This window comes from Cibotium barometz, chromosome 57 (genome assembly GCF_041138505.1).
Source record: "Cibotium barometz isolate CiBa-2024 chromosome 57, ASM4113850v1, whole genome shotgun sequence".
Lineage (NCBI taxonomy): Eukaryota > Viridiplantae > Streptophyta > Polypodiopsida > Cyatheales > Cibotiaceae > Cibotium > Cibotium barometz.
Window position 1 is genome coordinate 37,712,901 of NC_141102.1, and position 72,089 is coordinate 37,784,989.

A 72,089-nucleotide genomic window follows, 5' to 3' on the forward strand; every position below is an offset into this window, starting at 1 on the left:
TGAGTATGACCATTTCTTAAGTGAGAGAGAGAAAAAACCATTAGAATTAAACATAAAGAGAAATTTATGTAATTCTTTACTATCATTAATCAATTAACTTCAATAGCATTCAAAAACCATACCAATTAAACTTCTCAAGCTTGAGAGGGGTTGAGAAGAGAGAAACATTGAGAAATTATAGAAAAGATCAAAATTCACCATACTTACCTTACAATTTGCTTGATTCTTTGTTCACAGTAGAGGCCCCCAACCAATCAATTGGTTTAGTATGTTGATGGAGCCACCAATGGGGATTGAAGAAAGAGAGAAGTGTCAAAAACTAGTGAATTATTAAAGAATTCACAGTTCTTGGCTTAGGTGGAGTAGAGTAACAACGCATAAGACACTATATTTTTTTCAACAAGGGGAGGCTTCTATTTATAGGAAAAATTGAGCTCCTAACCAAACAAACTGATTCTAGAATTTTCCAAGTCAGTTTGGTCACTTTTTGACCATTTTTAGGTCAGTTAAGCTAACTTTTTAGAACTAGACTTGAATGAGGAGAGAGGAGAGATGAAATATCTCAATTTTTATGAGTTTAAAACTCATTCAAGCATGTGATTTAGGCGCCTCATTGAAGGCCCTCCTTTTTCTTACTGATGTGTCAAAAATGGAATCCTTACACTCAAAATATCTCATATTTTTATATTACTCATAGTTTTTTACTATTAAACCTTGTACATTTTCAACTCTTCATCTTATGTGAGCATTGAAGGGACTCCCCTTCCTTACATATGTGTCAAAATGAAATCATTATACCCAAAATATCTCATATTTTTAATATTGCTCATAGTTTTTTACTAATAAACCTTGTACATTTTCAACTCTTCACCTTATGTGAGCATTTACTCATTTTTGGGTATTTTCTTTTACAAAATTGGATTTATCTCCTCCCTACACATGGATTGATCCTATTGGTCCCTAGGAACCTTAATTGGACCATAGTCCAAAGATTTCTGAAAATCTAGACCCTTAGACTAAGGTTCTTTATACCTATTTCCAATTAATTCCAATTGCACATTGGAAAATTCTTTTTTGAATTTCTGTTTCAGGGGAATTCATCTTAATTATATGAGATATTTTTCTATCCAAAAATATTCAAAATCTGAATATTCTCTCTCTAGAATTTTTTCTCTGTCTAGGTTAAAACAGTTAGAAACAAGGTCTTTATATTTTTGAAGAGGGATTGATTACAGGGGAATATACTGGACATTTTGTGAGGCTGGGGAGGAATCTTACATGCCCAACTGTGTTCTAAACCCATTCTCAACTATTGCTATTATTTTCAATTTCAATATTTTTTATGATTCTCCATTTAGTGTTTGTTTGAGTGCTTTCTTGCATCATTATGTGATAGCTGGTCTATTAGTTTTCTAGTTATTACTTGGATAACCATTTAGGATTTGGTCCTCATTTAATCCTTTCTAAGTCAACCTTAAGGTATGCTAAAGTAGTATGCCAAGTACTCCACCTTCCTTAGTATGCCCTCTTTAGTGAATAGAGCCTTATAGGCGAATTGTGAAAGTGAAACTAGTTTAAACAAAACAAAACAAAGCAAAAATACCAAAAAAAAACCACAAGAAGATAATCATTGCCATGTGCAAGCTAGGTAGGACTTGTGGCTCTTAGTGATGGAGCATTGGGACAGTACCCTTGATTTCCTTGGGATGGGACCTTGTGGCTAGAAACCTATTAATAAAGGGCTTTTAAAAAACATCTCTATAGAGGTACTTAGCAGTTCTTAGATACTCTTGATGAGGTCTTTGAGCCATTTCTTGGGTCTCTGTAGGGTGGCCCCCAAATTTTTAATTTTTATCTTCTTATTTTAAAAAAATCAAAATAAGCTTGTATAATCACTACGTAGTTTCATTTATGAGACTAGATGATAGTTAGCGATGGTTTTACCAAAGTGATAGTGTGTAGAGACTAGATAATAGTTAGCGATGGTTTCACCAAAGTGATAGTGTGTAGAGACTAGGGTCATAACCCAAGACATGATTTTTTCTCCATCTTAGTAGATCATGGATGAGGGATATATCCCAAAAATGACCCCCAACATTAACCCTCAATAAACTATCCTACCTACTACACATATTATGAGCCCTGACCATTTTTTCTCTTTCATTGCATAAGCCCCTTCTAAGCAACAAGCCATGGCTCTCGAGCCTACTTCACCCAAGACGAGTTGGCTGGCCCATCGTAGCAAATCATGCGTATGGTCACACCCGTGCCATCCCCTACAAACGCCCCACCCTTGAGCCATTCCTCAACCATAGTAGACACTCACGTTGCAGTGGTGGTGGTAGTTGTTGTAACTATGGTTCCACAGTTACAATTACCCCTTCACAAGATCGGCCACCCATAGATAGTGTGGCCGACTCGCCCATCTCATCAGGTCACTCTAGTCAGTGTTTTGGTAGTAGCCCTCTCCCCAATGCAAATCAATATCTTTACATGGTGCGGGAAGGGCATGTAGTTCTTAATGAGGTAGGACATGAGATGTGGAGTCTCATAAGGAAAATATGTGGCATAGTGATCACCCATGACACTATGACCACATTCCCCACCTGTCACATCAAAGAAGAAAACATGGATATGTAATCAAATCAAGAATGAGTTCAAGCCAGCCCCAGGTAGTGAGGAGGTACCAAATAGATGGATCTACAATCTCATGAGATTGTATGAAGTGCAAGATCTCCAATATCACCCAAGAGATGAAAAAGAGGGGGGGAAGCCTTGGCACATGGACCAAGAGAAATATGATGAGGAGGTGAGGAAGCATGCCGATAAACCCCAAAAGTAAGCTTGCACCTCTAGAGAAATGTATGGGACTCATTCTATGAGAGTATTTTGTAAGTATCCATGTTTCTTGTGGCCTCTCATGTGTTTTTATGTGTTGTTTGCATGCATGTAGGAGGTGGTGATTGGACACCAACCTACTGAGCTCGAGGAGCACTATACTTTCAAGCATGGCACCTATGCTTTGCTTGAGGGAATGGAGCATGACAATAAGAATGTGAATCAGGTAGTTGGTAAGTACTTCATATCTTTTGAATATATGTTATGATTTTGTAGATAACTTTAGTTTGTGGGGCTGATTTGTGGATATTGCATTGTTTTTGCAGAGAGAAATACCGAGCCCCCCAAAGGAGACTACAAGCTTAGTACCTCACATCTACAAGTTTCGTTTTCCTTAGATATATAGATGGGGTTGATCCATTTTGGGGTTGTATAGATCCACTTTGCACCCTTTTTGGGGTTGTATAATTTGCTCGCCTCCTGTATGGAAACATTTATATATGCAACAATTTTCATATAATGTTTAAAATCCGACCACTCTCAATTATTCATATCTCTGTATATCAATGAATCTTTGTCTTAAAAATTTAATTGTGTCGAATTCTTCATTTGAGACTAGTTGAAGCAAGGTCTCTATACATTTGGCATAATGGTGTATCTAAGTACACATTTTTATCTAGATGCACCATTATACCAAAAACATTTAAAACATGCATCCGTCTTTAATAGCAACAAAAAAGTCATCGAAAATAGTGTCTAAAAAATAGTCAGTTTATATGTTGATTTTTTTTTCTCAAAAGCATTGGAATATATGTAATAATGGAACTATTTTTTCTACTAGTTTTTAGACAAATGTAAAGACATTTATTTAAACATTTATTCCGATAGATATATAGAAGATATTTTGGATGCTTTATTAGATCGTTTTTTGATGAGTATATCGATAATTCGATACACCGACAAAAGTACCGGCGTGTATATGGATGTTCTTGTATCTTCATTGTAATTCATTATTGTTGGATTAAACATTAAAATTTAGGCATCTTGTAATGGTGAGATGAGATATTATGTGGGATGTGATTTATGAGAGTTCCACAAGACGATGTGGGATAGAGATTGCCACATGGCATGATGATGTGTAAAAGAGATTGGGTCAATGGCTATCTACATTAGAAGCCTTTCATTTGTAGGGTTATAACAACATATGCAGTAGAGTATTGTTGAGCGTGGTGTTACTCTCTCTCTCTCTCTCTCTCTCTCTCTCTCTCTCTCTCTCTCTCTCTCTCTCTCTCTCTCTCTCTCTCTAGCAATGGCTTTCTTGGTGTGGTTTAACACATCATAGTTATGCGTACTCTATGTTACACAACACCATGATCAATCCCATATTAGGAGTTTTTACAGATTTGGTCAATTGTCCAAATCTACCTACAATCCATACCTCACTCCTATTAGGGACTTACCTAATGCTCCTAGGACTATATTTGGCCAACCATTCAGTACATATTTTTTGGACAGTCTGAATCTATCTACAATTTATAGCTCACTCCTATTGGGGACTTTCCTAATGCTTTTCTCACTAGACCGCACGTCCCTATTGGTTTGCTGGGGGCTTGCCTAATACTAACCCTTATTGGGGATTTTCCTAATGCTTATCTCACTAATTTCAATCCATAGCTCACCCCAATTAGGGACTTGCCTAATACTAACCCTTATTGGGGATTTTCCTAATGCTTATCTCACTAATTTCAATCCATAGCTCACCCCAATTAGGGACCTACCTAATTCTCTTATCACCACTAGATGTGGCTAACCATTTAGTATAAATTTGGACAGTTGTCTAAATATATCTACAATTCATAGCTCACTTTTATTGGGGACTTCTAAGCGATGATTTCCCATGATTTCTTTCTCTTTGATCACTAATACATGGTCCATTCACATGATCTTTATTAGTAGGAGGGTTAATATCCACACTACCAATTTCTAGCTTGTATTTCCTAGCTACCTTCTCTAAAGCACTCTCCAAGGCTACAAGGTGCTTAAATGTTACAAATGCAATGAGGACTAATTGTGAAGGTTCAATAGCCAGTTTTAACAATCCATGCAACATCATCTCAAACCTGTTTGAGCTTCATGTCATGCTACAAACCCCATGAACTACATTAATCACCACTATGCTTGGTAATTGGTTCCTTAAATGTGTTACACATAAACTCCATCCTTTCCATGGCTATTCTTCCAACCTGGTATACACTCCAATGATACTTAACAGAATGCAAACTAGTTCCCTCCTTTTGGCTTATAATCCGCTGAATGTGTGCTTATGACAATGAAGGCAATGTATCTTTAATGATCTCTATGAGAAAGCTTCTTTTTAACCATATTTGACTTATTAATTTAACTATCTTTTCATAGTATTCTAGTTGGAAGTTGTAGTAAGTCACACACACTACTCCTATGACCTATCAAACTTGTCACTTGACTTTTCCTTGAACTCCTTCATAAGCTCTTCCTGCTCCAACACCTTATCCTCCTTCATTTGATGTGATCTTTTCTTCCATATCCATCTTGTCTATATCATGCTTTCCTCTAACTAGAACAATTTTGGAATCTGGTATATCTTCTTGAATGAACTTAATATACTCCTCATCTAAATCTTACAAACACCTAAACATGCCAGTAGTAGTAGGTTGTATGGTATCAGAGCATTATCGATCTTGCTATTGTGAAGAGAAAAGAAAGGAAGTATCAATTGTGTTAATTCCATTCATGTGCATGTTCTATGTTTCATTCAATCTCTTAGTCATGTTTTGTAGAATTCCAGTGATTAATCACTGTTAACAAGTTTATGTAGGTCCTTGGATGGTTGATCTGGACCACCCTGTCTTATCCTAATTAGAATTGTATTATAGAAATACAATTGGTACTGTTGTGTACACCATGTCGCAAGCTTTATATACTATCAAAAGTTATGTCATTTCAAGTAAATAGCACTTAAAATAGGAAAACAAGCAACGTGCAGCTCGTGCGGTAAATTCTGAGTATTTACTCGGCTCTTCATCGGAGTTTGGAGTTGAGTTATGGTGTTTTTGGTGCAACAGACTTTTACTCATCTTTTGTGTGCTACACGCTTTTCATGTTTCAATCCAAAAATAGCCAATTTTTGGGCTCATCTCCACGTCTTAAAATAGCAGTACTCCAACTATTTTTGGAGTTACTCTCTTATTGCATATCACATTTTGTCTATTTTTGGTAGGTACTACTTTTCATCGCCGCTGCTTGCTTTCGTAACTCATAAATCACGTTCTATATTTGACACATTGCCACTCACTTTTCATGCACGTATCTCATATAACTTTCAAGATCCTCCTTGTTTATGTTCTCGTTTCATGGTCTACAAATTATGTGATCTCGTTCTATACATATTCTTGCAATATGAGATGGCAGCTTCTATTCTTGTTAATGGTTTTCCATCTGGTCAACGATTCGTTCCCCTATTTCAAGGCCACCAAGGATTTCCCGGATGGAGGGCCAAGATGATGTTGATACTTGAAAGTGACGATCTTTCTAATATTGTTTTGGGTAATATTGTCTGCCCGGTCTCAACTTGCTGATGTAGAATAGGATAACGCTCTTATTACTGTTGGTCCTATTTTTGAGCAATGGAAAACTAATTACTCGAATTGGATCCATTGTGATAAGCTGCTCGTCGGTATATCTTATCTAGTCTTCATGATTCTCTTATGTTGGATGTATTCAATCTTCCTACTTCTCATGATATATGGATTCTAAAGACCCTATAAAGGATTCTAGTAATAATCTTGATATATACATTGATCTTATCATTGATATTGGACATGTTTCAAATCATGTCTATGATGACAGTTTTGATAATGCTATGAATGTTCATGAAGATCCGGCAAAACTTATACAAAAGCTATCTCTTCTCCACAAAAAGGATCACTAGCAAGGGGCTATGCAAGCCGAATATGATTATTTGATTTCCAAAGGTACATGGGTTCTTACTGATTTGCCTCCTCATCATGTTCCTATCAAGTGCAAATGGGTATATAAAACAAAGACAAAGGTTGATGGATCTTTTGATAAGTTTGAAGCTTGTTTGGTTGCAAAAGGATACTCACAAGTTGCAGGTGTTGATTATTATGATACATTTTCCCCTGTTGTTTAGCATACGTGTCCTTTTGGCATTTGCTACTCATTTTGATTTGGAGATTCATCAAATGGATGTGAACTGATTTTCTTAATGGTGATCTCAAAGAAGAGATTAATATGGAACAACCAGAAGGATTTTAATTCCTGGCAAGGAACATCTTGTGTGTCGTCTTCATCATGCTCTTTATGGTTTAAAGCAGGCATCATGTTCTTGGTATATCAAAATTGATCTCTTCCTCACATCAAAAGGGCTTATCTCTTGTTTCTCTTATCCAATATATATGCCAAGCGCAAAGGTATTCTATTTGTTATTCTTCCTCTATACGTCGATGATACCATACTTGTTTCCAATAATCTTAACTTTATGCAACTCACACAAAGAAGATTTTGTCATCGGCTTTTGAGATGGTGGATCTTGGTGAGATTCACTCTTGTCTTAGTATTCAAGTTCAGCGCTATTGCTAGAAAGGTATCTTGTTTCTTTGTTGTCAATCAAAATTCATTGAGTCCGATATTATTGAAAAGTTTGGTCTGGTCAATGCTCATTCTGCAAATACTCCATGTCTTGTAAGCTCCACCAAGTATACAATTATGACTCATGATGAAGCATTAGCCCCACATCAACCTCATGCTAATCTCATTGGTTGTTTACAATTTGTTGGCTTAAACACCAGACTAGATATTCTCTTTGCGGCTAATTTCTTGGGGCAACATCTTGCTTCTCCTTCTGTTGGGCATTGGACTGTAGCCAAACGTGTTCTTAAATATTTGAAAGGCACTAAAGACTTTGGACTCATCTATTTTTGCCAAAACAAGAATCCTCTCCCTTGGATTCTTTATGTCTTATTGGTTATTCAGATGCTCACTAGGCAAGTTCTCACTCATCTATGTGATCTACAAGTGGAAATTGTTTCTTTGTTAATGGTTGCTTAATTTCTTGGGCTAGCAAGAAACAGCATTGTGTTGCAGTGTCTACAACCAAATTTGAGTATGTAGCTGCACCTTTAGCACCTTGTGAATTTGTATGGCTTCGTCAATTACTTACTGATCTTGGACATCCATAATCGTCAAGTACTCCACTTAGATGTGACAATCAAAGTGCCATTAGTCTTACCAAGGATTATGTTCTACATAGCAAATCCATGTGCCATATTGCTATTCATTATTATTATGTTTGACATGAAGTGAAGAAAGGATCAATAATGATTGAGCATTGCCCCACAGATCCGATGATTACAGATATATTTACCAAAGGACTAAGTGAAGCTCGATTCACATCATTACATGGAGAACTTAGATGTAAGGTCCCTCCCAAGCTATGTATGTGTCTCTTTTAATATAGATTTCAAGAAGGAAAGAGAGTGCACTTAGAGAAGAGTGAGACAATAAGGCTAGAAACATTAGCAAAGTGTTAGAATAAACTAGCCAAAATTGTTAAGAAGAGCACTAGTAAGAGTAAGGTATGAATTGTATATAGATTCGGACAATTATCCAAATCTACATTGCGTGGTTAGTCAAATGTAGTGAGAGGAGCATAAGGCAAGTTTATGGTCAAGGTTAGCATTAGGAAATTCTCTAATGGGGGTGAGATCTAGTCAAAGGCACATTAGGTAAATTTCCAAATTTGGAAAATTATCCAAATCTATATTGAATAGTGGCCAAATATATTGAGAAGAGCATTAGGCAAGTGCCTAATAGGAGTGATCAGATATGACCCAATAAGGGTTAGCCTTAGCCAATAGGGATAAGTTCTAGTGAAAGGAGCATTTTGGAAGTCCCCAATAGAAGTGAGCTATGAATTGTAGTTAGATTTAGACAATTGTAGTTAGATTTAGCTATGAATTGTAGTTAGATTTAGACAATTGTCCAAACCTATATTTGAATGGTTTGTTGTTTTGAATACTATTGACAATAGTTATAGAGTGACAATAGTGGTGGTGGTTTAGATGCACATGAAGAGAAAGCCAATGCACATAGACTGTTACTAAAAATGGAAGATGTTATTTTTATAACTATACGATCTTTTTGTAGGAAGGATGAGTATGTTTTTGATGTATTTGGATTGGGAAGTGCATGTAGAATGGCTTGCAAACAAAAATAAGATAGTGGAAATGGTTCCAAGTTTATAAGAATTACGTGAGATTGAATCAATGCGTTCAAGCTTTATCAAGGGGAATATTGAAATCAGTTCAGCACAAAGCAAGGAGGGGATTCTATATTTACAAATGAGCTTCTGAGATAGAAGCCTCCACACGAGAGTATATAGCTACAATTATAAAGGTGCATGAAGGGGAAACGTTAGACTTTATTGATCAACTTCTTCCTAATAAGCCAAACACAAAAGCATAATTAGTTCTCATTTTTTTGGTAGGATAGTTTTTTCCATTGTGATATATAAGTAAATTCTCTATGAATAGCATCACTTAGTTTTGTATGTATGGTACTTATGATCTTAACTTTTTAGAAGAACTTCTATTTCATTTTGTCAAATTTAAAGTCACTCTTATTGAGCTAACTTGACTGCATCATAATTTGTTCATAATGACAAAGTGACTACATCATAATTTTTTCATTATTATAAAGTGAAACATATGCCATGTTCATTAGATCAATTAGACCATGCGTTTATGATTTTTTTATTGACACCCATACTTGTTCAAATTTAATCCTTGCATATAGTTGATCGTTTGGGTATGTAAATAAGGCTACATAAAATTTATAATCATACATAAGATTTGGACAATTAGCCAAATCCATAGCATTAACACCCATGACATAGATTTGAACGAGTGACAAAATCTAGAAATTCACATCCATCTTTAAGATCACTAGCATTACCCACCCTTAATATAGATTTAGACAAGTAATTAAAAGTAGCAATAACACCCATGTACAAGATGTCTACTATCATCTAGTGAGATTTGGATAGCCGAGACCAAATCTAACATTCAAATCTATCCAAATATGTGGACAACTAACTATATGACCAAATTTAATTCTACATACTTACAGATATATCGAGTATCTAAGAGTAATGAAAGCATGTGTTTGTGATTTTTAAATTGTGTTTTGGTCGATTGACTCAATGTCTTGTCTCTTTTTTTTTCCCTATAATACCCATGCACAAAAATTCTGGTTTTGAAACCTCCTCCAAAACAGTGAGTATATGCTCAAAATTGAAGCGATTTGTGAAGGTTTTTGCATCAAATCAATGCATTGACTGGTTGGCAACGCCTACAACTAGGGAGCGCTGATCTCTGTAGGCTAGGAGTGCATTTTTTTGAAAATAATTCACAAGTTGAGGTCTTCTGATGCCAAATGGATGATATGAATGCATGGAAAGCTTAACAATTGGGTATATATTGAAGCAAAGAAGGTCTTTGCAAGTTCAACCTTGAGCAACATAAAGATTTGAGCTGATTAATGAAGGATTAGCAGAGCTGTTAATAGTGATTAGTGAGACAGTGAGTGATTATCGACTAATTACTCACTCGTTATTCACAATTAGACTAATTCCTTTTACATAGCGTTAGTACACATCATTGCTAAGATAATGAATTCTTGCGCTCTCAATTTGGACAAGGATTAAAGAAATTAGAGTGGGATTAATACTGGTTTTACTGGTTTTTCTCAAAACAGAGAAGGGGATCTGACAAATTTGGTATGTACGCACACCTTGGTTGGTGTTGATATGCAACATTGAGCTTGTTTAGGTGTCAATGCAAGTTATCCACACTTGATTGAACCACTACATTGCAATTTGAAGCCTTGGAAAGCGCGCCAAAAAAATAGGGTACCTACGTATGATGCCAGTTCATTTTGGATGCAATCAGTTTGATTTTCTACATCAAAAGTGAAGTTTGTTGAGTACTTTGGAGTATCTGGAACACTCATTAGCATGTGGTTGAGCTGAGGAAGGCTCGTTTACATGTGCGGAAGGTGCATTTGCATTGAGCAAATATGTCAAACAACCCAGTACAAATTGTGGGTGAAAAGTTGGATAGGAAGAACTTCCAGGCATGGAAGTATAGGATCAAAAGCTTTCTGAAGGGAAAAGGTTTTTGGAACCTTGTTACAGGTGCGGAGCCAGATCCGATGGAACTACCCTGACAACCTACACAGCAATAGGTTGTAGCTCAAGCAATGGTCAAAAAGAGCATACAAAGTTTTTCATTACCTGTCTATATGTATCTTGGATGCTATACTCATACATATACATGATGCTGAGAATCCCAAGGATGCATGGGATACGTTGGTAAAGCTATTTGAGATACAGACACTAGTGCTCGCAAGTCTCAATTGAGACAACAGATTCATAATGTGAAACGAAAAGGAAGGAGCATCCATGATTATGTACAAGAGATAAAGAAGTATGCAGATGCATTGGCAACAATCAATGCCCCCATGCCTGATGATGATTTGGTAGAGATTACCTTACGTGGTCTTGGGGCAAGGAGTATAAGTCTTTTGATACATCCATCTCGGTTCGGAGTACAAGTTTACCAAATTTTGATGAGTTGGTTTCACTCTCTTACTTATTGAGGAAATCAAACTCATTGACTCTTTTCATGATGCATCTACTAGCCATGATGATAATGGCAGAAATCAGGCTTTCTATTCACAAAGGGGATTTAGAGGCAGGGGGAGATTTGCATCACGTGGCCGTGGTAGTGGTCGTGGATGGCAGGACAGGTCACCACAACATAATTTTCAGCCTACATATGGTGCTAGAGGTGGTCATGGATATACACCTCAGAGAGGCAGAGGTAATCCTCGTGTGTGGTAGAGGACGCTGGCAAGGCCAACAAACATCTATGCAAAATGTGAAATGCCATTACTGTGGGAAATTTGGTCATATGGCACGTGATTGTTTCCGTAAACAAAATGATTTGAGAGGGGATAGAGCACAACATGGTGGACATTATGCACAACATGGTGGAAATTATGCAAGTGGTGGAAATTATGCATCAAGCAGTAATTTGCCATGAAACATGTTATGGGACCTATGATGACAAATGGTGAAAGTGATGACACTTGGTATATGGACTCTAGAGCATCAAACCATATGACTTGTCATGGTGGCGAATGGTTTGAGCATATGAAGCCTATGGATGTGAAAGGCTATGTGGAGACAGGAGATGATACCCAACATGCTATCACACATGTTAGAAGTGTACCATTGGTTATGCACAATGGTGAAACAAAGTCTATGGTAGATGTCTTGTATGTGCCTTCTATTACAAAAAGTTTGGCCTCAGTTGGTCAAATGGTGGAATAGGGTTTGCAGGTTTATTTCAACGAGGATGGTTGCTTCGTTGAGGATTTCAAAAATGGATGTAGAGTCATTGTTGCCACAGGCAAGAAAGAAGGCAGGTAATTTAAGTTAGATGCTAGGATTCCTGAGTTGAAATCAACCATGTTCTCTAAAAGCCAAAATGTGGTACAGGACATTGACATGTGGCATAAAAGGACTGGACATGTGAACATACAAAGGTTAAAGAACATGCAGGCAAGAGGCATTGTTAGTTGGCTGCCTAGATTCAAGTATGATGGGAATATGCATGTTTGTGATGCTTGCCAGTTTGGAAAGCAGGCAAGGTTGCTGTTTCCTAAAGAAGGCAACATGAGTAACAGGCCACTTGAGATAGTTCATAGCGATATATGGGGTCCTGCACAAAACCCATCCATTAAAGGCAACTTGTATTATGTGACATTCATTGATGATTTCAGTAGAATGACTTAGATTTACTTTCTCAGAGAGAAAAGTGAAGTGTTGGGAAAATTTATGGACTTCAAATTGAGAATTTCCTAAGAAAGCATGACATAAGAAGGCAATTAACTTGCAGGTACACACCTCAGCAAAATGGTGTTGCTGAGAGAAAGAATAGAGTCATTTGTGATGTGGCCAGGGAGATGCTCAATGAAAATAGCATGCCAGTATTGGGCAGAAGCGTGTGCCACCACGGTGTATGTACTTAATAAGACACCCACAGCAGCCATACATGGAAGTACGCCAGAGATGCGGCTTACAGGTTTTAGGCTAGAGACATTGGACACTTCAAAGTGTTTGGTTGCATAGCTTATGTACATGTGCCTGCTATCTGACGAGAGAAGGAGGATGTAAGATTCCTCCCCAGCCTCTCAAGTGTCTAGCATCTTCCCCTGTAATCAAATCCCTCTTCAGAAATATAAAAGATCTTGTTTCTACCAATTTTGGCCTAGAGAGAGAAAATCTTCTAGAGAGTGGTAATTCAGTTTTTAAATATTTTTGGATAGAAAAATATCTCATCGTATTAAAATAAGTTCCCCTGAAACAGAAGTTCAAAAAGATTTCGAGAAGGTGCATTAGATATTAAGTATAATCTATTCAAGAGGCATTATCCTGGGGGTGAAGATTTTTTCGAAATTTTAAATTAAGGTTCCTATGGACCAATAGGATTCATCCAAATGTAAGGAGGAGATAAATGAAGAAATAAAAGAAAAATCCTCCAAAAATCAGTAAATACTCACATAAGATGAAGAGTTGACTAAGGACAAGGCTAATAGTTAAAAAAGAGAGACATTTAGGTGAAATGATGCATTTTTGACACCTCTGCATGGGGGAATTCCCCTCATGAAGGAGGTGCCTATTTCACATGCTTGAATGAGTTTTAAACTCCCAAATAATGGGATATTTTTATCTCTCCTCTCTCTTGTTTCAACTAGATCCAAAAAGTGAGCAAAACTGACCTAAAAATGGTCAAAAATTGACCAAACTGATCTAGAAAATTCTAGAACCAGTTGGCTTGGTTAGAAGCTCACTTTTTCCTATATATAGAAGCCTTCCCCTTTGTTAAAACTTAATAGTGTTTTGCACTGTTACCCTGTCTCTCCCAAGTGCCAAAAACAGTGAATTATATTCATAATTCATTAGTTTTTGACCTTCCTTCTTCTAGAAGATTGGTGGCCACTCTTGTCTCAAACAAGAGTTGAACCCTCAAACCATCAAGCAAAAGGAAAGCTCTCAAAATTCATTAGTAAGTTGGTGATTCTTCTCTTTTCCATTTATTTTTATGGTTTTTTTTTATGCTTTTTGTCTTCTTTAAAATTGCAAGTGATGTTATGCCTCATTGCAAAAGGCATTCCCCTCTCTTCTCTAGTAAATCCAACCATTCTCTATCCTAGGTGAATGATTAATGATTAAAGTCAAGTTTTTTATAATGTTTGTCTTAAATAAGTGGAAAAATATTTACTATAGAATAATTTCAATACTCTGTGCACTTTTAATAAATTTTAGAGACTTAAAAATTAAAAAATGATCAGCCATATAAAGGAGGTTATGGTAAAATTTTTGAAAATTAGTGAAATAAATTTCATCTTTTATTATTCTAAAAGAGTAATCCTTATGGTTTCTATATTCTAAAGTATCATTTTCATGCATAGAAGATGCATTTTGATTATTTGTATAAAGAAATTTAGTTTTATTATAAAAGTGTTACTTTTATCATATTTGAATTTCATGCATAGAAGTATGCATAAAAGATTATTTTTTAATTATAAAAGTGTTACTTTTATCATATTTGATTTTCATGCATAGAAGTATGCATAAAAGATTTTTTTTATTATAAAAGTGTTACTTTTATCATATTTGATTTTTATGCATAAAAGTATGCATAAAAGATTATTTTTTATTATAAAAGTGTTACTTTTATCATATTTGATTTTCATGCATAAAAGTATGCATAAAAGATTATTTTTTTATTATAAAAGTGTTACTTTTATCATATTTGATTTTCATGCATAAAAGTATGCATAAAAGATATTTTTTTATTATAAAAGTGTTACTTTTATCATATTTGAATTTCATGCATAGAAGTATGCATAAAAGATATTTTTTTATTATAAAAGTGTTACTTTTATCATATTTGATTTTCATGCATAAAAGTATACATAAAAGATATTTTTTTATTATAAAAGTGTTACTTTTATTATATTTGAATTTCATGCATAGAAGTATGCATAAAAGATATTTTTTTATTATTAAAGTGTTACTTTAGATGTGATGAGATGTGATGTGAATCACATAGATAAAAATGAATGGATGAGATTTAATGTGATGTGAATCGGGATGTGAATGAATAAGATGTGATGACATGTGAATCAGATAGATGTGAATGAATGGATGGATGGGATGTGATGTGAATAGATGTGATGAGATGTGATATGAATAGATGGATGTGATAAGATGTAAATAGGATGTGATAAGATGTGATGTAATGAAAATGGATGTGGATGTGAATGATGAGAATGAGATGTGAAAGGGTGATATGGGAAGTACATGGATGTGGATGTGGATGTGGATGTGGATATGTATGTGGATGTGTACATGGATGTGGATGTGGATATGTATGTGAAAGAATGGATGTAGATGTGTATGTGAAAGAATGGATGTGGATGTGTATGTGAAAGAAGGGATGTACATGTGTATGTGAAAGAATGGATGTGGATGTGTATGTGAAAGAATGTGATGTGATGAAAAGGGATGTGGATGTGAATGTGATGTGAATGTGGATGAGATGTGATGTGATGTAAGGGGATGTGATGAGATGTGAATATATGTGGATGTGAAGTGATAGATGTGAATGTATGAATAGATGTGGGTAATCATTCCATCCTCCCACTTCCCACCCTACTCACACGTCAATTTGTTTTCTAATTAATCCTACCACACTGTTTGACATAAATAAACATGTTCCTTAATTAAGGCCCATTTTCTTGCAAGGTTTGTTAAAACAGCCTTTTTCCATAGTACAATAATGCCAAAGACAAGATTTATAAAAGACATTTATACATGAATCAATTCCATACAAGCTAAAACGGCTCTCTTATTCTTTTCCTTTATACCGCCGATGATCTAGAATTCGGCCTTCCAGCCTCTACATGCTGGGCAAAACCCTACGGGACTATATACCTCATCATCGGCCACACCACTGGTGAGGACTCAAGCCGGCTTGTTACCCTCTCAGGCTCTGTCGCTCGATCCTCCCGCCCCTTAGAGGGATGTCTATGCACTAGGATGGGCTAATTCACCGCACTAGCATGGGCCCTCAGAACTAGGCAGCATCACAATCACTCGCCTCAATGGGCGAACCTCATTCTCCCAATGGTATGAGCGATACCATGGGCCAACTCTGGGCCTTACTAACATCTCCACCATCCAGCTATACAAGCACAAGAACGAGGCAGCGTCAAGGCAGGGAGAGTTATACATGTACCTTAATTTAACCAAGATAGCAATCCATTTACTCAACTAAACCATAGGACTAGAATCCATGTTACCTTCTTAAGAAAACAATCCTTTTCACAAAGATTTTAGCATTTCAACTTAAGATTGTGATAAGACATTCTTTATTAAGGCATATGCTGTTGTTTAAAAGAATACAAACTTTAACTAGTAAATCAATCAAATAGATCACTATTAACAATTAATAGAGAAGCCGGGGCCATACCTCAACCCCTAAGAATGATATATAATTGAAAAACCAAAAAAATATATACCTTATAGAAATTTATCGTTTATCGTTGTCTTTACTCGTTAATAAGAGTTTCAGAACTTGATATATGAGAATAGAGAGTCTTCTAATACCTTCTCTTATGAATTGAAATCATCCGATCATCCCCAAGATTTATCTCCTCCCTCGTACTCTGACTTTTCTCTCTTTTGAAGGTCTTTGGCAAAATAGCCTTCTCTTGCACAGGGCTACGACATACTCTTCTTTCTTTAAAAGAAAAGCTATGGAGTTTTGGTCTCTTCCTCAGAAAGACCATAGCAATCTAACCTTCTTTTCTAAGATATTAGATAAGAATGAAGGGATATATACATCTCAAGCTCTAGGATTACCTTGAGGCTACTTGCTACCTTCTTACAGTTTTTCCTGTGTAGAGACCCTGACAGAATAAGTAAATTATTTTGGCCATAACTCTCTGATAAAAACTTAGAATATAGTTGTATAACCAATCAAAAGAACCTGAAGGCATCTAGTCTACAAGCCAGCACGGGAAGAATAAGCAAAAACGTCTGTATATAGTCGCAAACGCGCCATCTTTAGAAACGCGTTGCTTTTTCACATTTTTAGTGTGCATGGACTCTAAATATGTAAAAGTACTCTAAATATGACCTCCTATCACCTAAATTCAAATTTCTATTTTTGGAGATACTTATCTCTTAATATAACTATTCTTGTCTTCTTATTTCTTTTAGGATTTTTGGAGCTAATATTTTTATTCTAACACTTTCCTAATGTTTCTAGCCTTATTATCTCACTCTTCTCTAAGTGCACTCTCTTTCCTTATTGAAATCTATATTAAAAGAGACACATACATACATGGCTTGGGAGGGACCTTACATGTGGAAAAAGGAGCTAGAAAGGCCCAGGCTGATCTGTCAGTAAGAGCCCCAAGTTAGTATACCGGTGATGAACCTAGAACAGGAAGGCAAAGTGCCCTCGCTACACCAGATAGGAGCCACGAGAGAGGAGTGGAGACACCACGGCGAAAGAAAGGGGTGTAGAGACACCGCGACCTAAAAGAGGTGTTGAGACACCAAAGCAGGAGTAAAGCCAAAGTTGGCTCACAAAAGCAAAAACATAGTGGTACAGTCTGTGAGAAGGTCTCAAGTGACAGCTGATCCATATGTCGGTGGAATAACTCCTCAGGGAGGAAAAGCTTTTGTGTTGCCTGATGCCTCAAGAAGAGAAGATGGCACCCTTGCATGGTAGTATACACATGCCCACCTCTCAGCATGTATCTCACTTTGATGTATAATGCACATTTGTTAGGCCCCGATTATGAGGAGTAGCCATGGTGCATATGTCTTTTGTGGGAACCCTGGCTTAGACGCAGACAATGGGGACATTATTGTGACCATTGATGATGGTTAGGATATGGTCATGGCGGGTACGAGCGCTAGCTAGCGATGGTATGAGGAATATTCCCTAGAATACCATGTCTATGCAGTGTAACTGTCCTCATTTTATATCCGTTTACCATACCGTCTACTACAATACTATATATGGACATGGTTGCCATGAACTAAAGCATCCAATGCTTGTGAGTATGGACCCCCTTCTACAGTTTGTATATCCTCTATCCAGAGTTTATCTAGATCGCCATCTAAGCTCTACTTGAGAGTGCACAGGTGGATAGCACCATCACTTATTGTACCTCTTTAGTATAATCAAAATTTTTGAATTGTCTCCATTGTGTATCTATTGCATTGTCTATTGTGCATTGTCTTGCTATCTCTTTCCACTATGCCATATTCTTATATTGTAACCTCTGGAAGCCATGCACATAGAGAGGACAGAAACTCCATCGAGAGAAGCCTTGATTTATGATGAAGCCATCCCGATGATCCTGGTCAAGTTTTCCATAGTGGACATAGTAGAAGTACTGCTGGATGGCGAATGAGGAGTCGACATTTTGTCGGATATAACATGCAGAATGCTTAGATTGAGTAGATGGAATCCAGTCTTATTTGCTGTAAAAAATGGCGGATCAGAGGCAAGTTCAGCCACTTGGATCAATCTGTAATCTCACAGTGGAAGTCCGCCAAATGAAGGGAAATTTTTTGATGAGGCTGAAGATTTTTATGAAGCTTTGGCCCTGATGATGGATGTGTACCAAGTCTCCAGCAAATCATTGTTATAGCGGAGAAATCCTTTGAAAGGGACCTAAAGAAATCCAAATAGGTCAAGGAAAGTGAACTAATCGAGATGAATCTAAGAACAAAAAAACTGATTGAGATGAATCTAGGAACAAATGCCAACCTAAAGATAGTCAGAGAGTCAGGTGCCAAGCTGGACGCTTCATTCAGGGAAGAAGAACATGTGTTGCTCAAGTCCTTCAAGGATGTTTTTTCATGGAGCTACGCTGAAATGAAAGGGATTGACCCCCAACTCTACCAGCATCGGATAAATCTAAGGGAAGATGCAGTCCCTATCCTAGCAACAAAGGTACCGAATGTTTTTTCATGGAGCTACGCTGAAATGAAAGGGATTGACCCCCAACTCTACCAGCATCGGATAAATCTAAGGGAAGATGCAGCCCCTATCCTAGCAACAAAGGTACCGAATGAATCCCAACTATGCCAAAAGGGTCAAGAAAGAAATGGATAAATTATTGCATGTCGAATTTATATATCTAATTGATCGGGAAACATGGTTGTCCTAGATCGTGATTATTCCCAAGAATAATCAGAATCTAAGGGTCCTAGTGAATTAGAGGAAGATGAATGCTGTTACGATCTTAGACCCCTTCCCTTTGCCATTCATAGACTCCCTTTTTTCTGCTAGATGTTATAGCTGGCCATGAGATGTATTCATTCTTGGATGGATTTTGTGGCTACAATCATATCTAAATGGCACCAAAAGATTGGGAGAAGACATCATTTTCACCGAATGGAGAGCCTTTTCATCCAATGTCATGACCTTCAAGTTCAAGAATGCTCCTGCTACATCCCAACCGGATGGTTCATGAGATTTTTACTAAATTTTTAACTAGTGTTCATCGATGATTTCAGTGTCTTTGGGAAATCATCCTAAGATATGACACACCTACAACTATGCTTGGCCAAATCCTAAGTTTCCAGACTGAGGCTGAATCCCACTAAATGTTAGGCTTTGGTGTCCAAAGCGGTATGCTCCTTAGACACATTGTATCTCGAGAAGGCATTGCAGTAGACCCAGAAAAGGTGGAAGTAATCCAGAAAGCTATGATCCCAACAAGTGTAAAGGAAATGAGAAGGTTCTTGGGTCAAGTCAGATGGCACAACTGAATGCTCTGCCATCTAGTGTATGTAGCAGCTCCCCTAAACCACCAACAAATGGCATAGATAAAAATGCCACTAAACTAGCAGTTGAGGTTGCGTCAAGCCAACCTCAACTAGATTGAGGAATACAACATTGAATTTTGATGACTCAATCTCTGATGCTATTCGAAGCACTTGTAGTTCTAGCATCCAAAAATTTCTAAAAATCTGGACCCTTAGGCTAAGGTCCTTTTTACCTATTTTCAATTAATTCCAATTGTACATTGGAAAGTTCTTTTTGAATTTTTGTTTCAGGGGAAACCATTTTAGACACTAGGAGGATTTTTATATCCAAAAATATCTCAATTTTGAATTACCTCCCTCTAGACATTTTATCTCTCCAAGCACAAGATCTTTCTTTTATTTCAAAGAGGGGAATAATTATAAGATCAGAAGGGGAGGTTCTTATTCATGCACACCTCAAAAGCTGGAGGGAGGAATCTTACATCAATAGATAAGATGTTATGTAGTTTGGCTGTGCGCATGGGAGCCGTCATCATCATCATTAATCATGATAGGGTTACTGTGACTTCCAGTCTACGTATCACAATCATTGCAATCATCACAATGTGCTTCATCATTCCTCCCATTGTCATCTTCATCGATGTGTGCATGTCGGTACAATGGATCGAAATATCTAACCAGCAGGGGTGGTTGATGAATGATATACACACCAAAGGAACGTGTTTTTTGCTTCACTGCATGGAGATTCTGAACAGTAAAAGACCCTTCTGGAGGCGACACAATTTTGGAAGGTAGGGGAGTGCACCGAGTCCTCAGTACAATGGATGCAAAAGGTTCACCCTCATCACACAGTAAGGGCGTAGGAGAAGGACGACCATCTTCATCACAACATAGCATAGATGAAGAACAGGGACAGTGGCCAATTTTCATTACATTGCTAGTCATGAAACGGTTTTCTTCTAGGAGGCATGATGAGGAGACTAGAGTGAACAACAAACAAGCAACCAAGCTCATCAATAAGCAAGACAACCTCCAAAAAAAGAATCCCAGACCACAGTATAATGAGAAGTCAGATCTACCAATCATAAGCACACATGCTACATATAGGACGACACGAGTAGTAGAAGTCACAATGTCCAGGAAGAGAAAGGCACAGCACAATATGGCAAGAACAAAGATTTTTGAATCATTAGGAGACATGCATATACTTCTATAACAAGACGAGTTCATGGTATATGTCACAGAGCAACAAACGTAGACGTCAAAGCCAGTATGAATCGTAAACAGACAAACGAGGGTCTCCATAGAATCATATGAAGCAAGTACAGAGAAAAGAAATTACATTATACTAACCGCCGTTAACTAACATGCATGGGTCTATAGAAACATGCATGGATATGTATGGAAGCATATGAAGCAAGTAGAAAAGAAAAACATTACAGAAGATGGACCAAGAAGAAAATCAGGAATCACACTATTTAGCATATGATATGTCACACCAACGGAAGCAGAAATCGTCACAGCAATGGAGAGAGGAATGCAAAAGCGTCCAGAAGAACGACATGGAGGAAAGCCACTTCATGGCATACGTCAAAGCCACGAACGTATAGATCGGACACCACAAAACAGAAGTAGAAATCGTCACAAAGATGTCCAAAATAACGACGAAGTCCACTTCATAGTATATGTGACAGCACGAATGTATAGATCGTTGCCCCTTCTAATCGTAAAAAACATGCAATGAATGTTAGGGAAACATATGAAGCAACAATAAAGAAAAATTTATTGCAAGTTGTCCAAGAAAATGAAAGGAGCATCCAGAAGAATGATACGTCACACTAAAAGGAGCATCTAGAAGAATGATGTCACACTTTTGACGTAGAGATCGGAAGACACAACAGATCAACGGATCACGAGATGCCATCCACAATCACGAACAGCACGGAGCATCCGCCACCATGCAGCTATGGACGTAGAGATCGAAAGGCAAAGCTATGAGAGCACGAGGTGCCATCCGCCATGACAACAACACGAAGCAACCACAAAGCAAAGCAAAGAAGGAGTGGGCACAATAAACGAGTGCATCAATAGCCATGCAAAATTAACGCAAACACGTGTTGGAGCATGCGAAATAAAATGACGCAGAAAATAAAAAAAACCTCGTGACGCCTGTCCATCATGTTAGAAGACACGTGTCCATGATGAACACATGGTGACATTACCATATTAATCGTGCACATCATGCTGGAAGACATGTGTCCATGACGAATGCACGAACGCATGGTGACCTTACCATATTAATCGTGCAATGTTCACCTCACAAAAATTTAATATTATACCATAAAATGATTTTGGGTGCATATTGTGAATCTCTCAAAAATGGAAATCCTTGATTTCCTCCAATAATTGCCTAAACATGTTCATTTCCATGCCCATGCGAGCGTTTGGCCACTCCTCTCAAGGCATATTATTTCTATAAATCAAAGAAGGGGAGGGTCACATCGTATATGTATAGTTTACATAGACGAGGAGGGGGGATGTGTGGATGCACTTTTTATAATCTATTTTTTGCACTAAGTGCTTATGAACGATGTAATTCACTGGGATGCCAAGCTACAAAAGCTTATGTTATACTTACATGCTAACAATCATTTTTGTATAAACATGGCCTAGGAATATCATTTGTTTGTTATATTGGTCACCCTAAACCGTGGGAAGCGAACTTTTATACTTTTTTGCAATAGAGCTAAGTCCCTTGTTGACCTTATACATGCTTATTTTTATGGTAAGGTGCCAACCACCACACTGGGTGGTTCTTCCTATTTATTGAATGCATTCATAGTTTGGGCAAAAACCTCCGAGCACATTAATTTAGGTGGTTCAGGGGCCAACGTACGCTAATCCAACTTACACATTAATTTAGGTGGCTAATAACATTTTGGACTTTAGGCTCGCTTCAAAACGTTCCCCAAGGGGATTTTTTCAGGATATTAATTAATTTAGGTGGCTAAGAACATTAATTTAGGCGGTTTAGGGGCCAACGTACGCTAATCCAACCTACACATTAATTTAGGTGGCTAATAACATTTTGGACCTTAGGCTCGCTTCAAAACGTTGTATAGACTTATGCATAACCTAACACATATATGCATGAGGCTATGCATAACCTAATACATGTATAGACTTATGCATAACCTAACACATATATTAGGCTAAGCATAGCATTATGCACTAGACTTATGTATAGAATATGTATAAACCTAACACATATATTAGGCTAAGCATAGCATTATGCACTAGACTTATGCATAGACTATGGCATAAACCTAGCACATATACTATGCACATGTATTAGGTTATGCATATCGTACTATGCATAAACCTAACACATATACTATGCACATATGCTAGGCTATGCAAAGCATTATGCACTATACTTATGCATAGAATTGTGCATGCATGTACGGCTATGCATTAGGCTTATGCATGCATTAGTTTATGCATTCCGATTGTGCATAAGGCCTTATGCATGCATTACAATCAATTTACTTTTCCCTTTTGCAGAACCGGAAACCTTATTTTAGTGATGCTTTATGTCAATATCTCACAAATCACTATTATAATCATAATTTCTCTCGTAATTATAGATATTTGTGCAGTATTTTAGTAAAAATAATTTGTGTTTTCTTCTTTGTTTTTGAATTTTATTTTCTTTGAAGATTATTCAACACAAAAAATCATATTTTTCAAAATCTACTTAAATAAGACATGCTTTCTTTTTTATATGTTCTTTATCTTCTAGGTATTTACTTAAACAATATTAATCTACTTAGAATACTCGAAAACTTCTTAAATTTATTGATTTAATATCAATAAGATAATTTTTTCTTAGTTAGGTCATATATTTACTTAAATCTCATGAAAGGATCTAGGTTAGATTTTTTCTTAGCTAGATCATATATCTCATGAAGGGATCTAGGTTAGATTTATTATCATCACATAAAGGTAGACATTAGACATTTCTCTGATGTAAATGAGGTAACTTATGATGCTAGATTTATCATGATATTTATCATGAATATCATTAAATATTTAAGAAATTAAGTTTTTTATATTAATCACTCAAAATTCTTATGGGTAAAATATGTGTCATTACTCGATGCTTGATTTAGATGCAAGTCTAAAAATTATCCGCTACCTAAATTAATTAATATCCTGAAAAAGTCCACTAAGGGAGCCTAAGGTCCAAAATGTTCTTAGCCACCTAAATTAATGTGTAAGTTGTAAATTAATTAATATCGTGAAAAAGTCCACTTGGGGAACGTTTTGAAGGGAGCTGAAGGTCCAAAATGTTCTTAGCCACCTAAATTCCGCACTAAGAAGCTCTGTTGCTCTGCTGCAAGAAAACTATGCAGCTTTATCATTGCTCGGGTAAGTACGTGTGTATCGCATATGGGATTTCTTCTAAGAGTCTGCAAGCATGGACTCGAAACTGAGCCTCGTTGTGTTCCGCAGGTTTCAAGCTCTCCTGGAAGGACTACTTCAGGGAGCCATCTTATTGGTGGGACAAACAAAGCAGCAAAGTAAGTGCTGCCCATCAACAGCCAAAATTAAGGTCATTTAGATTGGATCTTGTCTGACTGCTTGCTTGCATCTTTTGAAAAAAACCAGACCAGGCCAAGCCCCCAGATTGCTATCATCAAAGACATGCTCAAGAGAACAGAAGGGCCTTCTGCAAACCAGCAGGAATTCACAATCTGGAGACCACATGACCCACACAGGTAACTTAGACCCTTGCTTTTCATTATCATGAAAAAGATGCTAACAAATCTGCACAAAGGCATGCACAAGGATTCCAGAGCACAAGAAATGCTTGCCTTAGAGAACAACACTGGAGGCTCGGAGATGCTTAGCTTGGATGAGGCTCTCTTTTCTTTGGAAGACGGCTTGCTGCCACCTTCGGTCCAAAACTTTGCATGCATCTTGCACAAGTGCAGAAAGGAGAGAAACCTCGCGCATGCCCTGCGCTTGCATGCTTATATGCGTGAAAGTGGGCTGGAAGCTCATACATCACTGGGGAACTACCTCGTCTCAATGTTGGTGGATGTTGGGTGCATGCATGATGCCCGCCAGGTTTTTGACAGGCTGGTGCATCGGAATGAGCGTTCATGGAATTCTCTCATCATAGGTTATATCAAATGTGGGGAGTCGCAGCTTGCCCTTACCCTATACCAGAAAATGCAAGAGGGTTCTGTACATCCTAGTGTGTACACTTATATGGCCTTATTGAAGGCTTGTACTAAGCTGAAAGATGTGGAAAGAGGTTGTAAAATACATGCTGAGATTGCTAGAAAGGGGTTGCTTGATAGAGACCCTTTCATTGGTAGTACCTTGGTGGATATGTATGCCAAATGTGGCTGTCTTGCCAAAGCACAGGAATTGTTTGACAAGCTTCCAGTTCGAGACGTGGTCTCATGGACTGCACTGGTAGCAGGATATGCCAAACATGGGTGTGGTGCAGAAGCACTGAACTGTTTCGAGCAAATGCAACGTGAGGGCATCTCTCCCAGTACTATCACGTTTGTTTGCAGCTTGAAAGCTTGTGGCAGCATTGGAGCCACAGACAAGGGTCGAGAAATACATGCTGAGGTTGTCAGAAAGGGATGGGAAGGAGACCTTTTTGTTGGCAGTACCTTGGTTGACATGTATGCCAAATGTGGTTTGCTTGCAAAAGCACAGGAAGTGTTTGACAAGCTTCCGGTTCGAGGTGTAGTACCATGGACAGCGCTAATCTCAGGATATGCCAAACACAGGCGTGGTGAGGAGGCATTGAATTGTTTTGAACAGATGCAACTTGAGGGCGTGTCTCCGGATGCTAACACATATGTTTGCAGCTTGAAAGCTTGTGGCAGCATAGTAGCGATTGAGAAAGGCCGGGAAATACATGCTCAGATTGCCAGAAAAGGTTTGGAAAGAGATCTTGTTGTTGGTAATGCATTAATTGATATGTATGTGAAATGTGGCTTGCTTGGAAAAGCACAGGAAGTGTTTGACAAGCTTCCGCTCCGAAGTGTTGTGTCATGGACTGCACTAATCACAGGGTACATGGAACATGGCTGTGGTGAGGAAGCGCTGAACTGTTTCGAACAGATGCAACGTGAGGGCATCTCACCAGATGCTGTTACCTTTGTTTGCAGCCTGAAAGCTTGTGGCAACATAGGGGCCATAGACAAGGGCAAAGAAATACATGCTGAGATTGCTAGGAAAGGGTTGTTGGGAAGAGATCTTGTGGTTGGCAATGCATTGGTGGATATGTATGCCAGTTGTGGCTTACTTGCAAAAGCACAAGAAGTGTTTGAGAGGCTTCCAGTTCGAGATGTAGTTTCGTGGACTGCTCTTATTGCAGGATATGTGGAACATGGGCGTGGTGAAGAAGCACTGGATTGTTTTGAAAAGATGCAAATCAATGGAATCTCTCCAGATACTGTCACGTATGTTTGCAGCTTGAAAGCCTGTGGTAGCATAGGAGCCACAGAAAAAGGTGGAGAAATACATGCTGAGATTGCCAGAAACGGTTTGTTGGAAAGAGACCTTGTTATTGGTAACTCATTGGTAGATATGTATGCTAAATGTGGCTTGTTTGCAAAAGCGCAAGAAGTATTTGACAAGCTTCCAGTACGAGATGCAGTCTCGTGGAATGCATTAATAGCAGGATATGTCATGCATGGGTATGATGAGGAAGCACTGAATTGCTTTGCACAGATGCAATTTGAAGGAGTCTCTCCGAATGTTGCCACATTTGCTTGCAGCTTGAGAGCTTGCGGCCGCATAGGAGCCACAGACAAGGGACAAAAAATACATGCTGAGATCGCAAGAAAAGGGTTGTTGGAAAGAGATGTTGCTGTTGGCAACACATTGGTTGATATGTATGCTAATTGGGGCTTGCTTGCAAAAGCACAGGAAGTGTTTGATAAGCTTCCAGCTCGAAATTCAGTCTCGTGGAATGCACTAATCGCAGGATATACCAAACACGGGCGTTGTGAGGAAGCACTGAATTGTTTTGAACAAATGCAACTTATGGACATCTCTTTTGATCCTGCCACATTTGTTTGCATTCTGAAAGCTTGTGGCAGTGTAGGAGCTGCAGGCAAGGGCCAAGAAATACATGCTGAGATTGCCAGAATAGGGCTGGAAAGGTATAGTGTTGTTGGCAATGCGTTGGTTGATATGTATGCCAACTGTGGCTTTCTTGTGAAAGCTCGCGAAGTGTTTGATAAGCTATTAGTTCAAGATGTAGTCTCATGGACTGCACTTATTGCAGGGTATGTCAAACATGGGCTTGGCGAGGGAGCATTGAACTGCTTTGAACAGATGCAATGTGAGGGTGTGTCCCCAGACGTTGTCACATTTGTTTGCAGCTTGAAAGCTTGTGGCATCGTAGGAGCCATAAACAAGGGTCATGAAATACATGCTGTGATTGCTAGAAAAGGGTTGTTGGAAAGGGATCCTATCATTGGCAATGCATTGGTGGATATGTATGTCAATTGTGGCTTGCTTGCAAAAGCACAGGAAGTTTTTGACAAGCTTGCAGTTCAAGACATAGTCTCATGGACTGCACTAATCACAGGATATGCCCAACTAGGAGAAAGTGAAAATGTTTTCAATATTTTTGACAGAATGAGAAGAGAAGGTATACAGCCTAATTTAGTCACATTTATCATGGTTCTTAATGCATGTAGTCATGCAGGTCTAGTGGATAAGGGCCAGATGTACTTTGAGGCCATCGAGAAAGATTATGGCTTCACTCCAACTCTCGAGCACTACAATTGCATGGTCGATTTCCTTGGCCGTGCTGGCCAGTTAGACAAGGCTGTAGCTATAATCAAGAAGATGCCGTTCCATCCTAATGTTGTGGTGTGGCACACTGTGTTGGGTGCTTGTAGAAAGTGGAGCAATGTGGAACTTGGAAGGCAGGCCTTTGAACATGCATTGCGTTTTGATGAGAAAAATGCTGCAGCTTATGTTTGTATGTCTAACATATACACAGAAGCTGACATGCAGGAAGATGCGAAGAAGGTTGAGGCAATGAGAGTGAAAAGACAAGCATGGAATTGGCTAGGACATAGATGGTAGATTGAAGCTGATGGAAACGTGCATTCATTTTGGATTGGGGTGTAAAGGCATGAGCAAAAATGGGCAGTGGCGATGAATTTGGTTGTCTGCTTGTGCATTTGCGAGGTCGATTTGTGCTGTTGCAGATTTGTGTAAAGTTTTGCTTGCTGTCTATTCACTGCAATGCTGGTGCTGGTGGCCTAACGTATTGTTTGTGTTTGCTTCCTCGTTGATGTGAGGCCTGAATAAAGTCTTGATGAAGGTTGTGGCAGTGCTGGTGAGAGATTGCTTGCAGTCTGAGGTGTTATTCCCAGTGAAACCCCTTCAAAATGCGCTTTAGGCTAGTGGTGTGATCATACCCCTCCTAAAGTGGAGGTGGTGTGTTCACTGGGACACCATTCTTTCCTGGGCGTGCATGTGTAAAAAGCCTATAAATAAACTAGGAAAGCTTATAAATAAAGCAAGGGCCAATAATGTCAAAGTTCACGCAACAGCAGCATGCATACCAGCCCAAAGCACTGAGCGTTGGTGGCTGGGCTCCCATCTCCTAGCCGTTGCTCCCCCCAAAAACCTAACCGGAGGAGATATCTATGACGAGGTGCCACCACACCCTATATATGGCTCTTTGACTTCCCATGCTTTCGCATATGGGATAATCCACCACAACTTCTAGTCATGCAACAACCCGAGAGTAGCTACGCGAATTGCCACCTCCAATATACTCCAATTCAAGCACCTCGATCAACAGAGGCTAGGGCCACCCAGGACCACATAGGCCCGAGCTCTGATACCATGTCAAAGTCATGTAGTTGCATCACACAAACCACCCCAGGGCACTAAGCAACGTCGGTGGTTGGGCTCCCACCTCCCAGCCATTGCTCCCTTCAAAAAACCCGGCCGGAGGAGATATCTATGACAAGGTGCCACCACACCCTATATATGGCTCTTCGACTTCCCATGCTCTCGCATATGGGATAATCCACCACAACTTCCAGCCATGCGACAACCCAAGAGTAGCTATGCGAATTGCCACCTCCAACACCCTCCTTCAATTCGAGCACCTCGAACAAAAGAGGCTAGGACTGCCCAGGACCACACAGGTGGAGCTTGGATACCATATGTAGCAGCAGCACGTACACCACCCTAGGGTGCTAAGCAACGTCAGTGGCTAGGCTCCCATCTCCCAGTTGTTGCTCCATGCTCCACAAAAACCGGCCGGAGGAGATATCTATGACAAGGTGCCACCATGCCTATATATGGCTCTTCGACTTCCCATGCTCTTGCATATGGGATAATCCACCACAACTTTCAATCATGTGACAACCCGAGAGTAGCTACACGAATTGCCACCTCCAACAAATGATAGCTGGGTTAGTGTTATATAAGTGATCTTGGGAACACTTGTGACTTATTAGAGGTATCCATGTGGCGGACAGGAGAGCCGGCAGGGGTGTGCAAGACTTCAGAACCATGGAGTTGCGAGTGGGTGGCATGGCCTAGAGGTATGGGACGCTAGGTTGGGGTCGTCAGGGCTTGGTAGGGTCGCGGCAATCGGACCTCCGGCTTGGGTTTAGTCTGTGGTACTAAACCTAAGGCTGGGTGGTGTGTCGCTAGCCACAATTCATTGCAGTCATGCGATGCGTATCACATTGGGTCTATGAAACCCTTGTTAGGGTTTGTCAAGTATGTGGGTCTAACCCTAATCCCCAATGTTTCTATGTCAGATAATACTTGGTTAGGCCATGTGTGGACTTTAAGGAAGAGGGGGGACCACATTCAATGGTTGCCTCACCCATACATTGGACGTGCCATGATGGTTGATATTGACACTGTCTAAGCAGTGTCATTAGGACCAAGGTATGGATTTTTTCGGCTCTCATAGGTTCTAGAACTTATCAAGAGCACTTTTATAGCATTAAATGCATTCCTACATGTGCTTCTGTGGAGATATCCAGCTCAACTAAGTGCGGATATGGGTGATGACAGCTCCACACGCCATTGGCATGGTTGGTGAGATTATGGGTGATATGCCGTCAGTAAGGTTTATAGGTTGTGTGATAACCATTTTGGTTTACTAGAAATATAGCATAGTTATAGTGCTAGCTCATGTAGTTGGGTTCACACTATGGACCAACCTTTGTATGTTCTAGTAGGAGAGCATTTTTCCATGTAGTATGTACGCTTATCTTTATGTTATGGTTGTAGAGAAAAGAAGAGAATAGAAGAAAATTCAGCCATCCATCTCTCTTGTGTGCTTGCACGGAGCTTAACCTCACTCTCTCCCCAACATTCTTCTCATGGTATCAGAGCTCCGGTTGGTGTGAAGAGCTGAAGGGAGACAAGTAACAGGCAAGAAAAGGAAGCGCTACACGGGTAATTTAACTCCATTTCTTTCCCTTTGATTTGGAAGAAAATCTATGCAGATAGTTGCTAGGCAAGAGCAACAGGTAGGCACAATAGTAAGGTGCACTGTTACATCTTAAGCCTCCCTTCGTGGAGGGGCATTATACTATGTGGGTGAGGTCTGTGTAGAACCATAGTGATTTCAGAATTTGGATTCGAGGCAATTTTGGGCCGTTTTAGCTTTACAAGTTTTCATGATGTACTCTGTAAAAGTGTTGATTGTAATTATGTATGTCCATTTTTTTTGTACGATGCAAAGTTGCAATAGAAAACTAGTTGCAGGTTAGTCTACGCAGAGAATATGAGATTAGTAGCTTGTTGGTAGATGTATGTTTATGTGACTATTCTATATACAGTTGTAATATAACAGGTTAACAATATCTTAGGAGGTGATTGTGTTGGAGATTACATGTTTGCTGTAAGTGTAAAAGTTCCTACAAGTACTATTTGGTAAGGTGTTGTAGGTAATCATGTTTGACAGTCTATCTCAGATTGTGAGCGAGAAGTTGGATAAGAACAACTTCCTTGTATAGAAGTTTAGGACGAGAAACTTCCCTATGGAAAAAGGATACTAGAAGTAGGTGATGAGGAGCCGGAGCTTTTGAATTGACTTTCTGTTGGCTTGTCCTCACGATGCTATGATTGGTCATATACAAGATGCAATGACACCTAAGGATGCATGGGATATCTTGGTTAAGTTATATAGCACAAGTACCAAGGTAAGAAAGATGAGGTTCAAGTAAGAGCTGCACAATGTGTAGAGGAATAAGATGAGTATCAATGCTTACTTATTGAAAGTTAAAGAGCTTGCAAATGTCTTCGTCTCTTTAAGCTTCTGTTTTGATAACGACTACGACAATGAATGGGCTTGACAAAGAGTATGATTAGTTTTGAATATCTATCCAAATTGAGGAAACCTTCCCAAACTTTGATGACCTTATACTCCTTATCATTGAGGAGATGAATGCCAGGAGTAAATCATCTTTAGAAAATATGCAAGAGTAGGTCTTCTCTACACGAACACATATAGAGGTAGTTGTAGATCATCATCTAGAGTCAAGTGAGCTTTAATCCTTATAGAAGATTTCAATAACCAGTGCTACGAGGTTGCAAAGGGGAAAAAAATTAGCAGAATGTTTACATTGGATGTAAACATGTCTGAAGTAAAGGCTGTAATGTTTGCAATGGTACATGTGTGATTGTAGACATTGACATTTGGCATAAATTCATAGGCCGTGTCAGTATCCAATGGTGGGTGAAAAACATGTAGACTCAAAGTGTTGTTATAGGTTTACAGAAATTCAAAGTGGATGGAATGCACAAGGTATGTGAAGCATATTCTGTGAATAGTATAAACCTCTTCGGAGATAAAAAAAGAGTTGTCTCCTGTACTGTGATCCAAGATTCTTTCCTATCCCACTATCAGAAACGAATCCTTTTTTAACAACGAGTTCAACCCCTATAGTACCATATTTTATGATCCTCGAAATGCTCGTTTGATGTTCCGAGTTTTCATAGATAGCGAGAATGTCATTCCAATCCAAGATTTTATTTAAGATAACATCAATATTGTTGAGAAATGTGGTGCCAAAGATGTTGAGATGCCAAGCTTAACGTGAGCTGACACTCATGAGGCACCCGTGTGATCGTTCGACATTTATATCACTAGCAGGTTTGGTAGCTGACACCGATATATCTTCGCCCCAGAGATTCTACAACTGGACTACACCGACTAGTCCACACCTACCCACTCACTTAGCCTGTTCACATTATAGAATGCATGTACATAGTACTTTAGTACTTATGTTATATTTTCCTTATCTTTTTGTTAGAACCCTTTTGTTGTGAAGAAGAAGAAGATCAAATTTTCAGCCTCTCATCTTGTGTGTTCTCTTCTAGGGTTTGTGTGAGTGTGTGTGTGCTTGCAAGAGCTCGAGCTCCCTTCTTCCCTGCATCTTTTATAGTATGAGAGTCTGGTACATGCTAAGAAGCTGAGCGACAAAAAAGAGAAGCACCAGAAGCGGTACAAGGGTAAGAGCTTCATCTACACTTCTCTCTTTGTGTTGGCTACTACACCCTTGTCGAGAGCTCTTCGGGAGGCATCGACAAACAAACTCTGATTGAGGAGATGTCTTTGCGCAGGAGCGGAGCTGCAGGGAAACTATCATGTCCTTTGGAAAAAACTTTTTAGGACCGAAAACGCGTTTCGGGCGCGTCTTGACCTCCGTTTTTAAGGCATTCGCGTGCACTATGGGTAAGTTTCGATTCTCTGCAAATTTCTATTTTTGGAACTGCAAGAAGGACAATTGGTTGTGCACCGTTGTTGCAGAGAATATAAAAGTTTGTGTAGATCAAACAAGAGTGTTGTTTTTGGTGAGTTTGTGTTGCAAACAAGATGTCGAATGATGGAATTAACTAGATTGTTACAAAAAAGCTTGACAAGAATAACTTCCATGCTTGGAGGTTTAGACTAACAAATTTCCTAATAGAAAAAGGCTATTGGGACTACATTGAGGAGGCACTAGAGATACCAGCGATTAATCCAACTGCTGCAAATGTAAAAGAATATAAGGATTGGAATCAAGGAGCAAGGAAAGTCATGTATTGGCTTTTTATTAGCATACAGGACATTATGATTGGATATATACAGGATGCTAAGTCACCCAAGGAGGCATGTGACACCTTGGTGAAGCTATATGAAACTAACACCAAGGCATGAAAGATTCAGTTGAATAATGAGCTTCATATTGTGGAGAAGAAAAATATGGATGTGAATGATTATACCTTGAAGATCAAGGGCATTGTAGAATCCCTTGCATCTACTATTGGTGTTTTTGTTGTTGATGTGATGATAAGGTGGAAGTATGTCTACGTGGTCTCGGGCCACAATACAAGGCATTCAAGACATCTATTTAGACTCAGGAGAACATTCCTAACTTTACAGATTTGGTGTCAATGCTGCTGATCATTGAAGAAAAGAGTTTGGGTGAAGACTAGTCTTCACAAAACAAAGACAGTTCGGAGCAATAGGCCTTCTACACAAATGTAGGTAGAGGACGAGGCCATGGTCAGAGGCCATGGCCGAATAGGTAATCAGAATTATGGTCAGCAGGGTAGCAATGGTTCCAGGATTCACAACCACAACACACAAGTGGAAGAGGTTAGCTTATAGAGATTGTGGTAATTAGCAAAGGTAGCATAATGATACATGAGATGGTTTTTACTGTGGTAAGGTTGGACATGTGCAAGTAGATTGTTATAAGAAGCAGAATGACATGCGAAATAGAAAAGTGTAGCAAAATAACTATGCGTCCTCTAGCAAAAATAATGAAGATAATGAGAGGTTGTTTGTTATGCAACATGTAGTTAATACTATTTGGAAATGATGTAGCAGCATGCAAGGATGATGTATGGTATGTTGATTTAGGTGCTTTGAGCCATATGAAAAGTCATGTGGTCAATGGTTCAAGGAAATGAAGAGTCTTGAAAGACTAGGTTGTTTTATTGAAATATGAGATGACACTGCTCATCCGACTGCCCATGTTAGAGATGTGCCATTGTCTAATGCAGGATGGTAAGGTGAAGTACCTTACAGATGTACTTTATGTTCCGAACATTACAAAGAATCTAGTTTCTGTTGGTCAGATGATTGAACAGGGTTTGCAACGCACGGTTTAACCCTGATGGTTGTTATGTAGAAGACTTTAAAGATAAGTGTAGGTTGGTTGTTCTTTTTCTCGATGACTATTTCCATATTCTTTCTCAATTCCTCAAATGAATTATATTCGATATTTCTCTTTTGAATAAAAGAATTCATGGAATTTACGAAAATCAATTCTACCCATATTTTTACTTTTGATAAATAATCATAAATTGAATTATACTAAAAAATTCTCTTTTTTTCATTTAATTTCTTGGACCTCAAATATCATGGGAATTACTCTTTTTGCATTTAATTATTTGCATTCCAATGTCATGGGAATTTTTCTTTTATCATCAAATATTTCTCATAAAATAAATTCATCTAAAAAAAATATCCATTAATTCAATATGCTAGGAATTTCTCTTTTCCCATTTAAATGATTGAATTCCATGGTTTTGAGGATATAGGTCACCCAGAGTATGTATGTAAGCTTTGTAAGGCCTTGTATGGGATTAAGCAAGCTCTACGAGCATGGCATGATAAGATTGCTGAGTATCTTGTCACTATTGGTTTTCATATGGCAAATGCAGATCACTCTTTGTATGTGCACACAAGAAAGAGTGATAAGGGTATTGTGACCATCTATGTAGATGATCTTGTTGTTGGGGGTGACAACTTGGAAGAGATTGAGCGTATGAAAAGTATTCTCAAAAGGAAGTTTGACATGAAGAATTTGGGAGATTTGTACTACTTTTTATGCATTGAGGTCATTTGCACACCTGATGGTATTTGGCTGTCATAGAGATAGTATGTATTGGAATTGTTGTCCAAGTATGGGATGGCTGGTTGTAAGCCAATCTCGGTGCCATTAGATCAAAATGACAAGCTCAGTGCAGATGCACGTTATGTGTTGGAGGATCCCACTATGTATAAGAAGATTGTGGGGAGTTTGATATATGTCATGATCAGGAGGCCAGATTTGAGTTACACTATTGGCTTAGAGATTTATGCAGGTTTCGCACAAACCACATATTGATAGTGTGCGACGCACACTTCGGTATTTGAGGGACACTATTGATTATGCATTGTTTTATGTAGCAGGTGTATCGTTGGGGCTATATGGGTACACAAATGCAGATTGGGCAGGTAGCATCTCAAACAACAGATCTACTAGTGGATTTATGTTTTCATTGGAGAGTTTTGCTATGACATAGAGCAGCAAGAAGCAGCCCATAGTTGCCTTGTTGAGTACAGAGGCATAGTAGAGAGGAGTTGCGGTGGCAACATGTGAGGTAGCTTGGTTACAAAAGCTACTTTGCTGATTTGGGGTTGCATGTGGAGAGAAAGGTTATCATATATTGTGACAATCTTAGCAGTATATAGTTGGCCAGGAACCCAGTTTTCTATGCGCGAACAAAACACATTGAGGTACATTACCACTTCATCAGGGAGAGAGTCTTGGTAGCAGGTGGTATCGACTTGCCCTACGTCAGTACATAGGATCAGGTCGCTGACATCTTCACGAAGGGCTTGGGAGATGAGAAGCTCCGTAGATTTTAAGAAATGCTTGGAGTTCACGAGCTAGGGTTGAGCTTGAGGGGGAGTGTTGAGATGTTAAGCTCAACATGAGCTGACACTCACGAGGTGCCTGCATGATCCCGTTTGACATTTACATCACTGGCGGGGGTGGTAGGTGGCACCAACATATCTTCATCAGAGATTCTACAGCTGGACTACATCGACTAGTACACACCTACCCACTCACTTAGCATGTTCACATTATGGACCGTATGTACATAGTACTTTAGAACTAATGTTGTATTTTCCTTATCTTTTTTTTAGAACCCTTTTGTTGTGAAGAAGAAGAAGATCAAATTTTCAGCCTCTCATCTTGTGTGTTCTCTCCTAGGGTTTGTGTGTGTGTGTGTGTGTGTGTGTGTGTGTGTGTGTGTGTTTGCAAGAGCTCAAGCTCCCTTCTCCCCTACATCTTTTCAAAAGAGCACAATGAAGAGATAGGGAGCGAGTTGAGTAATCCAAGAAGCGCAAAGTCCAGCAAGAAGCCACATGAGCAAAGGAAAATATCCCACATTGATGTACAAGCCCAAGCGTGTACCTCCTTATATAAAAGGGGGCCATTTCAAGAAATGAAATATGAAGCAAACTCTCAAGCCTCTTTACGAGTACAAGTCTCAATCTTGTAATCTAGTTGTGCTTGAGTTTAAGCTTAATTAGTTTAGTAGTTAATCATCATGTTTAAGTGTAAGCGTTGAGAGTTTTTTTGGGGGCCAAATCTTTGAGCCCAATAAATGTGTCCACCTCAACCCGAGAAACTGAAATCAATCGTTGATTATGGTTAGAACCTTAGGAAGTAGGGGCTATTGCGTGGCTACCTTATATAATAGAACCAATTGTTGTCGCCCCAGCCAAATGAATAAAGATCTCTTGTATGTGCAATAGAAGGGGGTAGATGCTCGCGAGCCAAAGGAGAAGCACATTGCGGGGAAGCATTGTGGAGAAGAGTTGCATTGGGTGAGAGAATTGTTGCAAAGAAGAGAGTGGTGAGAGAGCCAAGGGATATTTTCGTGGAGCAACTCTGTGGTAGCTTGTGAGATCCCTGCCCCCTCTGCGCATCGAAGTGCTGGCAACGGAAGTAGCAACCTTGCATGTAGGGCAGAGCTTCCCACTTGGGGCCTCACCTACGAATGTCCGGACAAGAGACTAATCCAGTGGTTCTTCCAAAACCAAACCTGAAAAAATGTAAGATTCCTCCCCCAACCCCCTTTTTGATGTCTAGTATCTTCCCCCGTAATCAATCCCTCTTCAGAAATATAAAGACCTTGTTTCTAACTGTTTTAACCTAGAGAGAGAAAATATTCTAGAGAGAGAATATTCAGATTATGAATATTTTTGGATAGAAAAATAACTCATCTTATTAAAAAAAGTTCCCCTGAAACAGAAATTCAAAAAGAAATTTTCAATGTGCAATTGGAATTAATTGGAAATAGGTATAAAGAACCTTAGTCTAAGGGCCTAGATTTTCAGAAATCTTTAGACTATGGTCCAATTAAGGTTTCTATGGGCCAATAGCATCAATCCATGTGTAGGGAGGAGATAAATCCAAATTGTAAAAGAAGATACCCAAAAATGAGTAAATGCTCACATAAGATGAAGAGTTGAAAATGTACAAGGTTTATTAGTAAATAAACTCATATGTAAGGAAGAGGAGTTCTTTAAAGGAGGTGCATATTTCACATAAGATGAAGAGTTGAAAATGTACAAGGTTTATTAGTAAATAAACACATATGTAAGGAAGGGGAGTTCTTTAAAGGAGGTGCATATTTCACATAAGATGAAGAGTTGAAAATGTACAAGGCTTATTAGTAAAAAAACTATGACACATATGTAAGGAAGAGGAGTTCTTTAAAGGAGGTGCATATTTCACATAAGATGAAGAGTTGAAAATGTACAAGGTTTATTAGTAAAAAACTATGAGCAATACAATTTTGACACATATGTAAGGAAGGGGAATTCTTTAAAGGAGGTGCATATTTCACATGCTTGAATGAGTTTTAAACTCATAAAAATTGAGATATTTCATCTCTCCTCTCTCCTCATTCAAGTCTAGTTCCAGAAAGTTAGCTTAACTGACCTAAAAATGGTCAAAAAAGTGACCAAACTGACTTAGAAAATTCTAGAATCAGTTTGTTTGGTTAGGAGCTCAAATTTTCCTATAAATAGAAGCCTCCCCTTGTTGAAAAAAATATAGTCTCTTATGCTTTGTTACTCTACTCCACCTAAGCCAAAATATATAGTCTCTTATGCTTTGTTACTCTACTCCACCTAAGCCAAAATATATAGTCTCTTATGCTTTGTTACTCTACTCCACCTAAGCCAAAATATATAGTCTCTTATGCTTTGTTACTCTACTCCACCTAAGCCAAATTAGATAGAGTCTTATGCTTTGTTACTCTACTCCACCTAAGCCAAATTAGATAGAGTCTTATGCTTTGTTACTCTACTCCACCTAAGCTAAAATATATAGTGTCTTATGCCTTGTTACTCTACTCTACCTAAGCCAAGAACTGTGAATTCTTTAATAATTCACTAGTTTTTGATACCTCTCTCTTTCTTCAATCTCCATTGGTGGCTCCATCAACATACTAAACCAATTGATTGGTTGGGGGCCTCTACCGTGAATAAAGAATCAAGCAAATCATAAGGTAAGTATATTGAATTTTGATCTTTTCTATAATTTCTCAATGATTCTCTCTTCTCAACCCCTCTCAAGCTTGAGAAGTTTAATTGGTATGGTTTTTTAAATGCTATTGAAGTTAATTGGTGAATAGTAGTGAAGAGTTACATAATTTAATAAATGCTATAGAAGTTAATTTCCATTTATGTTTAAATTCTAATGGTTTTTATGTAATTTCTCTCTCTCACTCAAGAAATGGTCATACTCATGACCCATTCTCAATCCAAATGAAGCTTTTCATAAAGTCTTTCCTTAATCCAAGATTAAGCTATGCTTGAGGCCAAATTAATGGCTTTTTGCTATACTTTTAGTTTATGCTCATTGATGATTCAATCCATTATGGATTGATGACCCAATTAGAGACCATTCTAATTGTTTTCTTAATAGAGACCATTATGGATTGATGATCCAATTAGAGACCATTCTAACTGTTTTCTTAATGATCCAATTAGAGACCATTATGGATTGATGATCCAATTAGAGACCATTCTAATTGTTTTCTTAATGATCCAATTAGAGACCATTATGGATTGATGATCCAATTAGAGACCATTCTAACTGTTTTCTTAATGATCCAATTAGAGACCATTATGGATTGATGATCCAATTAGAGACCATTCTAATTGTTTTCTTAATGATCCAATTAGAGACCATTATGGATTGATGATCCAATTAGAGACCATTCTAATTGTTTTCTTAATGATCCAATTAGAGACCATTATGGATTGATGATCCAATTAGAGACCATTCTAATTATTTCTTTAATAATGAGCTTTATCCCTTAGAAAAAAATTGAGATTTATCAGTCATAGTAGCGGAGCTATGGCAAAATTTTTATAGAAATTACGCATAAAATAAATTCATTCAAAGCATAAAAAGAGGACTTTCTACCATATTCTAGGAACTATCATCCTAGATTAATTAAAAGAATTTTATCATGCATGGAGATGTGGATGTTTGCATGTAGATGTAGATGTATAGATGTAGATGTGGATATGGAGGTGGATGGATGCATGTAGATGTAGATGTATAGATGTAGATGTGAATAGAGATGTGGATGTATGCATGTAGATGTAGATGTATAGATGTGGATGTGGATGTATACATGTAGATGTAGATGTATAGATACGGATGTGGATGTGGAGGTGGATGTATACATGTAGATGTAGATGTATAGATGTAGATGTGGATGTGGAGGTAGATGGATGCATGTAGATGTAGATGTATAGATGTAGATGGGAATGGAGATATGGATGTATGCATGTAGATGTAGATGTATAGATGTAGATGTGGATGTGGAGGTGGATGGATGCATGTAGATGTAGATATATAGATGTAGATGTGAATGGAGATGTGGATGTATGCATGTAGATGTAGATGTATGGAGGTGAATGTGAATGTGGATGTGGATGTATGCATAGAGATGTAGATGTATGCATGTAGATGTGAATGTACGCATATAGATGTGGATGTATGGATGTGAATATACGATATGCGATGTGAGGGAATCTGAAGTGATGAGATAGAAATGATGTGATGGGATGAGTATACATATAAATGGAATATGGAATAAGTAATGTAGATTGATAAAGGATAATGTGGAAAAATGAAAGTTAAAATAGAAATTGTGTTGTAAACTGTTTGTAAATACTGTTTGTAAATGCTGTTTGTAAATGATTGTTTTATGTCAAGAATGCTGGGGGGAGCATTTTGACCGTCTTGTGATTAAAGTCGTGATGGTAAAGTTGCAACTGCTGACGGGGAGTCAATGAAGGACGTCTCGCGTAGCAAGGTCGGCCGAGGTCTTGACCAGCCTCGGTGCGATTAAAATGGTGAGCTTCCGGTACGGTGGATGAGGGGCCAAGGAAGCGGCCTATGCGTGAAGCGCTAGGTTACCTGCGAAGGATCCTAGAGGGTGCTGACCATACGGTGCTCGGGCTCTGGGTTGCCTAGGATACCCACGCGTGCGTCGAGGAAGATATTGGAACAGAGTTGGAGTTGTTTTCTGAAATCGAGCATGGATCTGGTTGATTGACCTTGCTGGTCTTCAATGGATGAGTCCATGGCTCCTTATATGGATCTGTTGGTTGATCTTGCTGATCTTCAACGAGAGTCCATCTTGTTAAGTGATTATATTGCCAAGTATTATGGGCTAGGAACTATCGAAACGGCTCCTGAGCGTTCTAGTTGCCAATGATGCCATATATACTCTGATGAAGGAATGATGGAAAATTATTAAAGGCTAGGAACTATCGAAACGGCCCCTGAGCGTTCTAGTTGCCAATGATGCCATATATACTCTGATGAAGGAATGATGGAAAATTAAGAATCAATGGGATAAATTGGAAGATTGTGATCAGTGATACTATGGTTTTATTAAAGGATTGTTTTAAACTGGTTGAATCTGGTTGAAAAAGGCAATTTCATATTGGGTGTGTGAGTGGTGTGACTAGTTTTATTTTGCATGAACCTCCGGCTAGGGGGCCTTGGAACTCTTTTCCCTGGTACCCGGGACAAAACCTAACCAAATTTTTAATTGGATCCCATCACTACAGTGGTTGGGCGGTTGGCTAACCCATGGGATTGGATGGGGTTAGGCTGGACTGATGGATCCGTAAACCGAGACTCAAACTTTTGTTTTTACGATAGAAAAATAAAAAAAAAAATAAACCCCGGACAGTAACTGTTCTATGGATAGGAATCAACGGCTGTGCCTCTTGAATGGGGAAAAAAGCGTTGATCCCAATGATCCATGTGCAAGTTTCTTCCTTGAACTGACTAAGTATCTTATAGATGTAATCGGATCATCTCGATCAGAAATGATCTTGACTACGCTAGAGTAAAAAGTTATCCTGGTGGAATCGCCCGTGCTTTCCGGTAAAGGAAGTTTTTCCGGGTTCGGTTTTGGAACAACCGACGGATTAGTCTCTTATCCGGATATCCGTGGGCGAGGCCCCGAGTGTGGGACCCCTGTCCCACGCGAGAAGCGCTACTTCCGCTGCCAGTACCCCGAATCCGTTGCTCGGTGGGAACAGGGATCTTACAGTTGGTATCAGAGCATTTGGTTAATAAAGATCAACTGAGAAGACAAATATGTCAAAAATTTATCAAGAAACACAAAAAGGTTATAATTGTGTGAGATAATTCATACAATTTGATATTCAAATTGAAACTCGTAATTTGGTAATTGGGTCTTATGGAAGTACCGCAATTATATAGAATCCCTGACTTGCTTGAGGCCTAGATATGATAGTATTTACCTTATAATTCCAAGGGCCGTGACTACCCGTATATACCGAGAGTATACTGCAGCTCTTTACTGACAGTATATACGAGTAAATCTAAGACTTGAAATTATAAGCGTTAATGCTATCTAGATGATGATTTCGAATGTGATTGATATGATTTTTAATTCTGTTTGAGAATGAATGAATTGATTTGGATTCTGATTGAAAATGCTGATTGAAAAATGTTGATTTTTAAAAATTAGTTGAAATATAATGAAACCACAATGAGGGGGAATGGGACGAGTCCTTGTGATGATATTCATAACTAGAATGATGATAACGAATTCAGCAAATCACTATGAGATTAGTGGGTTGTGCTGTCAGATTGCTACTGTTAATACTTGACCGGTAGATCAAGTTAAGGGATGTCAAATTGAGAACTTGCTTCACTGAAATTTCCGTGGAGGAATGTTCCGAAGGAAACTTTTCGGTCTAATGGACCTTATCATGTTAAAGATATGAATGATATGATCTGAATGAATTGTTATTTAATGATGAGTTCTATATAAGGGATAATTATCCCAGTGTTCTGTTGGGTTGACCAGAATATAAGGAACCCCAGAATAAAACTTCCCTCACCCAGAAAGCATAGGCGATTCCTCCAGGAAAATCTTCTAATGTAGTCAAGGGCCTTATCTATCCTTTGTATTCTGACCGAACCCGTGGGTCACATGGCTGAATCAAGGAGAAACTTCCACTTGGTTCATAGAAATCATCGCTTTTTTTTCCCTGAAGCGAGGCACAGCCATTGATTCTTTTCCATAGAACAAAATCTCCCTGTAACTTACTTTAACTATCGTAACTTAAACCTAACTGAATTTTGTTATAGGAATCCATCGATCCAGTAGCCTAACCCCAACCGGCCCATGGGTTAGTCAACCAACAGACCACTGTATTGGTGGGATTCCTTTTTATAAAAATTTGGTTGTGTTTTGTCCTGGCAGGTATCAGGGAAAAGAGTTCCCAGGCTCCCTAGCCGGTACTCATGTAATTATATTAAACAGACACACCACTTACACACCCAATGTGAAATTGCCTTTTTCTCAGATTCAACTATCTTCAAGACAGAATTAGAATAAAACCATAGTGTTTCCATCATGATTCTCAATGTTCGATTTCCATTGTTTTACAAACAAGTCTCATCCACCGGACTCTCCGCCGTAGACCAGCAGTCAACCAACGAGATCCAATTTCATAGTTTTATAGTTCACTTAAATAATTCTCTTGTCAATCCATGAATATCTTCCTCGACATACGCATGGGTTTCCTAGCAGCCGGTGAGCCCGTGCATCGCATGGTGTCAGAACCCTCTAGGATCCTCCTTAGGTCTCCTATCACTTCACTTAGGGATCGCTTTGTCGGCCCTCGCCCATCGTATATCGGAAGCGTACCATTTTCAACCATACCGAGGTTGGTCAAGACCTTGGCAAGCTTTGCCCGCGGGAGACGTCCTTTGATGACTCCCCGCCAGCTATTGCAACATAACTCTCCTTAGATTAAACCATAAGCCAAATGCTTTCTTTAGCATTCTGGCATAAGATAGTCCTTTACAAAAAATAGAGTTTCTATGTAAGTAAGAATTTCCCATTGAGTTGATTTTTCAAGACCCTTTTTCTCAAAAATCATACTTTCTCAATGAAAATCATGAACCTGGTATCTCAGTGATCCACCCATCAATTACAACAAATTTCTAATCTATTTCTCGACGATTTTGGGTCTTAGGAAAAACTTCTCTAAGTCAGCCAGTTATCCATTCTTCGTACTAAAGAAATGGGAATGGTCACAAGACTTGGTTTAATTTCTGATTCAAGAGATGGGCATGCATCTTACTGATCCGCCTTTCTCATGTGGTCATGGTCTAGCCCTGAACTACTCGGATTTAATCCTAGATTTATTTCCTAAAGCTTTTTCTCCATTTATTTGATAAATTAACTCTGATTTCTAATCATAAGGGTAAAAATCCAAAATGATGAAAATTCATTCTTTCTTGGGCATAATAGAAATTTAAATAATTCTATTCATGGAATTTAACAAGGATATTGCATTATCAAATTTATGCATAGAATTAAAATTTTTTTAATGGTAAAATTTTTGTGCTATATTTTTTGCGAATTATCAAAACTCTATTTTTAAATAATTACACATAATTATAAAATATGGTGGAACTTCCTCTTTTAATCTAAAAATTTATTATGCATACCTAAGCATAATTATAAGCATAATTATATTTAAACCTCTTGTTTATTTTTAAAAATATCCAATTATTATTTCCATATGAAAATAATTATAAAAATATTAGCATAAACTCTCTTTCAACTTAAAATGAATAATTATGATTTTTTTAATCATAAAACAAGCTTGAATGAATTAATCTTTATTTTAATTAGAATAAAAATCATAAAAATATTTAATCTCTATCTCTAGCTTGTTAAGCCTAGAGTTTTGGTTTAAAAAAATAAGATTAATACTAAGATCCATCCTTCCAAGAAGGATTAATCCATAAAGGTGAGTATTCTTACAAAAAGAGAGATTTACTAATTCAAAATATTATATTTAAGCATAAAAGATTAGCATTAATCCGTTTAAACAATATGAATCACTAAAAGCTTGGTTTTAAGAAAAAAATTATTAATTAAAATACTTCCCAAGTATTAGAGAGGTTGGGAAGAAGATTACCATTCCAAAAAAGAGAAAAACATCCTTGATTTAAGGCTTACCCTTGGTTTTTGGCTTGATTCTTTAAGAAGAAGTGAAGCCCCAAAGAGAAATCTTGGCCACCAAGATGAAGAGGGTAATCTCCAAGAGAGGATGAAGATTAGTGAAGCTCCAAAGCTTCCCAAAGGAGAGGCAAAATAGAGGAATAATAAAATTACACCAAATTGAAGATTATACTGGCATGTAAATACACAAAGATGAAAATACAAAGGAATGAGGGTCTATTTATAAGTGAGGGAGGCCACCAACCATGTCCAACTGGGTTCTAGAGGTTTCCAGCTTTAGTTTGACTCAATTTGGACAAGTTTTGGACCAATTTGGCTCACTTTTTTGATCTAGTTTAAAGGAGGAGTGTAAGATTCCTCCCCAGCCTCTCAGGATGTCCAGTATCTTCCCTTGTAGTCAAATCCCTCTTCAGAAATATCAAAGATCTTGTTTCTACCTGTTTTGGCCTAGAGAGAGAGAAAATATTCTAGAGAGAGATTAGTTAGATTTTGAATATTTTTGGATAGAAAAATTTCTCATCCTATTAATATAAGTTCCCCGGAAACAAAAGTTCAAAAAGATTTCTAGAAGGTGCATTAGAAATCAAGTATAATCTGCTCAAGAGGCATTATCCTGAGGGTCAAGATTTTATCGAAATTTTAAATTAAGGTTCCTATGGGCCAATAATCAGTCCATGTGTGGGGAGGAGATAAATCCAATTTGTAAAAGAAATTACCCAAAAATTAGTAAATGCTCACATAAGATGAAGAGTTGACTATGTACAAGGGTTATTAGTAAAAAACTATGAGTATTACTAAAAAAATGAGATATTTTGGGTATAATCATTCCATTTTGACACATATGTAAGGAAGGGGAGTCCCTTCAAGGAGGTGCATACTTCACAGGCTTGAATGAGTTTTAAACTCAAAAATAATGTGATATTTTTATCTCTCCTCTCTCTTGGATCAAACTGAATCAAAAAGAAACCAAACTAAGTCCAAATCTAGTCTAAATTCAACCAAATTAAAATCTAGAAAATTCTAGAAATCAGTTGGTCTTGGTTAGAGCCTCCCTCTCCTATAAATAGAACTTGAGTCTTTGTAAAAAAATAGAAGAATTATACTATGCCAAAATTATGCTGAAATAATGCTAATTTTTACTATTCTCTAAAATTCTCTCCAAATTGAAGAAATTGGAGCTTCCCTCTTTCTTCAATCTCCATTGGTGACTCCATCAGCACACCAAACCAATTTATCGGTTGGGGGCCTCTACCGTGAACAGAGAATCAAGCAACTTGTAAGGTAAATGGTAAATTTTGATCTTTTCTATAAATTCTCAATGTTTCTCTCTTCTCAACTCCTCTCAAGCTTGAGAAGCTTAATTGGAATGGTTTTTGAATGCTATTGAAGTTAATTGATGAATGGTAGTAAAGAATTATATAAATTTCCATTTATGCTTTTAATATTAATGGTTTTTATGTAATTTCTCTCTCTCACTCAAAGAATGGTCATTCTCATGACCTATTCTCAGTCCAAATGAGGCTTTTCATAAAGCTTTTTCTTAATCCAAGATTAATCTATGCTTAATGGCTTTTTTTATGCTTTTAGTTTATGTATTTCATGAATATTGATGATTCAATCCATTATGGGTTAATGATCCAATTAGGGATCATTCTAATCATTCTCTTAATGATAAGCTTTATCCTTTAAAATAATTGAGATTTTTCAGTCATAGCAGAGGAGCTATGGTAAAATTTCTGTAAAAATTACACATAAAATAATTTCATTCAAAGCATGAAAAGAGGACTTTCTACCATATTCTAGGAATTATCATCCTAGATTAATTGAAAGAATTTCATGGAGAAATTGATTTTTATGCTATGCATAATTGATGAATTAAGAAAAATTAAATTTTTAATAATTAAATTTTATGTTAAAAAGAGTAATCCCCAACGTATGAGTAGTCTTAAAGGGTTATTTTCATTCTAGACATAGAAAAATGTATACTATAAATATTTATTTATAAAAGTGTGACTTTCATCATAATTGATTTTTATGCATAAGTAGATGCATAAAAGATTTTTTTAATATTAAAAGTGTGATTTTCATCCATAAAGGATTTTATGCATAAATTAGATGCATAAAAGAAATTCTTTTATATTAAAAGAATGATTTTCATCATAAATGATTTGTATGCATAAACATATGCATAAAAGGATTTTTTATATTAAAAGTGAGATTTTCATCATAATTGGATTTTATGCACAAATTAAATGCATAAGAGAAATTCTTTTATTCTAAAAGTGTAATTCCTACTAAATTGGATTTATGCATGGAAAGATGCATGAAGAAATTATTTTAACCCAAAAGTGTTATTCTCATCAATTTTGATTTTATGCATAGAAAGATGCATAAAGAATTTTATTTTTAATTCAAAGAGTTATTCTTATCAATTTTGATTTTATGCATAGAAAGATGCATAAAGAATTTTATGTCTAATTCAAAAGAGATATTCTTATCAATTTTGATTTTATGCATAGAAAGATGCATAAAGAATTTTATTTCAATTCAAAAGAGTTATTCTTATCAATTTTGATTTTATGAATAGATAGATGCATAAAAGATTTATTCTAAAAGTGTTAATTTCATTAAGATGAAAATTTATACATAGAAAGATGTATAAAAGATTTATTTTTATTTGGAAAGTATTATTCTCATTAAATTAGAATTTATGCATAGTAAAATGCATAAAAGGATTATTATCAAAGTGTTATTCCTACTAAAGTTATCTTTATGCCTAATAAGATGTGTATGAGATTTGCTAGGATGTGATAAGATGTGTATGAGAAGTGATAGGATGCGATAAGATGCATATGGGATGAGTTAGTATGTGATAAGATGTGATAAGATGCATATGGGATGAGTTAGGATGTGATAAGATGAGTTAGGATGTGATAAGATGTGTATGGGATGAGGTAATGGGATAAGATGTATATGGGTTGTGATACGGCGAGAATGGATGTGATGTAAAAGAATAGATGTGAAGGCGTATGTGGTTATATGAATGGGAATGTAGAAATGGATGTATGGATGTGGATGTATGAATGTGAACGCGGATGTGAATGTATGATATAGATGTATGGATGTGGATATGGATGTGGATGTATGGATGTAAATGTGAATGTGGATGTATGAATGTGGAGATAGATGTGAAAATGGATGTATGGATGTAGATGTGGATGTGGATGTATGGATGTGGATGTGGATGTATGAATATGGATGTGGCAATGGATGTATGGATGTGGATATGGATGTAAGAATGTGGATGCATGTGAATGTGAATGTGGATGTGTGAATGTGGATATGGATGTATGGATGTGGATGTATGATGTATGAATATGGATATGGATGTGAATGTGGATATGGATATGGATGTATGGATGTAGATGTGGATGTGGATGTGGATGTATGGATGTGTGGATATGGATGTGGATGTATGAATGTGAACGTGGATGTGAATGTATGATATAGATGTATGGATGTGGATATGGATGTGGATGTATGGATGTAGATGTGAATGTGGATGTATGAATGTGGATGTAGATGTGAAAATGGATGTATGGATGTAGATGTGGATGTGGATGTATGGATGTGGATGTGGATGTGGATGTATGAATATGGATGTGAAAATGGATGTATGGATGTGGATGTGGATGTGGATGTGGATGTATGAATGTGAATGGAGATGTGTATGTATGAATGTGGATGTGGATATGGATATGGATGTATGAATGTGGATGTGGATATGGATGTATGAATGTAGATATGGATGTATGGATGTGGATATGGATGTGTATGTATGAATGTAGATGTGAATGTGGATGTAGATGTGAAAATGGATGAATGTGGATGTAGATGTGAAAATGGATGTATGGATGTAGATGTGGATGTGGATGTATGGATGTGGATGTGGATGTATGAATATGGATGTGAAAATGGATGTATCGATGTGGATGTAAAAATGGATGTATGGATGTAGATGTGAATGTGGATGTATGAATGTGGATGTGGATGTGGATGTGGATGTATGAATGTGAATGTGGATGTGAAAATGGATGTATGGATGTAGATGTGAATGTGGATGTACGAATGTGGATGTGTATGTGGAATAATGAATGCAAAAATGTATGTGAATGGATATGAAGTCGATATGAGCGAATGGATGAGATGAGATGTCATGTGAATCAGAATGTGAATGAATAATATAAGATGTGAACGAATGAGATGTAATGAGAAATGGATGTGATGAGACGTAATGTAAATTAAGAAAGATAGGAATGAATGTTATGTTATGTGAAGTGAATGAATATGATGTGATGGGATGGAAAATGATGTATCCAGCTGGTCTCAAGAATGGATACATATATGATTTGGAATTGGGTTAAGTAATATGGATTGATGTGGAACAATCTAGAAAGATGTGAGTTCATTATAGAAATTGTATTTGTAACGTGTTTGTAAATGACTGTTTTATGTCAAGAATGCTGGGAAAGCATTTTGACCGTCTTGTGATTAAGGTCGTGGAGACCTAACTGATAAAGTTGCAACTGCTGACGGAGAGTCAATGGAGGACGCCTCGCGTAGCAAGGTCGATCGAGGTTTTGACTAGCCTCGGTTCGATTTAAATGGTGAGCTTCCGGTATGGTGGATGAGGGACCAAGGAAGCGGCCTATGAGTGAAGGGCTAGGTGACTTGCGAAGGATCCTAGAGGGTGCTGACCATACGGTGCTCGGGCTTTGGGTCGCCGAAGATACCCACACGTGCATCGTGGAAGATATTGGAACAAGGAGTAAGAGTTGTTTTCTGAAACCGAGTATGGATCTAGTTGATTGACCTTGCTGCTCCTCAAACTGATGAGTCCACAGCTCTCTTATATGGATCTGTTGGTTGATCTTGCTGATCTTCAATGAGGATTCCATCTTGATTTTTATAAGTGATTATCTACCGGGAACTATGAGCTAGGAACTATAGAAAAGGCCCCTGAGTGAACAGGTGGTGAGTGTTCTGGTTGCCAATGATGCCATAGATACTCCGATGAAGGAATGATTGGAAATTAAGATTCAACCGGATACTTGGAAGTTTATGATCAGTAACACTATGATTTCATTAAATGACTGAATTAAATACATTTGAATCTAAGAAAAAGGCAATTTCATATTGGGTGTGAGTGGTGTGACTGGAGTTAAATTTGCTTGAAAATCCGACTAGGGGGACCTGGGAACTCTTTTCCCTGGTACCCGGGACAAAACCTAACCAAATTCCTAATTGGATCCCATCACTACAGTGGTTGGGCGGTTGGCTAACCCATGGGGCTGGATGGGGTTAGGCTGGACTGATGGATCCGTAAATCGAGACTCAATTTCTGTTTAGTTCGATAGATGAAGTAAATCCCGGACAAAAATTGTTCTATGGAAAAGAATCAACGGCTGTGCCTCTCAAACAATGAGGAAAAAAGCGTTGGTCTCTATGATCCAAGTACAGTCTTTTCCATGATCTGACTATGGGACTTACGGGTTCGGTCAGATGAGCTCAGTTAGTTAAGGCTTTTGACTACGTTAGGGAAAAGCTATCCTAGTGAAATCGCCCGTGCTTTCTGGGCAAGAGAATTTTTTTCGACTTCGGTTTGGAAGAATCGAGGAATTAGTCACCTGTCCGGATATCCGTGGTTGGGTGAGGCCCCGAGTGTGGGACCCTGCCCCGCGCAAGATGTGCTACTTCCACTGCTAGCACCCCGAATCTGTTGCGCGGTGCGGACAGGGATCTTAGAGTTGGTATCAGAGCCAATTTGGCTAATGAGGATCAACCAAGAAGCCAAATATGTCAAAAATTTATCAAGAAGCACTAAAAGGTTGTAATTGTGTGATAAAATTCATACAATTTGATATTCAAACTGAAATTTGTAAATTGGTAATTGGGTCTTTAGATGGAAGTATCGCAATTATATAGAATCCCTGACTTGCTTGAGGCCTAGACATGATGGTATTTACCTTATAGTTCCAAGAACCATGACTACCTGTATATACCGAGGGTATAACTGCAGCTCTTTACTGGTGGCAGTATATACAAGTAAATCTAAGACGTGAAATTATAAGCATTAATGCTATTCCAGATGATGAATTCGAATGTGGTTGATATGATTTTTAAATTCTGGTTGTGAACTGATGAGTTGATTTGGATTCTGATTGAAATTTGGTTGAAATGTAATAAGCTGAGCAAAACCACAATGAGGATGAATGGGACGAGTCCTTGTGATGATGTTCATAACTGGAATGACATTAATGTTAGATTTAGTTAGGAAGAAATTATTCACATTGGAAGGTAGACACACATCATAAGCAATTTTGAGTACGACATCCCTCAACAGCATGGGGTATGTTAGAATTACCTTAAAAGCACACACATATACGCAACGAGCCGCAAACTATTCGGCCAAGTGCACGAGGTGGCACCTTATTGACATCCACAAACTCAAGGTTTCCCAACTTGACCCTTACCAAGCTTACAACATTATCGATTTTATTTAGTTAGGCAACCAATTTCACTTAGGGCAATTTAATTCCATCAATCTCAAGCCCTTTGTTTGGGGGTCTTGTTATGGGTGATGATGATCATGGTGATCATTCATGGGATATATCTGGTGAGTTATGGCATGACAAGATTAGATCCTTGGAGTTTAGAAGTTATTAGCCAATTCGGGCTAATGCCCATATCCATTAATGGATACACTAAGGTTTATACATTAACGACGATGAACCTTAGTTTCTTTAAAATTATTTTTTAAAATTTGCTCACTATAAGATTAGTGGATTTTGTTGGCAGATTGCTGCGGTTAACACTTGACCCAGTGGATCAAGTTAAAGGAGGTCAAATTACAATTTGCATAAATGAAAAATTTCCATGAAGGACTGTTCAGATAGAAATTTCGGTCTAATGGACCATTATTGTGATAAGGAATTGAATGTTATGATCTGAGTGAATTGTTATTTAATAATGAGTTTTATATAAGGGATCTTTATCCCAGGATTCTCATTGGGTTCACCAAAGTATAAGGAACCCATAATCAGTTGGATCTTAAGAAAACGAATTCTCCTCTAGTTTTGCGAGATGAGGACATCTCGCGTTTTTTAAGTGGGGTAGAATGTAAGATTCCTCCCCAGTCTCTCAGGATGTCCAGTATCTTCCCTTGTAGTCAAATCCCTCTTCAGAAATATCAAAGATCTTGTTTTGACCTGTTTTGGCCTAGAGAGAGAAAATATTCTAGAGAGAGATTATTTAGATTTTGAATATTTTTGGATAGAAAATTTCTTATCCTATTAATATAAGTTTCCCTGAAACAGAAGTTCAAAAAGATTTCCAGAAGGTGCATTAGAAATCAAGTATAATCTGCTCAAGAGACATTATCCTGAGGGTCAAGATTTTTTTGAAATTTTAAATTAAGGTTCCTATGCGTCCATGTGTGGGGAGGAGATAAATCCAATTTGTAAAAGAAATTATCCAAAAATGAGTAAATGCTCACATAAGATGAAGAGTTGACTATGTACAAGGGTTATTAGTAAAAAACTATGAGTATCACTAAAAAAATGAGATATTTTGGGTATAATCATTCCATTTTGACACATATGTAAGGAAGGGGAGTCCCTTCAAGGAGGTGCATACTTCACATTCTTGAATGAGTTTTAAACTAAAAAATAATGTGATATTTTTATCTCTCCTCTCTCTTGGATCAAACCGAATCAAAAAGGAACCAAACTAATTCCAAATCTAGTCTAAATTCAACCAAACTGAAATCTGGAAAATTCTAGAAATCAGTTGGTCTTGGTTAGAGCCTCCCTCTCCTATAAATAGAACTTGAGTCTTTGTAAAAAAATAGGAGAATTATACTATGCCAAAAATATACTGAAATAATGCTAATTTTTACTATTCTCTAAAATTCTCTCCAAATTGAAGAAATTGGAGCTTCTCTCTTTCTTCAATCTCCATTGGTGACTCCATCAGCACACCAAACCAATTTATTGGTTGGGGACCTCTACCGTGAACAAATAATCAAGCAATTTGTAAGGTAAATGGTGAATTTTGATCTTTTCTATAAATTCTCAATGTTTCTCTCTTCTCAACCCCTCTCAAGCTTGAGAAGCTTAATTGGAATGGTTTTTGAATGCTATTGAAGTTAATTGATGAATGGTAGTAAAGAATTACATAAATTTCCATTTATGCTTTAAATATTAATGGTTTTTATGTAATTTCTCTCTCTCACTCAAAGAATGGTCATTCTCATGACCTATTCTCAATCCAAATGAGGCTTTTCCTTAATCCAAGATTAATCTATGCTTGAGACCAAATTAATGGCTTTTTTCTATGCTTTTAGTTTATGTATTTCATGAATATTGATGATTCAATCCATTATGGATTAATGATCCAATTAGGGATCATTCTAATCATTCCCTTAATGATAAGCTTTATCCTTTAAAATAATTGAGATTTTTCAGTCATAGCAGCGGAGCTATGGTAAAATTTCTGTAAAAATTACACATAAAATAATTTCATTCAAAGCATGAAAAGAGGACTTCCTACCATATTCTAGGAATTATCATCCTAGATTAATTGAAAGAATTTCATGGAGAAATTGATTTTTATGTTATGCATAATTGATGAATTAAGAAAAATTAGATTTCTAATAATTAAATTTTATGTTAAAAAGAGTAATCCCCAACATATGAGTAGTCTTAAAGGGTTATTTTCATTCTAGACATAGAAAAATGTATACTAGAAATATTTATTTATAAAAGTGTGACTTTCATCATAATTGATTTTTATGCATAAGTAGATGCATAAAAGATTTTTTTAATATTAAAAGTGTGATTTTCATCCATAAAGGATTTTATGCATAAATTAGATGCATAAAAGAAATTCTTTTATATTAAAAGAATGATTTTCATCATAAATGATTTGTATGCATAAACATATGCATAAAAGGATTTTTTATATTAAAAGTGAGATTTTCATCATAATTGGATTTTATGCACAAATTAGATGCATAAGAGAAATTCTTTTATTCTAAAAGTGTAATTCCTACTAAATTGGATTTATGCATGGAAAGATGCATGAAGAAATTATTTTAACCCAAAAGTGTTATTCTCATCAATTTTGATTTTATGCATAGAAAGATGCATAAAGAATTTTATTTTTAATTCAAAAGAGTTATCAATTTTGATTTTATGCATAGAAAGATGCATAAAGAATTTTATGTCTAATTCAAAAGAGATATTCTTATCAATTTTGATTTTATGCATAGAAAGATGCATAAAGAATTTTATTTTAATTCAAAAGAGTTATTCTTATCAATTTTGATTTTATGCATAGATAGATGCATAAAAGATTTATTCTAAAAGTGTTAATTTCATTAAGATGAAAATTTATGCATAGAAAGATTTATAAAAGATTTATTTTTATTTCGAAAGTATTATTCTCATTAAATTGGAATTTATGTATAGTAAAATGCATAAAAGGATTATTATAAAAGTGTTATTCCTACTAAGGTTGTCTTTATGCCTAATAAGATGTGTATGAGATGTGCTAGGATGTGATAAGATGTGTATGAGAAGTGATAGGATGTGATAAGATGCATATGGGATGAGTTAGGATGTGATAAGATGAGTTAGGATGTGATAAGATGTGTATGGGATGCGGTAAGAAGTGTATCTGATGGGATAAGATGTATATGGGTTGTGATACGGCGAGAATGGATGTGATGTAAAAGAATAGATGTGAAGGCGTATGTGGTTATATGAATGGGAATGTAGAAATGGATGTATGGATGTGGATGTATGAATGTGAACGCGAATGTGAATGTATGATATAGATGTATGGATATGGATATGAATGTGGATGTATGGATGTAGATGTATGGATGTGGATGTGGATGTATGAATATGGATGTGGAAATGGATGTATGGATGTGGATATGGATGTAAGAATGTGGATGCATGTGAATGTGAATGTGGATGTGTGAATGTGGATATGGATGTATGGATGTGGATGTATGAATGTGAACGCGGATGTGAATGTATGATATAGATGTATGGATGTGGATATGGATGTGGATGTATGGATGTAGATTTTAATGTGGATGTATGAATGTGGATGTAGATGTGAAAATGAATGTATGGATGTAAATGTGAATGTATGGATGTAAATGTGAATGTGGATGTATGGATGTAGATGTGAATGTGGATGTAGATGTGAAAATGGATGTAGTCAGGATGTGGATGTATGGATGTGGATGTACGAATATGGATGTGGAAATGGATGTATGGATGGATGTGGATGTGGATGTGGATGTGGATGTATGAATGTGAATGGGGATGTGGATGTATGAATGTGGATGTGGATATGGATATGGATGTATGAATGTGGATGTGGATGTGGATGTATGAATGTAGATGTGGATGTATGGATGTGTATGTAGATGTGGATGTATGGATGTATGGATGTGTATGTAGATGTGGATGTATGAATGTAGATGTGAATGTGGATGTAGATATGAAAATGGATGTATGGATGTAGATGTGGATGTGGATGTATGGATGTGGAAATGGATGTATCGATGTGGATGTGAAAATGGATGTATAGATGTGGATGTGGATGTGGATGTATGAATGTGGATGTGAAAATGGATGTATGGATGTAGATGTGAATGTGGATGTACGAATGTGGATGTGTATGTGGAATAATGAATGCAAAAATGTATGTGAATGGATATGAAGTCGATATGAGCGAATGGATGAGATGAGATGTCATGTGAATCAGAATGTGAATAAATAATATAAGATGTGAACGAATGAGATGTAATGAGAAATGGATGTGATGAGACGTAATGTAAATTAAGAAAGATAAGAATGGATGTTATGTGAAGTGAATGAATCTGATGTGATGGGATGGAAAATGATGTATCTGGTCTCAAGAATGGATACACATATGATTTGGAATTGGGTTAAGTAATATGGATTGATGTGGAACAATCTGGAAAGACGTGAGTTCATTATAGAAATTGTATTTGTAACCTGTTTGTAAATGACTGTTTTATGTCAAGAATGCTGGGGAAGCATTTTGACCGTCTTGTGATTAAGGTCGTGGTGGAGACCTAACTGATAAAGTTGCAACTGCTGACGGAGAGTCAATGGAGGACGTCTCGCGTAGCAAGGTCGATCGAGGTTTTGACCAGCCTCGGTTTGATTTAAATGGTGAGCTTCCGGTACGGTGGATGAGGGACCAAGGAAGCGGCCTATGAGTGAAGCGCTAGGTGACCTGCGAAGGATCCTAGAGGGTGCTGACCATACGGTGCTCGGCTCTGGGTCACCGAATATACCCACACATGCATCGTGGAAGATATTGAAACAAGGAGTAAGAGTTGTTTTCTGAAACCGAGTATGGATCTAGTTGATTGACCTTGCTGGTCCTCAACTGATGAGTCCATAGCTCTCTTATATGGATCTGTTGGTTGATCTTGCTGATTTTCAACGAGGATTCCATCTTGATTTTTATAAGTGATTATGTGCCGGGTACTATGAGCTAGGAACTATAGAAAAGGCCCCTGAGTGAACAGGTGGTGAGCGTTCTGGTTGCCAATGATGCCATAGATACTCCGATGAAGGAATGATTGGAAATTAAGATTCAACCGGTTACTTGGAAGTTTATGATCAGTAACACTATGATTTCATTAAATGACTGAATTAAATACATTTGAATCTAGGAAAAAGGCAATTTCATATTGGGTGTGTAAGTGGTGTGACTGGAGTTAAATTTGCTTGAAAATCTGGCTAGGAGGCCTGGGAACTCTTTTCCCTGGTACCCGGGATAAAACCTAACCAAATTCCTAATTGGATCCCATCACTACAGTGGTTGGGCGGTTGGCTAACCCATGGGATTGGATGGGGTTAGGCTGGACTGATGGATCCATAAATTGAGACTCAATTTCTGTTTAGTTCGATAGATGAAGTAAATCCCGAACAAAAATTATTCTATGGAAAAGAATCAACGGCTGTGCGTCTCAATGAGGAAAAAAGCGTTGGTCTCTATGATCCAAGTACAGGCTTTTTCCCTGATCTGACTATGGGACTTACGGGTTCGGTCAGATGAGCTCAGTTAGTTAAGGCTTTTGACTACGTTAGGGAAAAGTTATCCTGGTGAAATCGCCCGTGCTTCCCAGACAAGAGAAGTTTTTTCGAGTTCGGTTTGGAAGAATCGAGGAATTAGTCACTGTCCGGATATCCATGGGCGCCCCGAGTGTGGGACCCTGTCCCACGCAAGATGTGCTACTTCCGCTGCTAGCACCCCAAATCCATTGCGCGGTGCGGACAGGGATCTTCCAAGGAGAGATGAAATATCTGATTTTTTTGAATTAAAAATGTGGAGTAATGATGTGAATTAGGCACCTCCTTCATGAGCCCCCTCCCTCCTTACTGAGGTGTCAAAAATGTATTTTTTTACTAATAAACCTCATTTTTGAACTAATAAACCCAGTACTTAGTCAACTCTTCATCTTATGTGAGAATTTACTCATTTTTGGGAGATGTTTTTTATTCTTTGTAGTTTTGTTATCCCGACACTTGGATTAATCCTAGTGGCCCTTCTTAGCACTCTTTGGACCTTAATAAAAAATTCTGAAAATGTGGACCCTTAGGCTAAGGTCTCCAATACACATATTCAATTAATTTTTAATGCACATTGAAAAATTCTTTTTGAACTTCTGTTTTAGGGGAATTCATCTTAAATATAAGGATAAACTTTGTATCTAAAAATATCTCAAAACTGTATTATCTCTCTCTAGAATATTTTCTCTCTCTAGATCAAAAACAAAGAAAAACAATGTTTTCTTGCATTTTGAAATAGGGGATGAGGGGACTGAGAGGAGAGCTTATACATCTTTCATAGGCTAAGGAGGAACCTTACATCCTCTCCCACTTGAAAAACGCGAGATGTCCTCATCTCGCAAAGTGGGAGTAGTCCTTTACCTGCTCTTCTTCTTTCTCCCAAGTGGTGTCCTCTAAAGGGTAGAACTTCCACTTGACCAAAAACTCTATAAGGACTCTGTTCCTGAGAGCCTTCTCCCAAACATCAACGATTTCTTCAGGTTGGAGTACCATCTGGCCTTGGGTTGGAGAAATCAACTGTTCATCATCCAGCACATGACTCAGGCTGGGTACATACTTTTTAAGTAAACTGACATGGAACACATTATGTACTTTGAGATGGGGAGAAAGAAGAAGTTCATAAGCTAGATCTCCTACTTTCATAGTGAGGTGTACAGTGAAAAGATGCAGGGGAGAAGAGAGCTTGAGCTCTTGCAAGCACACACACACTCACAAAACTCTAAAAGAGAACACACAATATGAAAAGGTACTCAACCAAATACATACTAGGGTTCTCTATAGTGTGAACCCAACTAAATGAGCTGGCGCTATAACTATGCCAGTCTCTAGAATGGCTGTCACACAGCCTGTCATCCCACTGGCCGTATATCACCCATGATCTCACCAACCATGCCAGTGGTGTAAGTGTGGGGCCTATCCCCCAGGCGAGTCATCAGTCCACCACCTCATTAGATGAGCTCGATATCTCAACACTCTCCCTCGAGCTCAACTCCATCTCATGTACACCAAGCTAAGGCCTGAATCTACGGAGCTTCTGTGTACCCAATGCTTTGGTGAAGATGTCAGCGACCTGATCCTGTGTGCTGACATAAACAAGGTCAACGTCTCCTGCCAAAACCTTCTCTCTAACAAAATGGTAGTGGACCTCTATATGCTTCGTGCGAGCATGAAAAGCTGGTTCCTGGCCAACTGTATACTGCTAATGTTGTCACAAAAAATGACAACTTGTCTATCACTGTGATAGACCCAAATCTGCAAGTAGCTTTCTCAACCAAGCTACCTCACATGCTGCCATAGTAGCACCTTTGTACTCAGCCTCTGTACTGGATAGAGAAACCGTAGGCTGCTTCTTGCTGCTCCAAGTGTCACAGCAGCACTCCCAAAGAAAACATGAAGCCACTAGTAGATCTTCTATCTGAGATACTACCAACCCAATCAGCATCTATGTACCCATGTACACATATCTCTGTCCCAGTTTCATAAAATAGTCCACAATGCAAAGTAGACCTCACATACCTTAGTATGCGTCTCAATGCATCCAAATGTAGCTTCCGAGGAACCTGCATAAACTGACTCACCAACCCAACAGCATAGCTCAAATCTGGCCTGGTGATCATCATGTAGATCAAGCTTCCTACTATGTGCCTATACATAGTAGGATCCTCCAAAATCTCTCCTGAATCTGCACTCAACTTGCCATTCTGATCCAATGGCACTGAGATAGGCTTACAGTCTATTATACCATACTTGGACAACATGTCCAAGCCATACTGTCTCTGCAGTAATCCAATACCATGTGGTGACCTAATCACCTCAATGCCCAAGAAATATCTGAGCTCCCCCAGATCCTTCATCTCAAACTTCTGTCTAAGCAAGCTCTTTACATCAAAGATCTCTGCATCATGGTCCCCCGTAATGATTAGGTCACCTACATAGATGACAACAAGCACAACCCCTCTATCACTGTGTCTCACATACAGCGAGAAATCTGCATTGGCTACATGAAAGCCAATAGTGACAAGATATTCAAAAATCTTGTCAGACCATGCTCTTGGTGCTTGTTTTAAGCCATACAAGGCTTTCTTCAACCTGCAAACATGCTCGGGGTGACTCACATCCTCATAACTAGGTGGCTGCAACATATACACCTCTTCCTGCAAATCCCCATGCAAGAATGCATTCTTTACATCCATCTGATGTAAAGACCATTGCTTTGATGCAGCCACTGCTATCACAACTCTCACTATTGCCATCTTGACAATTGGGCTGAAAGTTTCCTCATAATCAATGCCATATGTCTGTGTATATCCTTTGGCTACCAATCTAGCCTTGTACCTGCTTATGCTTCCATCACTGTTATGTTTTACTTTGTACACCCACTTGCATCCAATGGCTTTCTTACCTTCAAGCAATTGCACTAAATCCCAAGTCTCATTTCCATATAGTGCATCCATCTCCTCATCCATAGCTTTCTCCCTCCCAACACACATTTCCAAAACAGCCTTATCAATGCATGTGGGCTCTACAACCTGTACAACTTTTACCACGTATGCATAGTGATGTGCCACATAACCATCATAGGTAGACCTCTGCATAGGATTCTTCACTCTCCTAGATCTTCACAGCTTTGCATTCATGGCTTCCATAGCCTTCTTTACACCAGGTGTTCTCATAGCTAGTATCCCAAGATCCTCATCAAGTCTCACCTATGAGACTAGACTCTCCATCAACATGAGAATGCCCCTGCAGAAATGTCAGGCATACTAAGGGGATCAACCACTTTCTCTTTGCCTTTATGTGATGTACTAATCACATTTGCAAGACTGGTATTATGACGCAGCCTGCCACTCCATGGTCTATCAACTGAACCACTAGATGAGGACACTCAAAGACTGTGATTGCTGACTTGTATTCTGTGTAACCACATTTTCACTCACATCAACCCCAACAGCTTCTTTTTCAGTAGCATACCAGCTGCTCATCTCATAAAACACAACATCCTTGCTTATTCTCAACAAACGTGTAACAGGGTTATAACACCTGTATCCCTTTTGCTCAAGGGAATACCCAATATACACACATTTTTCAGCTTTTGGATCCAGTTTAGTTCTTAGCTCATCTGGCACACATATGCAATGCATCCAAAGACTTTCAGATGAGACAAATCAGGTTTTTTGCTAGTAAACCTCTCCTCTAGAGTTACATCATGTATGGTTGCAGTTGGAGTCCTATTCATGATGTAAACTGCTGTAGAAATAGCCTCAGCCCAATAGTTATGCAGAATATTCTTCTCTCCCATCATGCTCGCGCAATCTCAGCAATGTGCCTGTTTTTTCGCTCAGCAACTCCATTTTGTTGTGGAGTGTATCTACATGTAAACTCTCTTTGAATACCATTCTTTTGCAAAAATTTAGAGAACTCATTGGAGAAGTACTCTCCCCCTCCATCTGACCTTAGGCACTTTACATGTTTCCCTGTTTGCTTTTCAACCATAACTTTGAAATTTTGAAAATGAGTGAACACCTCACTCTTCTCCTTCATGAAGTATACCCACACTTTCCTTGTGTTGTCATCAATAAATGTCACATAATACCTGCAGCCTCCCATAGACATGGTCTTTGTAGGACCCCATACATCTTAATGCACAACATCTAGTGCATTTCTGCTCACATTTCTGTCATGTGGAAGTACATGCTTTGTTTGCTTTCCAAATTGGCATGCCTCACATATTTTTTGCATACCTTCAACTTTAAACTTTGGTAGCCCTGTCACAATTCCTTTAGTCTGCATAGACTTCATTCTCTGCACATTCACATGTCCAATTCTTTTATACCAAATGTCTGTGTCTGCAACAATTCCTGAACTATTTGCAAACATCCCAGCACTCACTTCAGGCACGTTTACATTCAATGTAAACATTCTGCCCACTCTGTTACCTTTTGCAACCAACCTACACTTGTCTTTTTAAAGTCTTCAACATAATAACCATCAGCGTTAAACTGAACCTGCAAACCCTGCTCAATCATCTGGCCAATTGAAACCAGATTCTTTGTTATGTTCAGAACATGAAGTATATCTGCAATGTACTTCACTTTGCCATCCTGCATAGACAATGGCACATCTCCAACATGGGCAATTGGATGAGTAGTGTCATCCCTTGTTTCCACAAAACCTGGTCTTTCAAGGTTTTTCATCTCCTTGAACCACTCCCCATGACTTGTCATGTGGTTCGAAGCACCTGAATCAACGTACCATACATCATCTTTATGTGCTGCTTCAATATTTTCAGACATGGCATTAACGACATGCTACATAACAAACAACCTTTCATTATCCTCATTGTTTTTGCTTGAGGATGCATAGTTGTTTTGCTGCAATTTCTCATTTTGCATGTCAGCCTGCTTCTTATAACAATCTACCTGCACATGTCTAGGCTTACCACAATAAAAGCATCCACGTGTATCATTATACTGCCTTTGCCAATTTCCACGACCTCTTTGACTCCCCTTGCCTCTAAATTGGCCTCTTCCACCTGCGTGTTGTTGTTGTTGTGAATTCTGGGACTGTTGTTGTTGTTGCTGCTGGCCATAATTCTGGGACTGTTGTTGTTGTGAATTCTGGGACTATTGTTGTTGTTGCTACTGGCCATAATTCTGATTACCTATTCGGCCACCTCCTTGGCCACGTCCACGGCCTCCTCTACCTCGTCCTCTTCTTGAACTTGTGTGGAAGGCTTGTTGCTCTAAACTGTTTTTGTTTTGTGAGAAGACTGTTGGTCTTCACCCAAGCTCTTCTCTATAATCAACATAGACCGTCCAAATCTGTGAAATTGGGAATGTTCTCCCGAGTCTGAATAGATGTCTTGAATGCCTTGTATTGCGGCCCGAGACCATGTAGACAGACTTCCACCTTATCATCACATCATCTACTGAAACACCAATAGATGCAAGGGATTCCACAATACCCTTGATCTTCAATGCATAGTCATTCACAGACATACTCTTTTTCTCCACAGTATGAAGTTCATTCTTCAACTGTATCTTTCGTGCCTTGGTATTCGTTTCATAGAGTTTTACCAAGGTGTCCCACGCCTCCTTGGGGGACTTGGCATCCTGTATGTGCCCAATCATGGTGTCCTGTATACTGATAGAGAGCCAATACATAACTTTTCTAGCTCCTTGGTTCCAATCCTTGAACTCTTTCACATCTGCAACAGTCTGATTGATCTCCGGTGCCTCTTCATGCTCACCTTCTATGTAGTCCCAGTAACCCTTTCCCATTAGAAAATTTGTCAACCTAAACCTCCAAGCATGGAAGTTGTTCTTATCAAGCTTCTCAGCAACAATCTAGTTTATGCCATCATTTGACATCTTGCCAGACACACAAATTTACCAGAAATAGCAGTCTGGTTTGTCCTGCACAAACTGCTGTATTTTCTGTAGCGGTACTGTACTACACTCAAATGTCACAACCAGTGGCCTCAATGTGCATACATACACCCAATGGCAACTGTTTGACCTCCTTGCAGTACACACAATGTCTGCACAACCAATTTGTCTTCTTGTAGTTCTTAAAACAAAGTTTTGCATAGAATCGATGACTTACCCACAGTGCTTGAAATCGCCTGCTTTCTAAAAAACAGAGTAAAGTAGTGCGGATGGCAAAGGACTTCACCAAGGCCTTTGTTGTTAAGGTCCCGCCAAAGCCAGCTCCCTCATCCTTCAAAGGTTCCAAACCCCGGGAAGTACTTCCAATCTTCTGCCTCCTAAAAGACACCAAGATCCCAATCAGAACCACAAGAGATGGGAAGTTTCAGAAATGAAGGAAGACCTTTTCCTTGGAGCACTTCTTTAGGAACTTTGACTCTTTCCAAGATGCAGAAGGAAGAGCTTCGAAGTGAAAACAGGTGTTTCAGTTGTCAAGGTTTTGGGCACCAGCTCAAGGATTGCCCAACTCCTTCTATGTCAATGGGCAAAGGAAGCCAAGGTCCTAGAATGTAGAGAGTGACTCCTTCATATCAAACCAATCAAGGTCCCCCTCACCAAAGTCAGGGCAACCCCAGAAGAGTGCCAGCTCAGCCTACAGCTTCAATGCAAAGTAGTCTCAGAACCCCCTCTCAGAATTGGGGAAGCCAGCGAGAGAGAGTCCCACCCTAGACAGCAGCAACCAGAGCTATCACAATAGCTGATGTAGTGGAGGAAGAAAGAGGACATATTTATGCCGCCATTGAACATCAAGGGAAACATTGTCAGTTCTCAGTCCTTCAAACTCTAGCAGAATACAAGGGTAAGCACTTTAAGTTTTTGATAGGCAGTACACATTCTTTTATTTCCCCTGGATGCTTGTGTAAGTTAGTCCTAGATCAAAAAACAGGGAAACCTATGCAAGTAGAATTGGCCAGTGGGTAGATTCTTTTCACACACCATGAGATAGACTGCATTCAATTTAATCTAGATGGGAATGTGACAGACTGCCAGTTCAAAGTCTTACCCTTGAGAATCTATGACGAAATCCTTCGAATGGATTGGCTCCACAAAAATCAGGCTGACATTCACTGTCACAATGGAACCATCTCGACCTATATGGGAATCAAGTCCAAGGAACTAGAATTCATGAATCCCCAGTTCTGTTAGTCAAAGCTTCTAAATTGCTAAAGGGACTCAAAAAGAGGCAAACTATCTATGCCGTTAAAATGAATCTAGTAGACAAAAAATGTAAGGCTACAGAACCAGAATGGCTAAGTGAGTACGCTAATGTATTCCCAGAAGAGCTGACTGAGATGCCTCTGACTCGTGAAGTAGATCATGAGATAGAGCTAACCCCCAGAGCTCAGCGCCAGTAGCCCAGCAACGTGCATACAAAATGCCAGTTCCTGAAGTGAAAGAACTTAAGGAGCAGTTAAGACAACTGCTAGAGCAAGGATTCGTAAGACCTAGTGTTTCACCTTGGGGTGTGCCCGTTCTCTTTCAGAAAAAGAAAGATGGAACGTTAAGACTCTGTATTGATTACAGAGGATTAAATGAGTTAACAATCAAAAATAAGTATCCTATTTCTAGGATTGATGAACTCTTGGATCGGTAAGTGGAATCCAAATGTTCACAAAGATAGATCTCAAATCTAGATATTACCAGATTAGAATCAAGGAAAAAGATATCCCAAAGATATCCTTCAATACTCGCTATGGGCATTACGAATTCACAGTCATGCCATTCGATTAACTAATTCCCCAGCGACATTTAATCGCCTCATGCAGGATATTCTCAGAGAATACTTGGATGATTTTGTTCTTGTCTTCTTTGATGACATCTTGGTATACTCCAAGAATGCAGCAGATCATGAAGATCATGTGTGCAAAGTCCTGGAGATCCTAGGAAGCACCAACTCTTTGCAAAGAAGAGCAAGTGCACTTTCTCTACGGACCATGTCAAATACTTGGGGTTTATAGTATCTAAAGATGGAATTTCTCCTGACCTTGCTAAAATCCAAGCAATCGTGGATTAGTCAGAGCCCAAAACATTGAAAGAAGTCAGAGGATTCTTGGGATTAACGCGATGGTATAGAATCTTTATACCCAGGTATGCTCAAATAGCATCCCGCTTGACTAACCTTCTCAAGAAAATCACCCTATTTCATTGGAGGGCTATGTGTTAGAGTGCTTTTGATAAGCTGAAGACAGCTTTAGTAACCAATCCTAACCTAAAATTGCCAAATTTTTCCTTACCCTTTGAGGTAGTGACATATGCCAATGGTTTTGCCCTAGGAGGCGCACTTATACACAAGAAGGTCATGCAGTAGTCTATGAATCAAGAAAACTCAGAATGCATGAGAGGAATTATGTTGTCTATGACTTGGAGTTACTCTCCAGTAGTTTATGCTCTAAAGTTGTGGAGACATTATCTCTTGGGACAGAGATTCACCTTGATGTGACAGATCATCAAAGTCTTAAGTGGATCTTCACCCAAAGGGATCTCAACATGCGTTAAAGAAGGTGGATGCAAACCCTGCAAGAATTTGACTTTGAGATAAAGTACCGACCACGAAAAGAAAATGTGGTAGCCGATGCGCTCAGTAGGAAAGCCTCCTTTCTTGTAATAACATTGGTGTCAAATCCATTGATTCAGTGAAGCAAGAGAGAAGATCATGCATGACAGATTCTTTGCCCTATTGCTACCCTATTGATGCAGGAAAGCAAGACTCCTCAGGAAATGAGTCGAGTTCTTGGGTACAAATTGGACGAAGGATGCATGTATTACAATAATCGGCTATTCATTCCTAATGATGAGGAAACAAAGGAAAAAATTCTGAGGGAAGCCCATGATAGTCGGATAGCTGGACATCGAGGGTTCATAAAGACCTACATGTTTGTAAAGAAGAGCTTCTTCTGGCCAGAACTCAAAAGGGATATACTCAATCATATATGTCAGTGCTTAACATGTCAAAGAGTTAAGGCAGAAAGGGTGGTTAAGATGGCAGGAAGGCTGCATCCCTTAGACATTCTGTGTACTGTCTGAAGAGGGGAGAGAGATCATCACGGGAGAGCTTGGATTTAGGATCCATCGGACAAGAAATTGGATGGCACTCGGTCATCCCAAATGTCTCTAGGAGTTGCTGCAAATATATGTACTAGCTAAAAAACACTCCATCAGAAGACTAATAGACCTCCATCCCAAGAAAGTAGTGGAGAAGTCCTAAATCAATCATCTCAAGGGTGAGAGTTGAATCTGACTGGAGTTATTCAATCTTGGCAAGATGTGAGCCAGTGATCAATAAATCATCAACATATAAGACACTTAAGCAAAACAAATATTGCATGCCACCATTGAACATCAAGGGCAAAATCGTCAGTTCTTAGTCCTTCAAACTCTAGCAGAGTACAAGGGTAAGCACTTTAACCTTTTGATTAATTCAAGTAGTACACATTCTTTTATTTCCCCTGGATGCTTGTGTAAGTTAGTCCTAGATTAGAAAACAGGGAAACCTATGCAAGTAGAATTGGCCAGTGGGAAGATTCTTTTCACACACCATGAGACAGATTGTATTCAATTTAATCTAGATGGGAATGCGATGGACTACTAGTTAAAAGTCTTACCCTTGGGAATCTATGACGGAATCCTTGGAATGGATTGGTCATTCACTGTCACAATGGAACCATCTCATTCCTCGACCTTCACGGGAATCAAGTTCAAGAAACTAGAACTTTCGGATCCCCAGTTAGTCAAAGCTTCTAAATTGCTGAAGGGACACAGAAAAAGGCAAACTGTCTATGTCGTTAAAATGAATCCATTAGACAAAAAATACAAGGCTAAGGAACCAGAATGGCTGAGTATGCTGATGTATTTCCATAAGAGCTGACCGAGATGCCTTCGACTCGTGAAGTAGATCATGAGATAGAGGTAACTCCCGGAGCTCAGCCAATAGCCCAGTGTGCATACAAGATGCTAGTTCCTAAAGCCATAGAACTAAAGGAACAGTTAAGACAACTGCTAGAGCAAGGATTCATAAGATCCAATGTTTCACCTTGGGGTGCGCCCGTTATCTTCAAAAAAAGAAAGATGGAACGTTAAGACTCTGTATTGATTATAGAGGATTAAATCAGTTAACAGTTAAAAATAAATATCCTATCCCTAGGATTGATGAACTTTTGGATCGATTAAGTGAAACCCAAATGTTCACAAAAATAGATCTCAAATCTGGATATTACCAGATCAGAATTAAGGATCAAGATATCCCCAAGAAGACAGCCGTCAATACTCAATATGGGCATTATGAATTTACAGTCATACCATTTGGACTAACAAAGTTCCAACAACATTTAATCACCTCATGCAGGACATTCTCAGAGAATACTTGGATGAATTTGTTCTTGTCTTCTTCGATTCCTTGCCTTGCTCGTTCGAGTCGTGCGGAAGAGAGGATATGCTCAAAAGTGAAAGCAGTCATATCCTGAGTTTGAGTAAGATCGGGGATACCAGATAAATACGGGGTGTCCATCTATAAAATCTAATTCATTAATTAAAAGTCTTCATCAAATGAAGCTTAATCTGAATGCACCAGTTACACACCCAATATGAAATTGCCTTTTTCATAGATTCAGTTGTCTTTAAAACAGAATTGGAATGAAACCATAATGGCATCATAATCCTCAAAATTCTAGTCCAATGTTTTATAATCAAAATGTCATCTGGACTCTCCGTTGAAGACCATCTAGTCAAGCAACGAGATCCGATTTCAAGTTCCAGTTCACATAGATAATTCCTTGTTGCCAGTGTCCATCCAGAACTTCCTTGACATACGCATGGGTGTCCTAGTAGACCCGCGAGCCCGTGCATTTCCTGGTCAGAACCCTCTAGGATCCTCCTTAGGTGTCCTAGCACTTCACTCATGGACCGCTTTGTTGGCCCTCGCCCATCATACACTCGAAGCGCACCATTTTAACCATACTGAGGCTGGTCCGCCGCCGAGAGATGTCCTTCGATGACTCCCTGCCAGCTGTTGCAACATAACTTCTCCTTAGATTAAACCATAAGCCAAATGCTTCCTATAGCATTCTGGCGTAAGACAGTCCTTTTTCAAAAACAGAGTTTTTATGCAAGTGAGAATTTTCCGTTGAGTTTGATTCCACAAGACCCTTTTTCTCAGAATCCAGACTTTCTTAATGAAAATCACAATTCTAGTATCTCAGTAACATAATGAATTTTTGACTTATTTCTCGATGGTTCCGGGTCTAAGGAAAACTTCTCTAAATCACCAATACTGAAGAAATGGGAATGGTCACAAGGTTTTGCTTAATTTCTGATTCGAGAGATGGGTAAGCATCTTACTGGCCCACCTTTCTCACGCGGTCGTAGTAACCCTAAATTACTCGAATTTAATCCTAAAGATATTTTCTAAAGATAATTCTTCATTTTTTTTGATAAATTAACTGTGATTTCCATTCGTAAAAGGGAAAATCCAAAATGATGAGAATTCATTCTTTCTTGGACATAATAGAATTATAAATAATTATATTCATGAATAATAGAATTTTGTAAAGATAATTCTTTTTCCAATGATCCATTTGTGAATATACATACATCATTTTATTGAATTATTCTCATAGAATTATTCTAAATTATTCTTTTCTCCAATTGAAACTCGGCATCAACATGCCCTAAATTTCTATATAGAATTATGATGAAACCTTCTCTTTTAACACCGAAATTACTTTAGGCATTTTCCTAATTAAAGTACAATGAAAATTCCTCAAAACAATTATCCATGACGTCCTCCATTGACTCTCCGTCAACTGTTGCAACTTTATCAGATAGGTCTCCACGACCTCATTCACAAGACGGTCAAAATGCTTCCCCAGCATTTTTGACATAAAAAAGTCATTTAAAAACAGGTCATAAATACAGTTTCTATAACAAACTCTCGTCTTTCCACATTGTTCCACATCAATCCTCATTTATTTCATATGTATTCCCATTCACATCACATTATTTTTCATCTCATCACATCTTTTCTCATTTATCCGCATCAGTTCTTATCACTCGCAACATCTACCCATATCCACATCTCATCACATCATATTCATTCACATCACATATCACATCTATCCCAATTTACATCACATCTCATTCATTCACATCCCGATTCACATGACATCATATTCATTCACATCCCGATTCACATGACATCACATCTCATTCATTCACATCCTGATTCACATCACATCACATCTATTCACATCCAACACATTCATTCTCATAACCATCCCATCACATACATTCTATCCACATTATATCTCATTCATACACATCTCATCTCATTCATCCACATCCATCCAATCGTTCACATGTACGACTACTCACATTTATCCATACATTCATATCTATCACTTCACATCTACATATATTCATGTCACATCACATCTCTTTACATCACATCACATTCTTTCACATACACATCCGCATCCATTCTTTCACATACATCCACATCCATTCTTTCACATACTCCTCCACATCCGTTCTTCACATACACATCCATATCCATTCTTCACATACACATCTACATCCATTCTTCACATACACATCTACATCCATTCTTCACATACACATTCACATCCATTCTTCACATACACATCTACATCCATTCTTCACATACACATTCACATCCATTCTTCACATACACATTTATATCCATTCATTCACATTTATCTGATTCACATCACATCTATTCACATCACATCTCATTTCTATGCAAGTTTTCAGTTTGATTTTCTTTTGAATACAAAGAGTATTTCTTGAATCAGTATCCCCAAAACTTCTTGATCAAAATTCTGAATTTCATACCAGAATTCCTTGAATTCTATACCCTTGATCCACAGATCACTCGAAGGGTCTCAAACTTAGTTTCAGATTTGGCGGAGTTTTTAGTGTATTTTTCTAAACTAGTCACACCTTCTTTCCTCAAAACTGACGAAAGAGTTTGGTCTTGGTCATAGTTTGATTCAAGGTTTGAGACAGATAAGATTTTTCCTGATCTATCTTTCTCGAAAAGGTTTGATAATTCAGTTACTATTTTATTGAATTTTTTTCTTTAAATATTCACTTAACTAATTTCTAATTTAGTACAAATTCCAATGAGGAATAGATTAATCATATATCTGAATATTTCGATCTTGATAGATTTCCTGAATTCTCTTTTTACAATCCGTGTGAATATAAAACGATAGAAATTTCTCTCTTAGAGTATTTAATTATTCATTTATCAAATACTCATAGAATTTAAGAGAATTCTAATTTTGATATAAAAATTCTTTATGCATCTATTTATGCATAAAAATCAACTTCAATGGGAATAACACTTTCATATAAAAAAAATCTTTTATGCATCTATTTATGCATAAAATCAAATTTAATAGGAATAACACTTTTGTAATAAAAATAATTCCTTTATGCATCTTTCTATGCATAAAAGTCAATTTTAATGAGAATAACACTTTTGAAATAAAAAAAATTCCTTTATGCATCTTTCTATACATAGAAATCAATTTTAATGAGAATAATACTTTTGAAATAAAAATAATTCCTTTATGCATCTTTCTATGCATAAAAATCAATATTAATGAGAATAACACTTTTGAAATAGAAATATTTCCTTTATGCATCTTTCTATGCATAAAAATCAATTTTAATAATTAATATCAGTGATGTCCATGCATATTCATAGGTGAATATGTACATGGAGTAATCAGAATATTAGATGCAAAAATGGTGGGAATTACTCTTTTGGAATAACATAAAAACAAACTTTCTTTTCCACAAAATTCTGGAAAATTTTGCCATAGTCTCCTTTGTATGGCTAACCATTTCTCATTTTTATCATTCTTTAATTGACTTAAATTAACCCACATTAGATTCATAGAACTCTAATCTACACAATTTTCTAAATTCAAGAGAGTAAACAATAAGAAGAGTTTGATTAATCCATTAGTTAATCTTTCTAGAATTGAGAAAGGTTGGAATGTAAAGAAGAGAAGTGGGTGGCATTTTTATCAAAGGCATAGCATTTGAATTTAATTCAATCAATTGTAAAACATGAAAATCAAGAAAACCATAGATTTAAAATTAAACAAGTAAGAAAATTAACTTACATAGAGCTTGTAAGCTCTCCTTTGGCTTGAGGGATTGAGGGTTCTACTCTTGTTTGAAGCAAGAGTGGCCACCAATTCACTTTGGAGAGGATTAGGCCAAAAACAATTGAATTATTAAAAAATTCAATGTAAATGGCTCAGGGCAGGAGAGCAGAGTAACAGTGCATAAACACCATTAAGCTTTTACAAAGGGGGAGGCTTCTATTTATAGGAAAAAGTGAGCCTCTAACCAAGCAAACTGATTCTAGAATTTTCCAGATTAGTTTGGTCAATTTTTAACAATTTTGGGTCAGTTCAGCTTACTTTTTGGATCTAGTTGAAATAGGAGAGAGGAGAGATGAAAATATCTAATTATTTTTGAGTTTAAAACTCCTCCACACATGTGAAATAGGCGCCTCCTTCATAAGGGGAGATCCCCACACTGAGGTGTCAAAAATGCATCATTTCCTCTAAATATCTCTTAATTTTTAACTAATAAACCTTGTACTCAGTCAACTCTTCATCTTTTGTGAGCATTTACTCATTTTTGGAGGTTTTTCTTTTATTCTTCTATTTATCTCCTCCTTACATTTAGATTAATCTTATTGGTCCATAGGAACCTTAATTGGACCATAATTCAAATTTTTTTGCAAATATGGACCCTAAGGCTAAGGTCCTTTATACCTATTTTTAGTTAATTCCAATTGCACATTGGAAAGTTTTTTTTGAATTTCTGTTTTAGGGAAAACCATTTTAGACACTAGGAGGATTTTTATATCCAAAAATATCTCAATTTTGAATTACCTCTCTCTAGACATTTTCTCTCTCCAGGCCAAAACATGGTAAAAAACTTCCATCTGTAAAACCAAATTCTTTGATTAAAATTCTTCGTTAATGAAGCTTAAGGAATGAAAATACAATATGTAAATGCTCTTTCTAAGTTTTTATTACAATTTTCTGATAAGAATTCATTCCTCCTTTTTAGATTTCAACAAAGCTCTGATACCAGCTGTGACGGTGTCGGTGACAGAAAAAGTGTTGGCCTCCCGCGCGGGGCGGGGATCCACACTCGGGGCCTCACCCGCCCCACGGATGTCCGGACGAGAGACTAGCCTGGGTGGTTCCTCCAAAACCGAGCCCAGAAAAACTCCCCTCGCGCGAAAGGCATGGGTGATTCCACCATGGGAAAAATCTTTTAACGGGGGAATTATCCTAACAAGTCAAAGTCATCACACTATTTTAAACTGATCTAACTGAACCTGAAGTCACATGGTCAGATCAAGAAGAGACTTGCACTTGGTCCATAGAATCACCGCTTTTTTCCTCCTTATTAAGGAGGCACAGTCGCTGATCCCTTCCTACAGAATAAGGTCTTCTCAGGACTTAATCTGACTAACGTAACTAATTGCATCTTAGTTGTTTCGCAGGAATCCTTCGATCTAGCCCATGGGTTTAGCCAACCACCCAACCACTGTATTGGTGGGATTCCTTTATAAAGATTTGGTTGTGTTTTTGCCCGGGTAAAGGGAAAGGATTCCGAGGCCCC

General features: G+C 37.9%; 1 protein-coding gene across 2 annotated transcripts; it reads left to right on the forward strand.

The window, feature by feature from the left end:
- The first annotated feature begins 24,119 nt into the window (after positions 1 to 24,119).
- On the forward strand, positions 24,120 to 28,394 carry LOC147606720 (pentatricopeptide repeat-containing protein At3g16610-like). Of its 2 annotated transcripts, none has more exons than XM_086792166.1 (3): positions 24,120 to 24,253; positions 24,338 to 24,405; positions 24,494 to 28,394. In XM_086792166.1, exon 3 carries the CDS (start codon positions 24,632 to 24,634, stop codon positions 27,953 to 27,955), a length of 3,324 nt encoding a protein of 1,107 aa, XP_086648292.1. In that variant the 5' UTR covers positions 24,120 to 24,253; positions 24,338 to 24,405; positions 24,494 to 24,631; the 3' UTR covers positions 27,956 to 28,394. The 2 variants fall into 2 exon arrangements, with proteins under 2 accessions (XP_086648292.1, XP_086648293.1); XM_086792167.1 differs by having other exon boundaries at positions 24,135 to 24,253; positions 24,499 to 28,394.
- The last annotated feature ends 43,695 nt before the right edge of the window (positions 28,395 to 72,089 follow it).

Excerpts from the sequence above, each read along its gene's own strand:
- LOC147606720 (XM_086792166.1), top strand. The coding sequence starts at position 24,632 with ATGAAAAAGATGCTAACAAATCTGCACAAAGGCATGCACAAGGATTCC.